The sequence below is a fragment of the Salmo trutta genome, chromosome 13 (assembly GCF_901001165.1).
Source record: "Salmo trutta chromosome 13, fSalTru1.1, whole genome shotgun sequence".
Classification (NCBI taxonomy): domain Eukaryota; kingdom Metazoa; phylum Chordata; class Actinopteri; order Salmoniformes; family Salmonidae; genus Salmo; species Salmo trutta.
The window spans coordinates 84,958,261-85,030,349 of NC_042969.1; the positions used below are offsets into that span (position 1 = coordinate 84,958,261).

Sequence of the window (72,089 nt, forward strand, 5' to 3'; positions counted from 1 at the left end):
AGTGGTATAGGAACCCAGTAATAAGGAACCTAGTGGAAAAGGAACCCAGTGGTATAGGAACCCAGTGGAAAAGAAACCCAGTGGTATAGGAACCCAGTGGTATAGGAACCCAGTGATATAGGAACCTAGTGGTATAGGAACCCAGTGGTATAGGAACCCAGTGGTATAGGAACCCAGTGGTATAGGAACCTAGTGGTATAGGAACCCAGTGGTATAGGAACCCAGTGGTATAGGAACCCAGTGGTATAGGAACCTAGTGGTATAGGAACTCAGTGGTATAGGAACCCCGTGATATAGGAACCCAGTGGTATAGGAACCCAGTGGTATAGGAACCCAGTGGTATAGGAACCCCGTGATATAGGAACCCAGTGGTATAGGAACCCCGTGATATAGGAACCCAGTGGTATAGGAACCCCGTGATATAGGAACCCAGTGGTATAGGAACCCAGTAATATAGGAACCCAGTAATATAGGAACCAAGTCATATATGAACCCAGTGGTATAGGAACCCAGTAATATAGGAACCCAGTAATATAGGAACCAAGTCATATATGAACCCAGTGGTATAGGAACCCAGTGGTCTAAGGACCCAGTGGTATAGGAACCCAGTGGTATAGGAACCTAGTGAAATAGGAACCTAGTGGTATAGGAACCCAGTGGTATAGGAACCCAGTGGTATAGGAACCCAGTGATATAGGAACCCAGTGAAATAGGAACCTAGTGGTATAGGAACCCAGTGGTATAGGAACCCAGTGGTATAGGAACCTAGTGGTATAAGAACCCAGTGGTATAGGAACCCAGTGGTATAGGAACCCAGTGGTATAGGAACCCAGTGGTATAGGAACCTAGTGGTATAGGAACCCAGTGGTATAGGAACCCAGTGGTATAGGAACCCAGTGGTATAGGAACCTAGTGGTATAGGAACCCAGTGGTATAGGAACCCAGTGGTATAGGAACCCGGTGGTATAGGAACCCAGTGGTATAGGAACCCAGTAATATAGAAACCCAGTGGTATAGGAACCTAGTGGTATAGGAACCTAGTGGTATAGGAACCCAGTAATATAGGAACCTAGTGGTATAGGAACCCAGTGGTATAGGAACCAGTGATATAGGAACATAGTGGTATAGGAACCTAGTGGTATAGGAACCTAGTGGTATAGGAACCCAGTGGTATAGGAACCCAGTGATATAGGAACCTAGTGGTATAGGAACCTAGTGGTATAGGAACCTAGTGGTATAGGAACCCAGTGATATAGGAACATAGTGGTATAGGAACTCAGTGGTATAGGAACCCAGTGGTATAGGAACCCAGTGGTATAGGAACCAAGTGGTATAGGAACCCAGTGATATAGGAACCCAGTGGTATAGGAACCTAGTGGTATAGGAACCCAGTAATATAGGAACCTAGTGGTATAGGAACCCAGTGGTATAGGAACCTAGTGGTAAAGGAACCTAGTGGTATAGGAACCCAGTGGTATAGGAACCTAGTGGTATAGGAACCCAGTGGTATAGGAACCCAGTGGTATAGGAACCTAGTGGTATAGGAACCTAGTGGTATAGGAACCTAGTGGTATAGGAACCCAGTGATATAGGAACCCAGTGGTATAGGAACCCGGTGGTATAAGAACCCAGTGGTATAGGAACCCAGTGATATAGGAACCCAGTGATATAGGAACCCAGTGGTATAGGAACCCAGTGATATAGGAACCCAGTGGTATAGGAACCCAGTGGTATAGGAACCTAGTGGTATAGGAACCCAGTGGTATAGGAACCTAGTGGTATAGGAACCCAGTGATATAGGAACCTAGTTATATAGGAACCAATTGATATAGGAACCTAGTGATATAGGAACCAATTGATATAGGAACCCAGTGGTCTAAGAACCCAGTGATATAGGAACCCAGTGATATAGGAACCAATTGTTATAGGAACCCAGTGGTATAGGAACCAATTGATATAGGAACAAAGTGACATAGGAACCAATTGTTATAGGAACCCAGTGGTATAGGAACCCAGTAATAGGGAACCCAGTGAAATAGGAACCTAGTGGTATAGGGACCCAGTTATATAGGAAACTAGTGGTATAGGAACCTAGTGGTAAACGAACCCAGTGGTTTAGGAACCTAGTGATATAGGAACCCAGTGGTATAGGAACCCAGTGATATAGGAACCCAGTCGTATAGGAACCTAGTGGTATAGGAACCCAGTGGTATAGGAACCCAGTGGTATAGGAACCCAGTCGTATAGGAACCTAGTGGTATAGGAACCCAGAAATATAGGAACCTAGTGGAAAAGGAACCCAGTGGTATAGGAACCCAGTGGTATAGGAACCCAGTGGTATAGGAACCTAGTGGTATAAGAACCCAGTGGTATAGGAACCCAGTAATAAGGAACCTAGTGGAAAAGGAACCCAGTGGAAAAGGAACCCAGTGGTATAGGAACCTAGTGGTATAGGAACCCAGTGATATAGGAACCCAGTGGTATAGGAACCCAGTGGTATAGGAACCTAGTGGTATAAGAACCCAGTGGTATAGGAACCCAGTAATAAGGAACCTAGTGGAAAAGGAACCCAGTGGAAAAGGAACCCAGTGGTATAGGAACCCAGTGGTATAGGAACCCAGTGGTATAGGAACCTAGTGGTATAGGAACCCAGTGGTATAGGAACCCAGTGGTATAGGAACCTAGTGGTATAGGAACCCAGTGGTATAGGAACCCAGTGGTATAGGAACCCAGTGGTATAGGAACCTAGTGGTATAGGAACCCCGTGAAATAGGAACCCAGTGGTATAGGAACCCCTTGATATAGGAACCCAGTGGTATAGGAACCTAGTGGTATAGGAACCTAGTGGTATAGGAACCTAGTGGTATAGGAACCTAGTGGTATAGGAACCCCGTGGTATAGGAACCCAGTGGTATAGGAACCCAGTGATATAGGAACCCAGTCGTATAGGAACCTAGTGGTATAGGAACCCAGTGGTATAGGAACCCAGTGGTATAGGAACCCAGTCGTATAGGAACCTAGTGGTATAGGAACCCAGTGGTATAGGAACCCAGTAATAAGGAACCCAGTGAAATAGGAACCTAGTGGTATAGGGACCCAGTTATATAGGAAACTAGTGGTATAGGAACCTAGTGGTAAACGAACCCAGTGGTTTAGGAACCTAGTGATATAGGAACCCAGTGGTATAGGAACCCAGTGATATAGGAACCCAGTCGTATAGGAACCTAGTGTTATAGGAACCCAGTGGTATAGGAACCCAGTGGTATAGGAACCCAGTCGTATAGGAACCTAGTGGTATAGGAACCCAGAAATATAGGAACCTAGTGGAATAGGAACCCAGTGGTATAGGAACCCAGTGGTATAGGAACCCAGTGGTATAGGAACCTAGTGGTATAAGAACCCAGTGGTATAGGAACCCAGTAATAAGGAACCTAGTGGAAAAGGAACCCAGTGGAAAAGGAACCTAGTGGTATAGGAACCTAGTGGTATAGGAACCCAGTGATATAGGAACCCAGTGGTATAGGAACCCAGTGGTATAGGAACCTAGTGGTATAAGAACCCAGTGGTATAGGAACCCAGTAATAAGGAACCTAGTGGAAAAGGAACCCAGTGGAAAAGGAACCCAGTGGTATAGGAACCCAGTGGTATAGGAACCCAGTCCTATAGGAACCCAGTGATATAGGAACCTAGTGGTATAGGAACCCAGTGGTATAGGAACCCAGTGGTATAGGAACCTAGTGGTATAGGAACCCAGTGGTATAGGAACCCAGTGGTATAGGAACCCAGTGGTATAGGAACCTAGTGGTATAGGAACCCCGTGAAATAGGAACCCAGTGGTATAGGAACCCCGTGATATAGGAACCCAGTGGTATAGGAACCTAGTGGTATAGGAACCTAGTGGTATAGGAACCTAGTGGTATAGGAACCTAGCGGTATAGGAACCCCGTGGTATAGGAACCTAGTGGTATAGGAACCCCGTGATATAGGAACCCAGTGGTATAGGAACCTAGTGGTGAAGGAACCCAGTAATAAGGAACCAAGTGGTATAGGAACCTAGTGGTATAGGAACCCAGTGGTATAGGAACCTAGTGGTAAAGGAACCCAGTGGTATAGGAACCTAGTGGTATAGGAACCCAGTGGTATAGGAACCCAGTGATATAGGAACCCAGTCGTATAGGAACCTAGTGGTATAGGAACCCAGTGGTATAGGAACCCAGTGGTATAGGAACCCAGTCGTATAGGAACCTAGTGGTATAGGAACCCAGTGGTATAGGAACCCAGTAATATAGGAACCCAGTGGTATAGGAACCCAGTCGTATAGGAACCTAGTGGTATAGGAACCCAGAAATATAGGAACCTAGTGGAAAAGGAACCCAGTGGTATAGGAACCCAGTGGTATAGGAACCCAGTGATATAGGAACCTAGTGGTATAGGAACCCAGTGGTATAGGAACCTAGTGGTATAGGGACCCAGTTATATAGGAACCTAGTGGTATAGGAACCTAGTGGTATAAGAACCCAGTGGTATAGGAACCCAGTAATAAGGAACCTAGTGGAAAAGGAACCCAGTGGTATAGGAACCCAGTGGAAAAGAAACCCAGTGGTATAGGAACCCAGTGGTATAGGAACCCAGTGATATAGGAACCTAGTGGTATAGGAACCCAGTGGTATAGGAACCCAGTGGTATAGGAACCCAGTGGTATAGGAACCTAGTGGTATAGGAACCCAGTGGTATAGGAACCCAGTGGTATAGGAACCCAGTGGTATAGGAACCTAGTGGTATAGGAACTCAGTGGTATAGGAACCCCGTGATATAGGAACCCAGTGGTATAGGAACCCAGTGGTATAGGAACCCAGTGGTATAGGAACCCCGTGATATAGGAACCCAGTGGTATAGGAACCCCGTGATATAGGAACCCAGTGGTATAGGAACCCCGTGATATAGGAACCCAGTGGTATAGGAACCCAGTAATATAGGAACCCAGTAATATAGGAACCAAGTCATATATGAACCCAGTGGTATAGGAACCCAGTAATATAGGAACCCAGTAATATAGGAACCAAGTCATATATGAACCCAGTGGTATAGGAACCCAGTGGTCTAAGGACCCAGTGGTATAGGAACCCAGTGGTATAGGAACCTAGTGAAATAGGAACCTAGTGGTATAGGAACCCAGTGGTATAGGAACCCAGTGGTATAGGAACCCAGTGATATAGGAACCCAGTGAAATAGGAACCTAGTGGTATAGGAACCCAGTGGTATAGGAACCCAGTGGTATAGGAACCTAGTGGTATAAGAACCCAGTGGTATAGGAACCCAGTGGTATAGGAACCCAGTGGTATAGGAACCCAGTGGTATAGGAACCTAGTGGTATAGGAACCCAGTGGTATAGGAACCCAGTGGTATAGGAACCCAGTGGTATAGGAACCTAGTGGTATAGGAACCCAGTGGTATAGGAACCCAGTGGTATAGGAACCCGGTGGTATAGGACCCAGTGGTATAGGAACCCAGTAATATAGAAACCCAGTGGTATAGGAACCTAGTGGTATAGGAACCTAGTGGTATAGGAACCCAGTAATATAGGAACCTAGTGGTATAGGAACCCAGTGGTATAGGAACCAGTGATATAGGAACATAGTGGTATAGGAACCTAGTGGTATAGGAACCTAGTGGTATAGGAACCCAGTGGTATAGGAACCCAGTGATATAGGAACCTAGTGGTATAGGAACCTAGTGGTATAGGAACCTAGTGGTATAGGAACCCAGTGATATAGGAACATAGTGGTATAGGAACTCAGTGGTATAGGAACCCAGTGGTATAGGAACCCAGTGGTATAGGAACCAAGTGGTATAGGAACCCAGTGATATAGGAACCCAGTGGTATAGGAACCTAGTGGTATAGGAACCCAGTAATATAGGAACCTAGTGGTATAGGAACCCAGTGGTATAGGAACCTAGTGGTAAAGGAACCTAGTGGTATAGGAACCCAGTGGTATAGGAACCTAGTGGTATAGGAACCCAGTGGTATAGGAACCCAGTGGTATAGGAACCTAGTGGTATAGGAACCTAGTGGTATAGGAACCTAGTGGTATAGGAACCCAGTGATATAGGAACCCAGTGGTATAGGAACCCGGTGGTATAAGAACCCAGTGGTATAGGAACCCAGTGATATAGGAACCCAGTGATATAGGAACCCAGTGGTATAGGAACCCAGTGATATAGGAACCCAGTGGTATAGGAACCCAGTGGTATAGGAACCTAGTGGTATAGGAACCCAGTGGTATAGGAACCTAGTGGTATAGGAACCCAGTGATATAGGAACCTAGTTATATAGGAACCAATTGATATAGGAACCTAGTGATATAGGAACCAATTGATATAGGAACCCAGTGGTCTAAGAACCCAGTGATATAGGAACCCAGTGATATAGGAACCAATTGTTATAGGAACCCAGTGGTATAGGAACCAATTGATATAGGAACAAAGTGACATAGGAACCAATTGTTATAGGAACCCAGTGGTATAGGAACCCAGTAATAAGGAACCCAGTGAAATAGGAACCTAGTGGTATAGGGACCCAGTTATATAGGAAACTAGTGGTATAGGAACCTAGTGGTAAACGAACCCAGTGGTTTAGGAACCTAGTGATATAGGAACCCAGTGGTATAGGAACCCAGTGATATAGGAACCCAGTCGTATAGGAACCTAGTGGTATAGGAACCCAGTGGTATAGGAACCCAGTGGTATAGGAACCCAGTCGTATAGGAACCTAGTGGTATAGGAACCCAGAAATATAGGAACCTAGTGGAAAAGGAACCCAGTGGTATAGGAACCCAGTGGTATAGGAACCCAGTGGTATAGGAACCTAGTGGTATAAGAACCCAGTGGTATAGGAACCCAGTAATAAGGAACCTAGTGGAAAAGGAACCCAGTGGAAAAGGAACCCAGTGGTATAGGAACCTAGTGGTATAGGAACCCAGTGATATAGGAACCCAGTGGTATAGGAACCCAGTGGTATAGGAACCTAGTGGTATAAGAACCCAGTGGTATAGGAACCCAGTAATAAGGAACCTAGTGGAAAAGGAACCCAGTGGAAAAGGAACCCAGTGGTATAGGAACCCAGTGGTATAGGAACCCAGTGGTATAGGAACCTAGTGGTATAGGAACCCAGTGGTATAGGAACCCAGTGGTATAGGAACCTAGTGGTATAGGAACCCAGTGGTATAGGAACCCAGTGGTATAGGAACCCAGTGGTATAGGAACCTAGTGGTATAGGAACCCCGTGAAATAGGAACCCAGTGGTATAGGAACCCCTTGATATAGGAACCCAGTGGTATAGGAACCTAGTGGTATAGGAACCTAGTGGTATAGGAACCTAGTGGTATAGGAACCTAGTGGTATAGGAACCCCGTGGTATAGGAACCCAGTGGTATAGGAACCCAGTGATATAGGAACCCAGTCGTATAGGAACCTAGTGGTATAGGAACCCAGTGGTATAGGAACCCAGTGGTATAGGAACCCAGTCGTATAGGAACCTAGTGGTATAGGAACCCAGTGGTATAGGAACCCAGTAATATAGGAACCCAGTGGTATAGGAACCCAGTCGTATAGGAACCTAGTGGTATAGGAACCCAGAAATATAGGAACCTAGTGGAAAAGGAACCCAGTGGTATAGGAACCCAGTGGTATAGGAACCCAGTGATATAGGAACCTAGTGGTATAGGAACCTAGTGGTATAGGAACCTAGTGGTATAGGGACCCAGTTATATAGGAACCTAGTGGTATAGGAACCTAGTGGTATAAGAACCCAGTGGTATAGGAACCCAGTAATAAGGAACCTAGTGGAAAAGGAACCCAGTGGTATAGGAACCCAGTGGAAAAGGAACCCAGTGGTATAGGAACCCAGTGGTATAGGAACCTAGTGGTATAGGAACCCAGTGGTATAGAACCCAGTGGTATAGGAACCCAGTGGTATAGGAACCTAGTGGTATAGGAACCCAGTGGTATAGAACCCAGTGGTATAGGAACCCAGTGGTATAGGAACCTAGTGGTATAGGAACCCAGTGGTATAGGAACCCAGTAATATAGGAACCCAGTAATATAGGAACCAAGTCATATATGAACCCAGTGGTATAGGAACCCAGTAATATAGGAACCCAGTAATATAGGAACCAAGTCATATATGAACCCAGTGGTATAGGAACCCAGTGGTCTAAGGACCCAGTGGTATAGGAACCCAGTGGTATAGGAACCTAGTGAAATAGGAACCTAGTGGTATAGGAACCCAGTGGTATAGGAACCCAGTGGTATAGGAACCCAGTGATATAGGAACCCAGTGAAATAGGAACCTAGTGGTATAGGAACCCAGTGGTATAGGAACCCAGTGGTATAGGAACCTAGTGGTATAAGAACCCAGTGGTATAGGAACCCAGTGGTATAGGAACCCAGTGGTATAGGAACCCAGTGGTATAGGAACCTAGTGGTATAGGAACCCAGTGATCTATGGACCCAGTGATATAGGAACCCAGTGGTCTAAGAACCCAGTGGTCTAAGAACCCAGTGGTATAGGAACCAAGTGGTATAGGAACCCAGTGGTATAGGAACCAAGTGGTATAGGAACCCAGTGGTATAGGAACCCAGTGATATAGGAACCTAGTGGTATAGGAACCCAGTAATATAGGAACCTAGTGGTATAGGAACTCAGTGGTATAGGAACCAGTGATATAGGAACCAAGTGGTATAGGAACCTAGTGGTATAGGAACCCGGTAATATAGGAACCTAGTTGTATAGGAACCTAGTGGTATAGGAACCCAGTAATAAGGAACCAAGTGGTATAGGAACCTAGTGGTATAGGAACCCGGTAATATAGGAACCTAGTGGTATAGGAACCTAGTGGTAGAGGAACCCAGTGGTTTAGGAACCCAGTGATATAGGAACCTAGTGGTATAGGAACCCAGTGATATAGGAACCTAGTGGTATAGGAACCTAGTGGTAGAGGAACCTAGTGGTAGAGGAACCTAGTGGTAGAGGAACCTATTGGTATAGGAACCCAGTGATATAGGAACCTAGTGGTATAGGAACCTAGTGGTAGAGGAACCTAGTGGTATAGGAACCTAGTGGTATAGGAACCTAGTGGTATAGGAACCTAGTGGTATAGGAACCCAGTGGTATAGGAACCCAGGGGCTTCCACAAAGGAAAGTGTGTGCCTGTGTGTCTGTGTGCACAAGCATTTTGGCACTCAATCCTGTGTGTGCGTGTGTGTGTGTGTGTGTGTGTGTGTGTGTGTGTGTCTGCGTCTTTTTGTAAACTATCATGACAGCTCTTTCTCTGACAAGAGATCTTATCTCTCCCGGACCACTTAAACTGACACTTGAAATGGAAGTTTTCCATTTTTATATCCGAGGTTTGTCTAAAAGAAGACAATGGACCTACCATTGATTTAATGGTATCTCTGTATCTCTCTTTCCACTTACTTCTCTCTTCCTCCCTTCCTGCCTCTCATTTATGCTCCCTCTTTCCCTGCCCATCCCAGTTTTATGCCTCTTCTCTCCTCCCTGCCTCTTCTCTCCTCCCTTCCCTCCCTCCCTGCCTCTTCTCTCCTCCCTTCCCTCCCTCCCTGCCTCTTCTCTCCTCCCTTCCCTCCCTGCATCTTCTCACCTCCCTTCCCTCCCTCCCTGCCTCTTCTCTCCTCCCTTCCCTCCCTGCATCTTCTCACCTCCCTCCCTTCCCTCCCTCCCTGCCTCTTCTCTCCTCCCTTCCCTCCCTCCCTGCCTCTTCTCTCCTCCCTTCCCTCCCTGCATCTTCTCACCTCCCTTCCCTCCCTCCCTGCCTCTTCTCTCCTCCCTTCCCTCCCTGCATCTTCTCACCTCCCTCCCTTCCCTCCCTCCCTGCATCTTCTCACCTCCCTTCCCTCCCTCCCTGCCTCTTCTCTCCTCCCTTCCCTCCCTGCATCTTCTCACCTCCCTCCCTTCCCTCCCTCCCTGCCTCTTCTCTCCTCCCTTCCCTCCCTCCCTGCCTCTTCTCTCCTCCCTTCCCTCCCTGCATCTTCTCACCTCCCTTCCCTCCCTCCCTGCCTCTTCTCTCCTCCCTTCCCTCCCTGCATCTTCTCACCTCCCTCCCTTCCCTCCCTCCCTGCCTCTTCTCTCCTCCCTTCCCTCCCTCCCTGCATCTTCTCTCCTCCCTTCCCTCCCTGCATCTTCTCACCTCCCTTCCCGCCCTCCCTGCCTCTTCTCTCCTCCCTTCCCTCCCTCCCTGCCTCTTCTCTCCTCCCTTCCCTCCCTGCCTCTTCTCTCCTTCCTTCCTTCCCTTCCTCCCCATCTCTCTCTTTGTAATGTCTGCATTAGGTATTCTGCATTCATCCTCTGCTGTCACCACAGAATGTGTGAGGGTGTCTGAAGCACTTAAAGGAGATGTTCACCCATTTTTTTTATATGTTATATTGCGTTTCTGCACCACTGAGTGATGTTCTCTCTATCCCCTGGGTCATTTCATGTTTTCATGTGCATCTGAGTTGTTGGCATTCAAGCAGACAGAAATCCGTCCGGTATGACGTAGCACTGTGGTAAAGTCTCTCTCACTACACTGGAAGTTAAAAGGAATATGATTTTAAGATCTCTAATACATCTATCATACATGTCAGATTTCAATACTGGCTGATGTCATAACTCGGGAGGATGTCTTCTCTCTAATGAGCCATTGATCATATTGTTGCCATATTCCTACCTGGAGAAATGTGTAATTTAACAGAGGGTCTAGCACATGTTTCCTGTTTGTCTGCCTCTTTAGTCCAGGGTGCACTGCATGGTGCAGTTGTCAGAGATATTATAGAAAGGAGATAGGAATTCAATGAATGAATGAATAACGCCCCACCCACCAGACTGTTGACCAATCGCGTTCACGTTGTCATGCTGCGTCATGCGGTTGCTAAGCTAATCGTCACGCAATCCTTTCTAAAAGTCTGTGTATATGTCGAGAAACATGCCTATTTTCCTCATAAGTACGTAATGTCACGATTCCCAAGCTACACAATATTATATATAGCAAGTTAATTATCTCACATCTCAGAAAAGACATGTAATGCTGTACTTCTTGTTGACAAAATAAATTTGTGCTACTGTTCGGTTTATGAGCTAGCGCCAAATAGACTCCGTTTTCTAGCTAGCTAGCTACTTACCTAGCCAGCCAGCCCATAGAAAGAGCATTGCATTGTGGGTTTGTAGTCGACTTGAGCTGTAACAGATTTCCACAAGGATTGTCCATGTTGCTACCAACCTTATTATAACATCAGTATGAAACATTTTTTCACAAAAAATATTATTCTTACATATTAGTGTTATTTGACACTGTAAATTAAAGGAATTAGTGGTTTTGGGTGGATTTTTCCTTTAAGGGTCTTATTTAACCCCACCTCCCCCCCTCTCTCCCTCTTCTCCATCTCTGTTTCTCAAACTTTCTCCCAGGAGCTATACAGACCTTCAGTGTGGTTCATGATGTGATAAGATCTGACGAAAACTGCTCTCTCTTTAGTTCTCCTTCAGGACAACACACTTACTAATGTTACAAACAGAAAAACCAACCTCTCTGTCTCGCCCTCTCTCTGTCTCTACCTCTCTCTATCTCTCCCTCTGTCTGTCTCTCCCTCTACCTGTCTCCTCTGTCTGTCTCCTTCTCTGACTGTCTCTCCCTCTGTCTGTCTCTCCCTCTGTCTGTCTCTCCCTGTCTGTCTATCCCTCTGTCTGTGCCCCCCTCTATCCATCTCTCCCTCTATCTATCTCTCCCTCTATCTATCTCTCCCTCTGTCTATCTCCCTCTGTCTGTCTGTCTCCCTCTGTCTGTCTCTCCCTCTGTCTGTTTCCTTCTCTGCCTGGCTCCTTCTCTGACTGTCTCCCTCTCTGTCTGTCTCCCTCTGTCTGTCTGTCTGTTACTCTCTCCTTCTGTCTCTCTCTATCTCTCCCTCTATCTATCTCTCCCTCTGTCTGTCTCTCCCTCTATCTATATCTCCCTCTGTCTGTCTCCTTCTCTGTCTGTCTCCCTCTGTCTATCTCTCCCTCTGTCTCTCTCCCTCTGTCTATCTCTCCCTCTGTCTATCTCTCCCTCTGTCTGTCTCCTTCTCTGTCTGTCTCCTTCTCTGTCTTTCTCCTTCTCTGTCTATCTCTCCCTCTGGCTGTCTCTCCCTCTGTCTGTCTCCCTCTCTATCTGTCTCCCTCTCTCTGTCTCTCCCTCTGGCTGTGTCCCCCTCTATCCATCTCTCCCTCTATCTATCTCTCCCTCTGTCTATCTCCCTCTGTCTGTCTCCCTCTGTCTGTCTCTCCCTCTGTCTGTTTCCTTCTCTGCCTGTCTCCCTCTGGCTGTCTCTCCCTCTGTCTGTCTCCCTCTCTGTTTGTCTCCCTCTGTCTGTCTCTGTCTCTCTCTGTCTCTCCCTCTGTCTGTCTGTCTGTCTCTCTCTCTCTGTCGGTCTCCCTCTGTCTGTCTGTCTGTCTGTCTGTCTGTCTGTCTGTCTGTCTGTCTGTCTGTCTGTCTGTCTGTCTGTCTGTCTGTCTGTCTGTCTGTCTGTCTGTCTGTCTGTCTGTCTGTCTGTCTGTCTCCTTCTCTGTCTGTCTCCGTCTGTTACTCTCTCCTTCTGTCTCTCTCTGACTATTTGCTTGAGAATGAAAAAGGTTCCATTCTAAAAGTAGAAGAACGAGTTAAATTATACGAATGACTGTGACCACGTAAACTATGAAGCGTGCACAAAACATAGAAAACAATGATAGCAAATTATCAAACTGTATTTCTGCAATAAAGTTATGTACGGGATATAAGAAACAAAAGCTATGTGTCGCGTAGTCATTTCTGTATTATGTGTTAACAGGCAGAAAATGAAAAGGATATCTGTTAGGCAGGGGTTTACTGTGCAGCCTGCAGTGAGGCTGTCACAACCATGAAATACACAAGACATGACAGGATGAGGCTTCTCTCTCTCTCTCTCACACACACACTGACCGCTATTTCTTTCACTGGTCGTCCTTGGACACAGGACCAAGACAAACATTCCAGGGGTTGTGTTGTGTTGCGTTGTGATGCGTTGTGATGTGTTGTGTTGTGCGTTCTAACTGCTGCCTTGGAAACAGAGGTACACATACTCTTTATACAACCAGTCACTCTTATCCTCCCTCCTCAAAAACCAACCAGTCACTCTTATCCTCCCTCCTCAAAAACCAACCAGTCACTCTTATCCTCCCTCCTCAAAAACCAACCAGTCACTCTTATCCTCCCTCCTCAAAAACCAACCAGTCACTCTTATCCTCCCTCCTCAATAACCAACCAGTCACTCTTATCCTCCCTCCTCAATAACCAACCAGTCACTCTTATCCTCCCTCCTCAATAACCAACCAGTCACTCTTATCCTCCCTCCTCAAAAACCAACCAGTCACGCTTATCCTCCCTCCTCAAAAACCAACCAGTCACTCTTATCCTCCCTCCTCAATAACCAACCAGTCACTCTTATCCTCCCTCCTCAATAACCAACCAGTCACTCTTATCCTCCCTCCTCAAAAACCAACCAGTCACTCTTATCCTCCCTCCTCAAAAACCAACCAGTTACTGTCCTTCATCTTTGGACATGTCTCTCTCAAGGCTGCCTTACGTAAGCTATTTTCAATGGGTTAGTTATCTTACTGAACCTAGCAGTTCAATTCAATTACACTGCTCAAAAAATAAAGGGAACACTAAAATAACACATCCAAGATCTGAATGAATGAAATAATCTTATTAAATACTTTTTTCTTTACATAGTTGAATGTGCTGACAACAAAATCACACAAAAATAATCAATGGAAATCCAACTTATCAACCCATGGAGGTCTGAATTTGGAGTCACACTCAAACTTAAAGTGGAAAACCACACTACAGGCTGATCCAACGTTGATGTAATGTCCTTAAAACAAGTCAAAATGAGGCTCAGTAGTGTTTGTGGCCTCCACGTGCCTGTATGACCTCCCTACAAAGCCTGGGCATGCTCCTGATGAGGTGGCGGATGGTCTCCTGAGGGATCTCCTCCCAGACCTGGACTAAAGCTTCCGCCAACTCCTGGACAGTCTGTGGTGCAACGTGGCGTTGGTGGATGGAGCGAGACATGATGTCCCAGATGTGCTCAATTGGATTCAGGTCTGGGGAACGGGCGGGCCAGTCCATAGCATCAATGCCTTCCTCTTGCAGGAACTGCTGACACACTCCAGCCACATGAGGTCTAGCATTGTCTTGCATTAGGAGGAACCCAGGGCCAACCGCACCAGCATATGGTCTCACAAGGGGTCTGAGGATCTCATCTCGGTACCTCATGGCAGTCAGGCTACCTCTGGCGAGCACATGGAGGGCTGTGCGGCCCCCCAAAGAAATGCCACCCCACACCATGACTGACCCACCGCCAAACTGGTCATGTTGGAGGATGTTGCAGGCAGCAGAACGTTCTCCACGGCGTCTCCAGACTCTGTCACGTCTGTCACATGTGCTCAGTGTGAACCTGCTTTCATCTGTGAATAGCACAGGGCGCCAGTGGCGAATTTGCCAATCTTGGTGTTCTCTGGCAAATGCGAAACGTCCTGCACGGTATTGGGCTGTAAGCACAACCCCCACCTGTGGATGTCGGGCCCTCATACCACCCTCATGGAGTCTGTTTCTGACCGTTTGAGCAGACACATGCACATTTGTGGCCTGCTGTAGGTCATTTTGCAGGGCTCTGGCAGTGCTCCTCCAGCTCCTCCTTGCACAAAGGCGGAGGTAGCGGTCCTGCTGCTGGGTTGTTGCCCTCCTACGGCCTCCTCCACGTCTCCTGATGTACTGGCCTGTCTCCTGGTAGCGCCTCCATGCTCTGGACACTACGCTGACAGACACAGCAAACCTTCTTGCCACAGCTCGCATTGATGTGCCATCCTGGATGAGCTGCACTACCTGAGCCACTTGTGTGGGTTGTAGACTCCATCTCATGCTACCACTGGAGTGAAAGCACCGCCAGCATTCAAAAGTGACCAAAACATCAGCCAGGAAGCATAGGAACTGAGAAGTGGTCTGTGGTCACCACCTGCAGAACCACTCCTTTATTGGGGGTGTCTTGCTAATTGCCTATAATTTTCACCTGTTGTCTATTCCATTTGCACAACAGCATGTGAAATGTATTGTCAATCAGTGTTGCTTCCTAAGTGGACAGTTTGATTTCACAGAAGTGTGATTGATTTGGAGTTACATTGTGTTGTTTAAGTGTTCCCTTTATTTTTTGGAGCAGTGTACATTAGAATAAATGAATTTCAATGTATTTGGCATTTATTTCTCGTGTATTTTTTTCTTCATTTTTTGCTTCTTGCCCTCTGAAACCTGATGAACATGGTGGCACGATCAGACAACCAGTCAACTACACCTTATAAGGACAAGAATATATACAGTATACCATTCTCTCCTGTGCCCCTCTGCACAACACACTGATCAACATATCCCATTGGTTAATCTGGTCCACCCAGCCTGGTTAATCTGTTCCACCCAGCCCGGTTAATCTGTTCCACCCAGCCTGGTTAATCTGGTCCACCCAGCCTGGTTAATCTGGTCCACCCAGCCCGGTTAATCTGGTCCACCCAGCCCGGTTAATCTGGTCCACCCAGCCCGGTTAATCTGGTCCACCCAGCCCAGTTAATCTGGTCCTCCCAGCCCGGTTAATCTGGTCCACCCAGCCTGGTTAATCTGGCCCACCCAGCCTGGTTAATCTGGTCCACCCAGCCCGGTTAATCTGGTCCACCCAGACTGGTTAATCTGGTCCACCCAGCCCGGTTAATCTGGTCCAACCAGCCCGGTTAATCTGGTCCACCCAGCCCGGTTAAATCTGGTCCACCCAGCCCGGTTAATGTTAATGTTATTAAACTCTTTATCTCCTAGCTGCATTAAATGTTATTAAACTCTTTATCTCCTTGCTGCATTAATGCCCATGTAGGGCGCTGTAAATGCTTACAGGGTGAAATTGGTTTAAGTGAAGGAAGCCTGTCTGTCCATGTGCTCTCTTTGGTGCTCCCAATCACATTATTCACAGACGTAAGGTGGTCCACACACACACACAACACCATCACCACACCATCACCTGGGGCGGCAGGGAGCCTAGCGGTTACAGCGTTGGGCCATTAACCGAAAGGTTGCTGGATTGAATCCCTGAGCTGACAAGGTAAAAATCTGTTCTGCCCCTGAACAAGGCAGTTAACCCACTGTTCCCCGGTAGGCCGACGGTAGGCCGTCATTGTAAACAAGAATATGTCCTTAACTGACTTGCTTAGTTAAAAATAAAGGTTAAATAAAACAATTTACAAGACAGAGAGAACCACTGGTACACAGCAGCATTATGGAGTGTGTGTAGTCTGAGACATGACAGATTGAACCACTGGTACCCAGCAGCATTATGGAGTGTGTGTGTAGTCTGAGACATGACAGATTGAACCACTGGTACCCAGCAGCATTATGGAGTGTGTGTAGTCTGAGACATGACAGAGAGAACCACTGGTACACAGCAGCATTATGGAGTGTGTGTGTAGTCTGAGACATGACAGAGAGAACCACTGGTACACAGCAGCATTATGGAGTGTGTGTAGTCTGAGACATGACAGAGAGAACCACTGGTACACAGCAGTATTATAGAGTGTGTGTGTAGTCTGAGACATGACAGAGAGAACCACTGGCACCCAGCAGCATTATGGAGTGTGTGTGTAGTCTGAGACATGACAGAGAGAACCACTGACACCCAGCAGCATTATGGAGTGTGTGTGTAGTCTGAGACATGACAGAGAGAACCACTGGTACACAGCAGCATTATGGAGTGTGTGTAGTCTGAGACATGACAGAGAGAACCACTGGTACACAGCAGTATTATAGAGTGTGTGTGTAGTCTGAGACATGACAGAGAGAACCACTGGCACCCAGCAGCATTATGGAGTGTGTGTGTAGTCTGAGACATGACAGATTGAACCACTGGTACCCAGCAGCATTATGGCGTGTGTGTGTAGTCTGAGACATGACAGATTGAACCACTGGTACCCAGCAGTATTATGGAGTGTGTGTGTAGTCTGAGACATGACAGAGAGAACCACTGGTACACAGCAGTATTATGGAGTGTGTGTGTAGTCTGAGACATGACAGAGAGAACCACTGGTACACAGCAGTATTATGGAGTGTGTGTGTAGTCTGAGACATGACAGAGAGAACCACTGGTACACAGCAGTATTATAGAGTGTGTGTGTAGTCTGAGACATGACAGATTGAACCACTGGTACACAGCAGTATTATAGAGTGTGTGTGTAGTCTGAGACATGACAGATTGAACCACTGGTACACAGCAGTATTATGGAGTGTGTGTGTAGTCTGAGACATGACAGAGAGAACCACTGGTACACAGCAGTATTATGGAGTGTGTGTGTAGTCTGAGACATGACAGAGAGAACCACTGGTACCCAGCAGCATTATGGAGTGTGTGTGTAGTCTGAGACATGACAGAGAGACCCACTGACACCCAGCAGCATTATGGAGTGTGTGTGTAGTCTGAGACATGACAGAGAGACCCACTGACACCCAGCAGCATTATGGAGTGTGTGTGTAGTCTGAGACATGACAGAGAGAACCACTGGCACCCAGCAGCATTATGGAGTGTGTGTGTAGTCTGAGACATGACAGAGAGAACCACTGACACCCAGCAGCATTATGGAGTGTGTGTGTAGTCTGAGACATGACAGAGAGACCCACTGACACCCAGCAGCATTATGGAGTGTGTGTGTAGTCTGAGACATGACAGAGAGACCCACTGACACCCAGCAGCATTATGGAGTGTGTGTGTAGTCTGAGACATGACAGAGAGAACCACTGGCACCCAGCAGCATTATAGAGTGTGTGTGTAGTCTGAGACATGACAGAGACACCCACTGGGACCCAGCAGCATTATAGAGTGTGTGTGTAGTCTGAGACATGACAGAGAGAACCACTGGCACCCAGCAGCATTATAGAGTGTGTGTGTAGTCTGAGACATGACAGAGAGAACCACTGACACCCAGCAGCATTATGGAGTGTGTGTGTAGTCTGAGACATGACAGAGAGACCCACTGACACCCAGCAGCATTATGGAGTGTGTGTGTAGTCTGAGACATGACAGAGAGACCCACTGACACCCAGCAGCATTATGGAGTGTGTGTGTAGTCTGAGACATGACAGAGAGACCCACTGGGATCCAGCAGCATTATGGAGTGTGTGTGTAGTCTGAGACATGACAGAGAGAACCACTGGTACCCAGCAGCATTATGGAGTGTGTGTGTAGTCTGAGACATGACAGAGAGACCCACTGACACCCAGCAGCATTATGGAGTGTGTTTGTGTTCACTCTGTACTGTCTGAAACAGATCAGGCATGAATTCAGAATGGTAAAGGTTTGGGAGAGGGTTTAACCTAGTATCGGGATTGAACAGGCAACCCTCGATAATTGGAGCTCACACACGCATACACACAGAACACACATGGCAGCTAGCCTCGAGGTTAGAGCGTTCTGCTAATATCTGACAGGTCACTGGTTTGAATCCTTGAGCTGACAAGGTGAGCAATCTGTTGATGTGTCCTTGAGCAAGGCACTTAAACCCCCAATGTTCCAGGGGCGCTGGACAATGCAAGAAACACATGTCCATTAAACACTTGGAACGATGAACACTTGTATAAGTATAAAGGTATTATTATTACAAAGCAGCCTACCCTTCTGCCATTGAAAGAAAAGACAGTGACGACAGCGTGAGGTTTGTAAAGTGCAGTACGCACTGCTCGGGTTTGTACATAAATCGCGGAGAATCATCCTCGAGGAGCATCGCCATCTATCTCCTCCGGTACGCGTCTAAAGTGCACTGGTGTCCTATTCTGGAAGCTACTTTCCGTTATGTATCCAAGATGTATCCAACTGGACTGCTGAAATATAGCCTATCAGAGTGACTCACCAGGGATGCGGTCTAGCCTATGTGTGCCGTTATAACTCTAGTAACATTTTGGCATTGTCTCAAAGTTTTTTTCTTCTATATAAATATATATATACGCGGCTGAACATTGGGCAACACAAGCCAGGTCGACAAAAGTTACCTAAATGAAAATGTCCTCGACTCTCAGCTCCCCTTCGCCGAACAACAGCAGCCTTTTTACGGCGAGCTACGAGTGGACGGACCTCACGGAGGCGCAAAGACATATGAACCTGCTTCTCTTCGGCTTGTGCGTCGCCATCGCCGCTTTAACCTTCTTGGGAAGTGTGTATTCTCTCATCTTTTTCATTCGGATGAGGTGGAAAACCATCCTGTGGCTCATCGTGGCTTCAATGTCCGTGGACGACCTGCTCAGCGTGATACCTCTCTCCCTCTTTATGCTCATGCAGTGGGAGAGAGATGGAGAGGGAGGGTCGGTGATCATATGCACTTTATCGGGACTTCTCTATGTGTTCCAAGGACTCTCCAGCAATATGAAGGCTTGCCTTATCGCAGCCTACACCTTTTACGTTACCAAGCGAGAAGGAAGCCCTCGTCCGTTGAGGGTGATGTTGGCGATAGCCGGGGTGTGGGTAGTCAGCCTGGCCGTCAGTGTATTACCCCTGTGCGGCTGGGGGAGTTTCACTCCGTTCTCTCTCGGCTGCTTCCCGGAGAGACGAGGTTTTTACCTTCTGCTCCTTTTCTGTTTGTACTCCGTGTGTTTCTGCGGATTGGTGTTCTTCTTCGTTCCTCTCACCTACCAGCTCCTGTGTTTCAGAGAGCCACAGAGGACGTTCTACCCGAGCTACTTGGATATAGCCAGGGATCTGAGAGGGGACGGGTCTGCGCCTCTCTGCGAACTCCCGTCCTTCTCTCGGGATAGCTTGGACAGAAGTTATCCCGAGCTGAGTCCGGGTGGGTTGGGGAAAGGGTTAGGGGTGCGGGACAACGTGGAAACATGTACCTGCTCAAACCCTGCCTCTGACGGTGTACTGAGGGATGATGTTACCATCACTAACTGGGAATCTCCGGTGTTCTTTGCACAAAAGCGCTTCTCCATGATCCTAGCGGTATTGAGAGTTGTCTTGTGGATGCCTATGATGGTGAGTGGCCTAGAGATGCTAAAATGTGTAGATAAAAAAAAAAAATCAAATCATAGATATGCTCCTATAACAAATAGGTGTTCATGTGGGGTTTAATAATGGTATTGCGTTATATACCGTGTATTTTCTTAGTCCTGCAACGCCACGTTGAATAGCCCGTCTGCCTACTCTATAAAACATGTAGGGTAAGGTGGGGTAACACCCCACAAAAAGGCATTGCACATCTCACTGTTAATATCCTCACTATGGCTAGGTTTACATTCAATTGGCAACAGATTTTCATGCAAATATAAAAAAAAAATCTGTATAAAAACAATATGTACATTTTCCCCACCATTGTTTCCATCAAACTGACATGTTGTGGATTAAAGGCTGTGCGTGACGACGTAGTGCAAATAAAAATAGACTTTTTCAGTATAATTCCCATCTCATTTTCAACTACTGCGGGGGTTTTTTCACCAAAAATGTTGCGTTATAAATGTGCCCACTCTGCTATTGGCAGTGCGCTCCAGCCAACAGCTCTCAGATACCGTGCGGGTATAGCCTGCATGATGAGATTATTATGGACTGAAGAGAGAGATTATTTTGTATTTGTCAAATAGGCAGGCAAGCATCGGTAATCATGTCACCAGAATAAGACCCTCGATATTTATTGGAAAGGTACATCAAGCTCATCACTGTGTACTTTTACCAACCTGTGTAGTTCATCATAATTAATTGAGTCTATAGCCTAATTAACTGCTTTCCCAAGTCGTAGAGGGAGAAGCACAGCATGTCATCGCGTGACACCAAGTTTACTTCCATAGGTTGCTTATTATATCAATAATAGCACATAAAAGTGTTTCCACTGCCATTTCTTGCATAATTAATTTTACAGACATAATATATCCCACCTTGTCTAGTGTATTTTGTTTTTTGTCAACATTTAGAAAGTTTACTGACAAATTTGCTGTTTCCATCAAGCCTGTCTTTAAAAAATGTTTATCCGACATCTACTTTACTTGCATAAAAAGGTTGGATGGAAACCTAGTTAGCAGCGAGGTTTCCATCCAATTGGCAACAGATTTTCATACGAATATTCAAAAACATGCATAAAAACAAAATTACCGTATTTTTTCACATCAAACTGACTTGTTGCGGATAAAAGGCTGTTCGTGATGACGTAGTGTACATAAAAATAGTTTTGTGGTTAAATTCCCATGTACAAAATAACAAATAAAAGTGAAATGGGTTTCCTTCACATTTTTCACTCTACTGAAGGTTTTTTACATTTACATTTACATTTAAGTCATTTAGCAGACGCTCTTATCCAGAGCGACTTACAAATTGGTGCATTCACCTTATGATATCCAGTGGTGCATTCACCTTATGATATCCAGTGGTGCATTCACCTTATGATATCCAGTGGTGCATTCACCTTATGATATCCATGTTTCACAAAACATTTCTGCGTTATAATTTAATGAATGTGCCCACTCTGGTATTGGCAGTGCGCTCCAGCCAACAGCTCTCAGATACCGTGCGGGTATAGCCTACATGATGAGATTATTATGGATCAGCGTCAATGATCATGTCAACAGAATAAGACCTTTGATATTTATTGGAAAACAGCATCAAGCTCATCACCGTGCACTTTCAGCTGCCCCCCCTCAATGTGGCAGCAGAAAGCGCACAGTGATGAGCTTGATGCTTTACATTTTACTGCTTTATTAAAAACTGGTTGCAATTTCTGTCTCTAAACAAGTGGATTATTTATCTTTTGGCTCTCCTAGAGGTATATACTGTGCATTCGGAAAGTATTCATACCCCTTCCCTTTTGGGAAGTGGATTAAATGGGTTACATTTGTTCCTCATCATTCTACACACAATACCCATAATGACATCACAATACCCCATAATGACATCACAATACCCCATAATGACAAAGTGAAGACAGGTTTTTAGAAAAGATTTCTTAAATGTATTCAAAATTCAAAACAGAAATACCTTCTTTACATAATTATTCAGACCCTTTGCTATGAGACTCGAAATTGAGTTTGGGTGCATCCTGTTTCTATTGATTATCCTTGAGATGTTTCTACAACTTGATTGGAGTCCACCTGTGGTAAATTCAATTGATTGGACATGATTTGGAAAGGCACACACCTGTCTATATAAGGTCCCACAGTTGACACTGCATGTCAGAGCAAAAACCAAACCATGAGGTCGAAGGAATAGTCTGTAGAGCTCCTAGACAGGATTGTGTTGAGGCACATATCTGGGGAAGGGCACCAAAACATTTCTGCAGCATTCAATGTCCTCAAGAACACTGTGGCCTCCATCGTTCTTAAATGGAAGAAGTTTGGAACCACCAAGACTCTTCCTAGAGCTGGCCGCCTGGCCAAACTGAGCAATCGGGAAGAAGGGCCTTGGTCAGGGAGGTGACCAAGAACCCGATGGTCACTCTGACAGAGCTCTAGAGTTCCTCTGTGGCGATGGGACAACCTTCCAGAAGGACAACCATCTCTGCAGCACTCCACCAATCAGGCCTTTATGGTAGAGTGGCCAGACGGAAGCCACTCCTCAGTAAAAGGTACATGACAGCCCGCTTAGAGTTTGCCAAAAGGCACCTAAAGGACTCTCAGACCATGAGAAACAAGATTCTTTGCTCTGATGAAACCAAGTTTAAACTCTTTCGCCTGAATGCCAATCGTCACGTCTGGAGGAAACCAGTTTCTTCACCAACTTTTTATTTTTTCACCAATTTCGTCCTCACTACTCGCTACCATTTTCCGTATCCGCTCAAGTCATAGTGCTCTGCTTCAAGGAGCGAACGGGTGTTTATTGAGCGCTAGCTCAAAAACCCAACAATGAACTTGCTATATATAATATTGTATAGCTTTGGAATCGTGATATTACGTACTTATGAGGAAAATAGTCACGTTTCTCGACATATACACTGACTTTTAGAAAGGATTGCGTGACGATTAGCTTAGCAACCGCGTGACGCAGCATGACAACGTGAACGCGATTGGTTGACAGTCTGGTGGGTGGGGCGTTATACGTTCCTTCATTCATTGAATTCCTATCTCCTTTCTATAATATCTCTGACAACGGCACCATGCAGTGCACCCTGGACTAAAGAGGCAGACAAACAGGAAACATGTGCTAGACCCTCTGTTAAATTACACATTTCTCCAGGTAGGAATATGGCAACAATATGATCAATGGCTCATTAGAGAGAAGACATCCTCCCGAGTTATGACATCAGCCAGTATTGAAATCTGACATGTATGATAGACGTTTTAGAGATCTTAAAATCATATTCCTTTTAACTTCCAGTGTAGTGAGAGAGACTTTACCACAGTGCTACGTCATACCGGACGGATTTCTGTCTGCTTGAATGCCAACAACTCAGATACACATGAAAACATGAAATGACCCAGGGGATAGAGAGAACATCACTCAGTGGTGCACAAACGCAATATAACACTAAATATATATATGAACATGAACCATTCCTTTAAGGCCAGGCACCACACCCTAATACGGATTTGTTGTTCTCTTAATCATATCACAATCAACTTTTACCAGGTGAATTTAGACACAAATAAAATACTTTTTTGTATTACAATATTCTGGAAATGTTTTATTAGAATATGCAAATTAAGGCAATACCTCATTAAATATGCATATATTTGCATATCAAGCACGAGTATTTTTCTGGACATTGGATAAGGCTAGCCTAAATATTTTTGTTTCATTGTGTTAATTACACTCCAGGACTGGACTTGATCAAAGCAGATTGTGGATAAATACTTTTTATCTGTAAAATACTAAAGACATGTACGTAAAATTTATTTTTGGTAAATTATTTTCCAAATAAAAGGTTATGTAGAATAAAGATGTTACAGCATATAAACAAATTCCATATAAACAAGTTTGGAGAATATATCTAAGGATAACCACACAACATTTGGTGAATGTAGAGGCTTCTGAAGCTGAAAGAAATGTGTTAGCGTGTGTGAACAGTCTGACTATCAGGAAATGACAGTTAAAGACAAGTACAATAAATGAAGACTACCAAATTCCAAAAAAACGATTTAGATCCAATCACCACATCTTAAAAGTAAGATACTAAAATATAGTTCCGTTTCTAACATTTTCTATGAAATAGGTGTTTGAAATTCTGTGTAATTCAATGTAGTGAGCTTTGAAATGATTGATGTATGTCCATTATAAAGTGGTTAAAATTCATACAAATGTTGATGATGGTAGTATGATAAACTAAAGAAAATACACATTATAATCAAGTTTTTTACATTTTTACGTTTACTTTTTGAAAATACTAATATTAATAGAACAAAATACCAACAAATCTCAAAATTGACAGGTAGATGTAAAAATGTAATTTCAGTTTGTGGTGCCTGGCCTTAATAAGATTGTTTTGACTGAGTGTACAAAACATTAGGAACACCTGCTCCTTCCATGACATAGACTGACCAGGTGAATCCAGGTGAAAACTATGATCCCTTATTGATGTTGCTAGTTTAATCCCCTTCAATCAGTGTAGCTGGAAGAGGAGACAGGTTAAATACTCATTGTTAAGCCTTGAGACAATTGAGACATGAATTGTGTACGTGGGGCGGCAGGTAGCCTAGTGGTTAGAGTGTAGAGGAGGCAGGTAGCCTAGTGGTTAGAGTGTAGAGGAGGTAGGTAGCCTAGTGGTTAGAGTGTAGAGGAGGCAGATAGCCTAGTGGTTAGCGTGTAGAGGAGGCAGGTAGCCTAGTGGTTAGCGTGTAGAGGAGGCAGGTAGCCTAGTGGTTAGAGTGTAGAGGAGGCAGGTAGCCTAGTGGTTAGAGTGTAGAGGAGGCAGGTAGCCTAGTGGTTAGAGTGTAGAGGAGGTAGGTAGCCTAGTGGTTAGAGTGTAGAGGAGTCAGGTAGCCTAGTGGTTAGAGTGTAGAGGAGGCATGTAGCCTAGTGGTTAGAGTGTAGAGGAGGCAGGTAGGCTAGTGGTTAGAGTGTAGAGGAGGTAGGTAGCCTAGTGGTTAGAGTGTAGAGGCAGATAGCCTAGTGGTTAGCGTGTAGAGGAGGCAGGTAGCCTAGTGGTTAGCGTGTAGAGGAGGCAGGTAGCCTAGTGGTTAGAGTGTAGAGGAGGCAGGTAGCCTAGTGGTTAGAGTGTAGAGGAGGCAGGTAGCCTAGTGGTTAGAGTGTAGAGGAGGTAGGTAGCCTAGTGGTTAGAGTGTAGAGGAGTCAGGTAGCCTAGTGGTTAGAGTGTAGAGGAGGCAGGTAGCCTAGTGGTTAGAGTGTAGAGGAGGTAGGTAGCCTAGTGGTTAGAGTGTAGAGGAGGCAGGTAGCCTAGTGATTAGAGAGTAGAGGAGGCAGGTAGCCTAGTGGTTAGAGTGTAGAGCAGGTAGGTAGCCTAGTGGTTAGAGCGTGGAGGAGGCAGGTAGCCTAGTGGTTAGAGTGTAGAAGAGGCATGTAGCCTTGTGGTTAGAGTGTAGAGGAGGCAGGGAGCCTATTGGTTAGAGTGTAGAGGAGGCAGGGAGCCTAGTGGTTAGAGTGTAGAGGAGGCAGGGAGCCTAGTGGTTAGAGTGTAGAGGAGGCAGGGAGCCTAGTGTTTAGAGTGTAGAGGAGGCAGGTAGCCTAGTGGTTAGAGTGTAGAGGAGGTAGGTAGCCTAGTGGTTAGAGCGTTGGACTAGTAACCAAAAGGTTGCTAAATCAAATCTCAGAGCTGACAAGGTAAACATCTGTTGTTCTACACCTGAACAAGGCAGTTAACCCACTGTTCCATCATTGTAAATAAGAATTTGTTCTTAATTGACTTACCTAGTTTAAATAACGTGAAATTCTGAAGGTGTTATGGATGGGTAAGACAAAAGATTTAAGGGCCTTTGAACAGGGTATGTGCCATGTGCACTGGTTTTATTGTGTCAAGAACAGCAACACTGTTGGGTTTCTCACGCTCAACACGTTCCCGTGTGTATCAAGATTGGTCCACCACCCAAAGGACATCCAGCCAACTTGACACAACTGTGGAAGCGTTGGCGTCAACATGGGCCAGCATCCCTGTGGAACGCTTTTGATACCTTTTGAAGTCCATGCTCGGACAAATTGAGGCTGTTTTGAGGGCAAAAATCAAATCATATCATATTTTATTTGTCACATGTGACGAATACAACAGTGAAATGCTTACTTAGCCCTTAACCAACAATGCAGTTTAAAAAAATAAAAACAATAATAATAAATAAAAGTAACAAATAATTAAAGATCAGCATTAAAATAACCGTATTAGGAAGGTGTTTTGTACACTATATAACTTGTTCTAAATTTGGAGATACCAGATCAACTCACCTCAGAATCATTTTGTTAGAGTGACTTAAAAAATGTAGATGAGACAGATAACATTTATTGTTGAGCAAGAGTAGTGACAGCCAGGGAAAGTGTTGGGAAAACATTGGTGACATAAAGAGGTTTCTGTTGGAATTACAGTGTGTGGTAAGCAGTTACCCCACCCCACATTACCCTATATTGTAATCTAATGATGAGTACATGCCGTTTTATTCACAGACTCTGGTGCTCGTGCGTCATGCTGTAAACGCCCGCAGCTCATACCTGGAAACGGTGGAAACGGTGAGCTTCTTCCTGACCCTGCTGGCGCCTGCGGTCACGCCGGTGTTCATACTCTCCGATCGCTGGGTCCACCTTCCGTGCGGGTGCTTCATCAACTGCCCCCGGGACACAGAGCATGAGCACACCGGTAGGCTATGCCCTCTGTGATTGTAAAGGGCCAGTGAGCTGAGGTGCAGAGTGGAAAAACCAGACGCTTATCTAAAGCGACGTAACATTTTAACATAAGCTACATAGACCTACAGTATATGCCTACGAGAATCAAACTCACAGTATTATGGTAAATGCCCCATAACATACAGTATAGACCTGCACATTAAACCTAACACATTTACACGACAACAGTTGTTACAATGAAACATGATTTGGGTCTGAAACACATAAGCTTACATCAATGTCGTACATTTAAAAAAAAAAAATCACTTATCTAAATGAAATATGTTTATTTATTTTTGGGGCAAAAGTCACTATACATTTTCATTTTCTTCCCGCAGCAAAGAAGAGGTTTGAATTTAACCTCTCCTTCCAAAAAGGGTACGGGATATACAAGATATCGCACGCGACCAATCCCCACCGAAACCCGTCCGTCGAGAAGCCTTCCTATTACAACTTCTTCAACTGCGACTTCACAGAAAACCAGCTTGCCGTGTTGGACAGCTCGGGGGTCGTGAGCCTGCAGGCCGAGCTGGGGTTCAGGACCCCACGTGCCGTGGACAGCTCCCCACTGCGTGAACATGGCGAGCTGCTTCTCGAGGCAGTGGCAGGTGAAGGAGAGGCCCTGGCGCTGGCAGACTGCCTCCAATTTCCTCACGATAACCACAGAGACCAGGACCTCAACCTCACCGACACGTCGTCGGTGTTCGAGGGAACGGAACGGAGACTGTCGCATGTAGAGTGCAGAAAAATGGAGCTGACGGACTGGGAGTGGTGTAGGAGTAAATCGGAGAGGACCCCCAGACAGGTAGCTTACCTCGCAAAGTTTCCCTAAGTGGCTAACATAAACAAACCTTTAGTCTATACCAACCAGTGCCATATATTTAGAAAATAATATGGCTCTGGGTTAGACTATAGGCTAGCTAGGTAAATAAATGTTTACACTACGGCTGCATCACTTTGACCTGTATAGCCTAACCCAGTGTTTTTTTTATCCTGGTCCTAGGAACACAAAGGGCTGCACATTTTGGTTTTTGCCCCTAGCACTACACAGCTGATTCAAATGATCAACTCATCATCAAGCTTTAGATTTAAATCAGGTGTGTGTAGTGCTGAGGCAATAAATTATTCAGGTCCTCTGTGTTTCCAGGACCAGAATTAAGAGACACCGGTAACATATAGATTGAAGACCTGTTCACACTGGCAGTTTGAAGGGACTCAAATCCGATTGATTTGCATATCTGATTCCAATCTGTTCTTTTTCCTGCAGTCTCAACTGCCAAAAAGCACATGGAATCTGATATTTCAATCCACATTTCAAACCACTTTCATAGGTGGTTTGAAGTCATATACAAATCTGATTCCTGGCCATGCAACTTGTGTCTGAATGGTCAAATCAGTTTTATTTTCCCTCGTGGTTTTTAAGACTGTTATTTGCCATATTTTGTTGCTTGCTAGCTACTCTGTTAACAGTTTTGAAAATAACATGTGGAAGCTAGTTAGCTTGTTAATTGTTTACAAACTAATTAATTAATGTACTGGAAACTTAAACAGCTTCCTAGCTAGCTAGTTGACTGCTGTGACTGCTGTGACTAGCAAGTTGACTGCTGTGACTAGCTAGCTGACTGCTGTGACTAGCTAGTTGACTGCTGTGACTGCTGGGACTAGCTAGTTGACTGCTGTGACTAGGTAGTTGACTGCTGGGACTAGCTAGTTGACTGCTGTGACTAGCTAGTTGACTGCTGTGACTAGCTAGTTGACTGCTGTGACTTCTGGGACTAGCTAGTTGACTGCTGTGACTGCTGGGACTAGCTAGTTGACTGCTGTGACTAGCTAGTTGACTGCTGTGACTGCTGTGACTAGCTAGTTGACTGCTGTGACTAGCTAGTTGAATGCTGGAACTAGCTAGTTGACTGCTGTGACTAGGAAAAAATAATTTGTTTTGAAAGTTGGATAATTATTTTTACTTAAAAGTATTCTTACACTATGATTTTGAACATTTGAAGTAACTGGGAAACGTCCATGTCGACGCATTGTTGTCAGCTTAGCTTGCTACATAACTTCTGAGTGATAGGAAGCAGGAGAACCACCACCAAATCACACTACGCCACCTCTCACACACCAGTCGTTACTATGACAACCGGCGTAGCCATGTCGGCAAATGACTCCTGTCTGAACGCATTCGACTTGGTCACCTATAAATGTGCTGTTTGAACAGTCAGTATTCCAAAACTGATATGAGCGTTAAAGACCTGCAGTGTGAACAAGGCTGACCAATATGTCCCCTGCTATCTAGCCATCATATGATTAAGTGATAACGCCCGAGAAGCCGGTGTTTGTTGGATATATTGGCATGGGTGTTGTTGTTGTTATATTGGCAAACCGTGCCAATATATCCAGGGTATTATCACTTTTTTACCACGGGTTATCAACATATTCAAATAATGACTTGTGGGCTAGACACCGGCTGGAATACGCTTTTAACCAATCAGCATTCAGGATTAGACCCACCCGTTGTATGATATTGATTATCCTCCAAGACTTCCCCTTTTTTCTGGTTTATTCTCACTTTCAAACAAGTCAACAATCAAGACCAATCATGGTCATGAATTAACAGCAGCTATAGTGATATTGTGCAGGTCAACAATAACTAAAACGTTTGTAATTCAGGGCCAATTCTAAGGAACTGTCCCATACAACAGATGGATTTTTCATCTCTCTAGGCTACTTGTGAGTTTACACACATTACATTAGGCGGAAATGACCCATAGCCTCTGTACCGAGCACACCTGTCGGCGCTGGCAAGCCTGATGGCGTTCTAATTGTGAATTTAAAAAGCTCACAGATGGTACGAGTCACTTAAATGTCCCGTTTTAGCGGTTCGCTGTTAGAACATCCAGGAACTTCACTTGAAAAATAGCCGTGTTTGCATCTAGTCCGGTGTGTGTGTGTGTGTGTGTGTGTGTGTGTGTGTGTGTGTGTGTGTGTGTGTGTGTGTGTGTGTGTGTGTGTGTGTGTGTGTGTGTGTGTGAGAGAGAGATGGACTTGTGTTTGCATTGAAGTGCCAGTCATTGCAGAAAGTCACATTACAAGCACAGTAATGTTATTGGCTGTCCTTTTAACCACAGTAACCCAGATTCATGTCAGTAATCAAAGCATAGATCGATGGCCAGAATCATTTCAGCTAATTATCCCTGACATTACGCTCCACCAACCCATTAAAATGACAACAGGAGATAGGCCTACAGTTAAATGACAACAGGAGATAGGACTACAGTTAAATGACAACAGGAGATAGGTCTACAGTTAAATGACAATAGGAGATAGGTCTACAGTTAAATGACAATAGGAGATAGGTCTACAGTTAAATTACAATAGGAGATAGGTCTACAGTTAAATGACACTGTTGTTTTGCTGTCCTTCCTGTCTTAGTTAACCATTTACCTGATAATAGTAGGATTGTGCGTTGTATTTGTGGTTTTAGCAATACTCCTGTTATTCAGATATAAGCCTATGATACTAGTATAATTTCTCAGGATAGGAGTTACCTTCCATGAACTCCAATTAACTCACAATGAAATCCATGAACTCTTTGTGAACTTTGAAAAAGTCAGTTCTGTCTATTTAGATTCAGTTCTGTAGACAGTTTTTTTAAGCCTGTTTCCAGACCTGATGTGAATAACGACAGTGGAAGGTGTGAGGGAGGTTTGGCTGTGTGTGAATACAGTATACAGCTGGATGTAGGCAATACAGTCGCTCCACTTCTGCAGGCAAGTGTTTAGAAAACAAAGGAGCGAACGATGAGAAGAGAAAGAGCCCTGAATGAGACCACACACTCAGTCCCCTATCTCAAAGACACACACTCACACACACACCTGTGTGTGTGTTTGTGTGTGTGTGTGTGTGTGTGTGTGTGTGTGTGTGTGTGTGTGTGTGTGTCTGTGTCTGTGTCTGTGTCTGTGTCTGTGTCTGTGTCTGTGTGTGTGTGTCTGTGTGTGTGTGTATTGTACCCTGAATATTGTTCTGGTAATGGGTTCCTGACTGAATGATATTGATCAGACAGCCAGAAGAAGTCAGAGAAGAGGTCACATGACTAGGGACCAGGACCTCTGACCTCATCCAATGGGTTTTGAGAAGGAGGTGAGGAGAGTAGATATGAGGAATCAAATAAATGAATTGAGATTCTCCCCATGTACAACCCTACTGAGGTTCAGCTGCAGTAAAGTAACGTTGTCATGGACGACAAGGTCAGGTGACTAGTTAAACTTCCGAAATACATAGATGCAGCTTCATGGACGAGGGAACAAAGATCACAGTCCAGCTTCTATCGGCCCAACAGTAGCCAACTTTACAACATACAACATACTGTACCCTACACTTTCTCTCTGTTAGAGAAGTCTGCATTTCTCCTCCATCGCTATCAGAACTTAATATTTTCCTCTCTGGTTTTGTGGGACACTGAGTCCCAAATGAATTGATATGAAGAGAAAAAAGGCTGTGCTCACCACATGCAACATGGGAGAGGAGAAAACAGAACATAGAGAATAAAACAGTCTCATTCTGCTCCAGATTGCAGCCATCCAGCTACAGGCGTTAGCTGTTCTGAGCGATACCGCTTTGGGGTAGTAGGGAACTCTCAGGAGGTTGGGACCGGGCTTTCCACACACATGCACACACCCTCCGACAGGCAAAGTGTCAATACAGGAGGACTAAGATTGAATCCTACTATTCCCGGCTCTGACACTCATCGGATGTAGCAGGGCTTGCAAACTATCAAGAAGTGCAAAGGGGAACACAGCCGCGAGCTGCACAGTGACACAAGCATACTAGACGAGGCAAAATGTCTTCTATGCTCGCTTCGAGGCTAGCAGCACTGAACCATGCATAAGAGCACCAGCTGTTCAGAACGGCTGTGTGATCACGCTCTCCGTAGCCAATGTGAGTAAGACCTTTAAACAGGTAAACTTTCAGACAGATTACCAGGATGCGTACTCAGAGCACATCTGGGTCACATTAACACCACCATCCCAGACACACTGGACCCACTCCAATTCGCATACCGCCCCAACAGATCCACAGATGACACATTCTCTAGTGTACTCCACACTGCCCTTTCCCACTTGGATAAAAGGAACACCTACATGAGAATGCTGTTACTTCAATACAGCTCAGTGTTCAACACCATAGGGCCCTCCAAGCTCATCACTAAGCTTAGGACCCTGGGACTGAACACCTCCCTCTGCAACTGGATCCTGGATTTCCTGACGGGCCGCCTTCAGGTGGTGAGGGTAGGTAGCAACATATCTGCCATGCTGATCCTCAACACTGGAGCTTCCCTGGGGGTCACTGCCCTTTTCCCTGGGAAAGGGCAGTGTGGAGTGCAATAGAGATTGCATCATCTGTGGATCTGTTCGAGCGGTATGCAAATTGGAGTGGGTCTAGGGTTTCTGGGATAATGGTGTTGATGTGAGCCATTACCAGCCTTTCAAAGCACTTCATGGCTACTGACGTGAGTGCTACGGGTCTGTAGTTGTTTAGGCAGGTTGCCTTGTGTTCTTGGGCACAGGGACTATGGTGGTTTGCTTGAAACATGTTGGTATTACAGACTCAATCAGGGACATGTTGAAAATGTCAGTGAAGACACCTGCCAGTTGGTCAGCACATGCCCAGAGCACACGTCCTGGTAATCTGTCTGGCCCCGCAGCCTTGTGTATGTTGACCTGTTTAAAGGTCATACTCACGTCGGCTACGGAGAGTGTGATCAAACAGTCGTCTGGAACACCTCGAAGTGAGCATCGAAGTTATTTAGCTCGTCTGGTAGGCTCGTGTCACTGGGCAGCTCGTAGCTGTGCTTCCCTTTGTAGTCTGTAATAGTTTGCAAGCCCTGCCACATAAGACGAGCGTCGGAGCCGGTGTAGTATGACTCAATCTTAGCCCTGTATTGACGCTTTGTCTGTTTGATGGTTCATCGCAGGGCATTGCAGGATTTCTTGTAAGCTTCCGGGTTAGAGTCCCGCACCTTGAAAGCGGCAGCTCTACCCTTTAGCTCAGTGCGAATGTTGCCTGTACTGTCACTGTGGGGACGACGTTCTCGATGCACTTATTGATAAAGCCAGTGACTGATGTGGTGTACTCCTCTATGCCATCGGAAGAATCCCGGAACATGTTCCAGTCTGTGATAGCAAAACAGTCCTGTAGTTTAGCATCTGCTTCATCTGACCACTTTTTTATAGACCGAGTCACTGGTCTTCCTGCTTTAATTTTTGCTTGTAAACAGGAATCAGGAGGATAGAGTTGTGGTCGGTTTTACCAAATGGAGGGCGAGGGAGAGCTTTGTACGAGTCTCTGTGTGTGGAGTACAGCTGATCTAGAGTTTTTTCCCCTCTGGTTGCACATTTAACATATTGTCAAAGACTCCAGCCACCCAAGCTGTTCTTTCTGCTACCACACGACAAGCGATGAGTGCCAAGTCTGAGACCATAAAGCTCCTGAACAGCTTCTACCCCAAAGCCATAAGACTGCTGAAGAGTTAATCAAATGGCTACCCGGACGATTAGCATTGGCCCAATGTTATTATTTATTTTGGCACTGACTCTCTTGCGCTGGCTGTATGTATACTCACTGGACTCTACCCACACACTCACTGGACTCTACCCACACACTCATTGGACTCTACCCACACACTCACTGGACTCTACCCACACACTCACTGGACTCTACGCACACACTCACTGGACTCTACCCACACACTCACTGGACTCTACCCACACACTCATTGGACTCTACCCACACACTCACTGGACTCTACCCACACACTCACTGGACTCTACCCACACACTCACTGGACTCTACGCACACACTCACTGAACTCTACCCACACACTGACTGGACTCTACCCACACACTGACTGAACTCTACCCACACACTGACTGGACTCTACCCACACACTGACTGGACTCTACCCAAACACTGACTGGACTCTACCCACGCACTGACTGGACTCTACCCACGCACTGACTGGACTCTACCCACGCACTGACTGAACTCTACCCACGCACTGACTGGACTCTACCCACACACTCACTGGACTCTACCCACACACTGACTGGACTCTACCACACACTGACTGGACTCTACCCACACACTGACTGGACTCTACCCACACACTGACTGGACTCTACCCACACACTGACTGGACTCTACCCACACACTGACTGGACTCTACCCACACACTCACTGGACTCTACCCACACACTGACTGGACTCTACCCACACACTCACTGGACTCTACCCACACACTGACAAGACTCTACCCACACACTCACTGGACTCTACCCACACACTGACTGGACTCTACCCACTCACTGGACTCTACCCACACACTCACTGGACTCTACCCACACACTCACTGGACTCTACCCACACTGACTGGACTCTACCCACACTGACTGGACTCTACCCACACACTGACTGGACTCTACCCACACAGACTGGACTCTACCCACACACTGACTGGACTCTACCCAAACACTGACTGGACTCTACCCACGCACTGACTGGACTCTACCCACGCACTGACTGGACTCTACCCACGCACTGACTGAACTCTACCCACGCACTGACTGGACTCTACCCACACACTCACTGGACTCTACCCACACACTGACTGGACTCTACCCACACACTGACTGGACTCTACCCACACACTGACTGGACTCTACCCACACACTGACTGGACTCTACCCACACACTGACTGGACTCTACCCACACACTCACTGGACTCTACCCACACACTGACAAGACTCTACCCACACACTCACTGGACTCTACCCACACACTGACTGGACTCTACCCACACACTGACTGGACTCTACCCACTCACTGGACTCTACCCACACACTCACTGGACTCTACCCACACACTCACTGGACTCTACCCACACTGACTGGACTCTACCCACACACTGACTGGACTCTACCCACACACTGACTGGACTCTACCCACACAGACTGGACTCTACCCACACACTGACTGGACTCTACCCACACACTGACTGGACTCTACCCACACACTGACTGGACTCTACCCACACACTCACTGGACTCTACCCACACACTCACTGGACTCTACCCACACACTGACTGGACTCTACCCACACACTGACTGGACTCTACCCACACACTCACTGGACTCTACCCACACACTCACTGGACTCTACCCACACACTCACTGGACTCTACCCACACACTCACTGGACTCTACCCACACACTAGACTCTACCCACACACTGACTAGACTCTACCCACACACTGACTAGACTCTACCCACACACTCACTGGACTCTACCCACACACTCACTGGACTCTACCCACACACTGACTGGACTCTACCCACACACTGACTGGACTCTACCCACACACTCACTGGACTCTACCCACACACTCACTGGACTCTACCCACACACTCACTGGACTCTACCCACACACTCACTGGACTCTACCCACACACTCACTGGACTCTACCCACACTGACTGGACTCTACCCACACACTGACTGGACTCTACCCCCACACTGACTGGACTCTACCCACACTGACTGGACTCTACCCACACTGACTGGACTCTACCCACACACTGACTGGACTCTACCCACACACTGACTGGACTCTACCCACACACTGACTGGACTCTACCCACACACTGACTGGACTCTACCCACACACTGACTGGACTCTACCCACACACTGACTGGACTCTACCCACACTGACTGGACTCTACCCACACACTGACTGGACTCTACCCACACACTGACTGGACTCTACCCACACACTGACTGGACTCTACCCACACACTGACTGGACTCTACCCACACACTGACTGGACTCTACCCACACTGACTGGACTCTACCCACACACTGACTGGACTCTACCCACACACACTGGACTCTACCCACACACACACTGGACTCTACCCACACACTCACTGGACTCTACCCACACACACACTGGACTCTACCCACACACTCACTGGACTCTACCCACACACTCACTGGACTCTACCCACACACTGACTGGACTCTACCCACACACTGACTGGACTCTACCCACACACTGACTGGACTCTACCCACACACTCACTGGACTCTACCCACACACTCACTGGACTCTACCCACACACTGACTGGACTCTACCCACACACTGACTGGACTCTACCCACATTGACTGGACTCTACCCACATTGACTGGACTCTACCCACACACTGACTGGACTACCCACACACTGACTGGACTCTACCCACACACGCACCATACTACATTGCAAGATTATGTTATAATGCGTGTATTGCATAATATGTCATATACGTGTCTATTAGATGCTTTAAGCAGTTTCGTTAGGAACAAAACACTAGACTGAAAACAACCACCCACAAACACAAGCTGAAAAACCTCTACTAAATAGGACCTCCAATCAAAGGCAACAAGAAACAGCTGCCTCCAATTGAAGGTCAAACAAAACCCTAAACATAGAAATAGAAAAACTAGACACGGACATAGAAATATACTAACATAGAACATAAACCAAAAACCCCGAAACATAAAACAAACACCCCCTGCCACGTCCTGACCACACTACAATAACAAATAACCCCTTTACTGGTCAGGATGTGACAGTGGCGCATCATTGAAAGTCAAAGTGCTATTGCAAAGCTCTTATTATTAAATATGTAGTTTAAGTATAACTCTGACTGGTGTGTGAAGTTTGTAACTCTCCTCATTTGGTAATGCAGAAATTAGCCAACACTACAAAATAGCCTCCAATACCCTACTCAACAAGCTGGATGCAGTCTATCACAGTGCCATCCGTTTTGTCACCAAAGCCCCATATACAACCCACCACTGCGATCTGTATGCTCTCGTTGGCTGGCCTTCACTTCATAATCGTCGCCAAACACATTGGCTCCAGGTCATCTACAAGACCCTGCTAGGTAAAGTCCCCCCTTATCTCCGCTCACTGGTCAACATAGCAGCACCCACCTGTAGCACGCGCTCCAGCAGGTATATCTCTCTGGTCACCCCTAAAGCCAACTCCTCCTTTGATCGTCTCTCCTTCCAGTTCTCTGCTGCCAATGACTGGAACGAACTACAAAAATCTCTGAAATTGGAAACACTTATCTCCCTCACTAGCTTTAAGCACCAGCTGTCAGAGCAGCACACAGATCACTGCACCTGTACATAGCCCATCTATAATTTAGCCCAAACTACTACCTCTTCCCCTACTGTATTTATTTATTTTGCTCCTTTGCACCATATTATTTATATTTGAACTTTGAACTTTCTTCAAACTACAAATCTACCATTCCAGTGTTTTTCTTGCTATACTTTATTTACTTTGCCACCATGGCATTTTTTTGCTTTTACCTCCCTTATCTCACATCATTTGCTCACATTGTATATAGTCTTATTTTTTATCTACTGTATTATTGACTGTATGTTGTTTACTCCATGTGTAACTCTGTTGTATGTTGTCGAACTGCTTTGCTTTATCTTGGCCAGGTCGCAATTGTAAATGAGAACTTGTTCTCAACTTGCCTACCTGGTTAAATAAAGGTGAAATAAATAAATAAAAACACACACACACAGACACACTATCTGTTTGTGTGTGTGTGTATCACACTCTTTCATTCTCTTCGCATATGCTGCTGCTACTGCTACTGCTGCTACTGCTACTGCTGCTACTGCTACTGCTGCTACTACTGCTACTACTACTACTGCTGCTACTGCTACTGCTGCTACTGCTACTGCTGCTGCTGCTTCTACTACTGCTGCTGCTGCTGCTGCTTCTACTGCTACTGCTGCTACTGCTGCTGCTGCTACTGCTGCTGCTGCTGCTACTACTACTTCTACTGCTGCTACTACTGCTGCTGCTACTGCTGCTACTGCTGCTACTGCTGCTACTGCTGCTGCTACTGCTGCTACTGCTGCTGCTACTGCTGCTGCTACTGCTGCTGCTGGTACTGCTGCTGCTGCTGCTACTGCTGCTGCTGCTGCTACTGCTGCTACTGCTGCTGCTGCTGCTACTGCTACTGCTGCTACTGCTGCTGCTGCTGCTACTGCTACTGCTGGTACTGCTACTGCTGCTGCTGCTACTGCTGCTACTGCTGCTACTGCTACTACTGCTACTGCTACTACTCTGTTGATTATCTATCCTGATTGCCTGATCCCTTTTACCCATACCTACAAGAACATATTACCTTAATTCAGTGACGTTCAGTGACGTTTAAGATGAGGGAGGATGATTTTTGTTTTGTGAACATGGCCTTATTTCTATTACAGGATATTGGATGACTGTCATTTAAATTCCATTCACCCAGTTCAATGTAACATCGATTGAGTTAGGCTACTACATGATTCTAACATTCTTCCAATACCCATCATGAAGTTGCTACAACCTAGCCTATGAAAGTTTACAACATAGGTGCACAAGTCGAGAGAAATTTGATCAGTCAAACTGACAGACAGTGACACATTCAATACCGCCTTGCACACTCTTGCCTGCATATAGCTGATCTAGGGTGTAATCATTAGTCCAACAGTTGCAAACAAGATTTTCTATTGGAAAAATGCAGGTATGTTTCTCTCTGTTTCATTCCATTTGCTTCCTTTTAAGAAATGTTTTTTCAAGAAAATCGGCGGAATGAATCACACGCAGACACAGTTCACTTTCATAGCAGCCACATACAAACAGCATGATCATTTTGCTCATTGTAGAATTCCTTCTCACATCTACGTGCTCTCCTCCTCTCACCTTTTCCCTTTGCTTGTGGACTTCAGTGAACACCACATCAGCTGTCTGTGACCAGGAGAAAAAACCTTTCCAAGCCTTCATATCATAACCGCTAACTGCTACACACAGCCTACATTGTTGTCACCATATTAGCTAATGTCATAGCTAGTCAACATAGCTACTAGAACTAATGCGTTAGTAAACCCACTACAATCATGCAGTACAGTGTACAGTCAGCAAGCAGTTTAGCAGTTACACCCGCGGGCCCCAGTAGCAGTAAATTAATATAACCAACTAATAATTCATAATTATTAAAAACCAAAATCTACCTTGACTTGGAAGAGTTTCAGTGACAGCTAGCCATAGCCAGCTGTCACGGTTGTCGTTGGTAAAGGAAGACCAAAATGCAGCAGGTATGTGTATGCTCATCTTGACGTTTAATAAATTCAAAATGAACACCAAAATAACAAAAGAACGAACGATCAACAAAACAGTCTGGCAAGGCACAAGGCTAAACACAGAACAATCTCCCACAAATGACAAACACAAACAAATATATGGGACTCTCAATCAAAGGCAAATAGACAACACCTGCCTTCAACTGAGAGTCCCAACCCCAATTAACTAAACATAGAATACATGAATATCAGACAGTGCCCAACAAACCCCGGAATACTTAAATCAAATGCCCCTTCAACAAACACACCACCCCGAACCACATAAAACGAATACCCTCTGCCACGTCCTGACCAAACTACAATGACAATTAACCCTTATACTGGCCAGGACGTGACACCAGCTGGCTAACATAGCATCCCTTTCTGTTTTGAGCCGGGTGTTTGAGTAGACTAAAAACTAGCTAGCTGTATTCACTAGCTGTATTCACTTCATTTTTAAAGAAATGAATATGTTCAAAACTGTGCAACTATTGTCTTTCTCTTTGAGTCAACTACTCACTACATGTTATACACTGCAGCGCTAGCTAGCTGTAGCTTATGCTTTCAGTACAAGATTTATTCTCTGATCCTTCGATTGGGTGGACAACATGTCAGTTCATGAGCTCTGATAGGTTGGAAGACGTCCACTGGAAGTTGTCATAATTACTGTGCAACTCAATATTAGGAAGGTGTTATATACGTATTGTACTCCAGACACACACCATATTCTACACACACACACACCACACACCATATTCTACACACACACACCACACACCATATTCTACACACACACACCACACACCATATTCCACACACACACACCACACACCATATTCTACACACCACACACCATATTCTACACACACACACCACACACCATATTCTACACACACACACCATATTCTACACATACACACCACACACCATATTCTACACACACACACCATATTCCACACACACACACCACACACCATATTCCACACACACACAAATTGGCTGCTTTCTACAACGCTGCGGTGCTGTGGATTAGGAAGTGCCTTGGATTGTAAACACCAAGGAGTGTGCCTCTGCAGTGACGCTTTGGCTCTTAGTTTACATCCTGTTTATAGTATTTTGTGTGTGTGTGTGTGTGTGTGTGTGTGTGTGTGTGTGTGTGTGTGTGTGTGTGTGTGTGTGTGTGTGTGTGTTTTAAGAAGTTGTCACATACTGTAATGCATACTGAATGATCATCCGCGACTATACACATGTAACATTTCTGGAAACACATTAGGAACTAAGGAACAGAAGGTCACATGCTTCACAGTGCTACAAGCAGATGAAAACAGAGGTCAGGATTGCGTTGTTGTTGTGTCCTGTTATCATCCACTACACCACTGCTACAAGCCTCTAGCCTCTAGTTTTCCAGACATTAAGGAGAAAGACATTTTTTGGCCTTTCAGTGACTCTACCCACTGTGTTAACAAAGACAGGGTGACACTAGCTTTCACTATCACTCTCTATCTCTGGGAAATGTTAAGGAGATTTTTAGAAACACCACAGACCAATTTAGAACAGAGCTTGGAAACATGTCCTCTTGTTGGGGCCATGGAGAGATGTCTTCATCTCTCTTCTCTCTCCTTCTCTCGTTCTCTCTCGTTCTCTCTCATTCTCTCTCTCGGCCTCGCCCTCTGTCTCTCTCCCTCCCCCCTCCTGCTCTCCCCTCCCCGTTGCTCCGCTGATGGGCTTGGTGCGTTATTTGATTAGACTGGCACAGTGTGTTTTCCTCCCAGCGTGACTGTGAGGCACGGCAGGCATATTGACGTCTCAATGCTTTAGTTTTCTCGAGATGTGGGATAGAGAGAAAGCGAGACAATGGGAGACAGAGGGTAAGACAGATAAGAGAGAGAAAGGAAAAGGAGGGGGTTGAAGATAGAGAGAATGACAGGGTGGGTAAGATCCTTATGCCTCAGTCAGAGGAAGTCAGTGCACCAGATCACCACGACTAACTAATTCACTCATCTCAGTCAAGCTCAATACAACCAGTTAGACAACCTGCCACTCCCTTAACCGTTTCTCTCTCTCTCTCTCTCTCTCTCTCTCTCTCTCTCTCTCTCTCTCTCTCTCTCTATGCCTCTCTCTCTCTCTCTCTCTCTCCCTCCCTCTCTCTATGCCTCTCTCACTCTCTCTCTCACGCTCTCAATTAAAGGGCTTTATTGAAGTGCTTTATTAGTGAAATAAACAATTAAAACTAAACAGTAAACATTACACTCACAACAGTTCATGGAATCGAGACATTTCAAATGTCATGTCATGGCTAAATACAGTGTTGTAACGATGTGCAAACAGTTAAAGTACAAAAGGGAAAATAAATAAACAGAAATATGGGTTGTATTTACAATGGTGTTTGTTCTTCACTGGTTGCCCTTTTCTTGTGGCAACAGGTCACACATTTTGCTGCTGTGATGGCACACTGTGGTATTTCACCCAATAGATATGGTAGTTTATCAAAATTGGCTTTGTTTTCGAAATCTTTGTGGATCTGTGTAATCTTTGTGAAATATGTGTCTCTAATATGGAGGTTAGGAAGTGCAGCTCAGTTTCCACCTCATTTTGTGGTCAGTTTCTCTCTCTTTCTCTTAGAATGACATATGTGTTTACATACACATACTGTACATCAACATTAAAGCGACATGACAAAATGCAAAATGTTAAATTATTGAAACTAGTCTTCTAATTTTAAAGAGGGACCCTTCGTTAATGAAAGTAATACTGGATTGAGAACATCCATTTACACTTTAAGGTCGAAGATGCTATGCTAGCACGTAGCTGAGTGATGCAGATCACCCATTCTATTACCAAGAGCTATGCTAGCACCTAGCTGAGTGATGCAGATCACCCATTCTATTACCAAGAGCTATGCTATCACCTAGCTGAGTGATGCAGATCACCCATTCTATTACCAAGAGCTATGCTAGCACCCAGCTGAGTGATGCAGATCACCCATTCTATTACCAAGAGCTATGCTAGCACCTAGCTGAGTGATGCAGATCACCCATTCTATTACCAAGAGCTATGCTAGCACCTAGCTGAGTGATGCAGGGAAGCTTGAAATGAGAGAGAAGGTATTATACCCTGTGCTCTAATCCCACCTGCAGACACACACACACACACACACACACACACACACACACACACACACACACACACACACACACACACACACACACACACACACACACACTCTTCCAAGGCCCTCGATCTCAATGTGAACTCAGGGGAAGGGACTCACACATTCATCAAGCTGCCTTGTTAAATATCATAGACATACTGTGTAACTGGAGCTCATCTCATAGAGATGGTTCTCAACAAAGATAAAGGCCCTTTTTAGAACTACTACCATTTCCCGCTCATAACATTTAAATTGAAAAAAAAAAATGTTTTTTTTCAGCATCACAAATGATCTATATTTATTCAGTCTCTTTGATCTGTATGTAATTGGAAATGTACGTTGAGATATCTCTGTCTTTGAAAAAGTGTGCTGTTGTATATACCCTAGATAAAATGTATAGTTGTTGCTTTTCTAGATTTTGACTGTAGTCTGTGTTTGTCTTGTGTCCTTACAGAGATCTGGGGGAGGTCTGGCCCTCCCTCTATGTGCCTTCCAGGGCACGGTCTCCCTGCACTCCCCCACAGGGAAGACCCTCTCCCTCTCCACCTACGAGGTCAGCAGCGATGGCCTCACCATCTCCCCCCACGCCACCAAGAAGGTAGAGGTCTACCGCTCCAAGTCTGTAGGCCACGAGCCCAGTGCAGGTGACCCCAGCTCTGGAGGCACGGCCGGGGGAGTGGGGACGGAGGTGGGAATGCGGGATACCAATGTGAAGATCCACCTAGAGGTTTTGGAGATCTGTGACAACGAGGAGGCCACGGACAGCGTGTCCATCATCTCCAACATCAGCCAGTCGTCCACCCACGCCCGCTCCCCGTCGCTGCGCTATTCTCGGAAGGAGAACCGCTTTGTCTCCTGTGACCTGGGGGAGACAGCCTCCTACTCACTGCTCATCCCCAACAGTGGCAACCCCGAGGCAGACAACATCAACATCAACATCCCTGACACGGTGGAGGCCCACCGGCAGAACAGCCGCAGACAGACACAGGAGACAGGAGGCTACCGCGAGGAGATACAGCTGCTCAACGAAGCCTACAGGAAGCAGGAAGAGGACAGAGAAGACTGATACACAGACACAGGATGCAGGAAAATGGCAGAGAAGACTGATACACACAGGAAGCAGGAAGAGGACAGAGAGAACTGATACACACAGGAAGCAGGAAGTGGACAGAGAAGTCTGATACACACACACGGGAAGCAGGTAGAGGACAGAGAAGACTGATACACACAGGAAGCAGGAAGTGGACAGAGAAGTCTGATACACACACAAGAAGCAGGAAGAGACAGAGAAGACCGATACACACAGGAAGACAATGAGCAGACAGAGAATACTGATGAGCACACAAAGGATGCAGACTGGGAAAGCATATCCAGGAGGATTGACCTTTTAACTATATATTTGAAGTATGTATTTTGACAAAACATTAGCTGCCACTGCGTAATACTGCTGGGACACTTATCCTGTGTCCATTCTGTGCTTTAGAGGTCCATTATGTATAGATGTGATGAGGTGAGGTGGAGAGAAGGTAGTGCAGGACTAAGGGATGAGGTGAGGTGGAGAGAAGGTGATGCAGGACTAAGGGATGAGGTGAGGTAGAGAGAAGGTGATGCAGGACTAAGGGATGAGGTGAGGTAGAGAGAAGGAGATGCAGGACTAAGGGATGAGGTGAGGTAGAGAGAAGGTGATGCAGGACTAAGGGATGAGGTGAGGTAGAGAGAGAGAAGGTGATGCAGGACTAAGGGATGAGGTGAGGTAGGGAGAAGGAGATGCAGGACTAAGGGATGAGGTGAGGTAGAGAGAAGGTGATGCAGGACTAAGGGATGAGGTGAGGTAGAGAGAAGGTGATGCAGGACTAAGGGATGAGGTGAGGTAGAGAGAAGGTGATGCAGGACTAAGGGATGAGGTGAGGTGGAGAGAAGGAGATACAGGACTAAGGGATGAGGTGAGGTAGAGAGAAAGTGATGCAGGACTAAGGGATGAGGTGAGGTAGAGAGAAGGTGATGCAGGACTAAGGGATGAGGTGAGGTGGAGAGAAGGTGATGCAGGACTAAGGGATGAGGTGAGGTAGAGAGAAGGTGATGCAGGACTAAGGGATGAGGTGAGGTAGAGAGAAGGTGATGCAGGACTAAGGGATGAGGTGAGGTAGAGAGAAGGTGATGCAGGACTAAGGGATGAGGTGAGGTAGAGAGAAGTGGATGCAGGACTAAAGGTTAGCAGCACAATGAAAGAGTGAAGACTGAAAGGGAGAGCAGAGAGAAAGGATGGAGAGAAGATGAACCATGTTAGTATTCATGCCAGGGCCTCCAACATATGGCTGCCAATGAGTATGGCCCTCACCAGTAAGTCAACATGGAGACCACCGGCTCCTGTGTCTGAGTCATCCCACTTTGTGTGAGTCATCCCACTGTGTCTGAGTCATCCCACTTTGTGTGAGTCATCCCACTGTGTCTGAGTCATCCCACTGTGTCTGAGTCATCCCACTGTGTCTGAGTCATCCCACTGTGTCCGAGTCATCCCGCTGTGTCCGAGTCATCCCGCTGTGTCTGAGTCATCCCGCTGTGTCTGAGTCATCCCACTGTGTCTGAGTCATCCCGCTGTGTCTGAGTCATCCCACTGTGTCTGAGTCATCCCACTGTGTGTGTGTTACATACAGATCAGTGTGTCTGTACTCTTAATGTAATCTGCTGAGAGCCTGGACTCAGAATAGATCATTTACCATACTGTTCATTCTACTGCTGTGAGACAAAACTATCCTTTTATTTAAATCAGTCTGAAGAGAGAGAAGGCGCGCGCGAGAGAGAGAGACAGAGACAGAGAGAGAGACAGAGAGAGAGACAGAGAGAGAGACAGAGAGAGAGAAGGCGAGAGAGAGAGAGAGAGAGAGAGAAGGTGCGAGAGAGAGAGAGAGACAGAGAGAGAGAGACAGAGACAGAGAGAGAGAGACAGAGAGAGAGAATATACAGTGTTTTTTTTCTGCCTCATGAACATTCCACTAACAATTTCCCTGAACGACAGTGTGAATATTTTACCACTGATGGAGGCACCAAGTGAATGTGTTTTTTTTCGAGTCACTTAGAGCTGTTCTCCTCTAGCCTCTCAGTTCACTGCCTCTCCAATCACACGGAGTGACCCAGGCCCTTCCGCTATGCTTCGTACATGCTTAAAACTAGACAGTTATAGAATATATATTGGCGATTCACTACGGTTCTAAATATTCACCAGGATGAACTAAAATATGGAGTTATGTCATAGCTATATTCTGTTTAACTGTTTTTGTACGCATGCACACACACACACGCACACACGCACACACACACGCATAAAGCTTGCACGTACGCAAACACACATCAGCAAGGTGCATTACACCCTACCTCCAGGTCACACAGTAATGGATGTATTCTGTTTGATGTTTCATAAAGGATGTGTTTCGTTGTGTGTCGTCTGTGCTGTGTGTCTTTCAGCAGAGAAAAGCTTTGTCACGTGTGACATAATGTTCCGTTCTTCATATGAGTGTGCTCATTACATATTTATACTAGAAAATTGCCTCAAAACAACACTGTAAAATGCATTAACATCCAGACTTCTTCAAGGCAACAACAAAAGCAAGTTAGAGAAAAGTGGCTTACAGAATAATATGGTTTATGAATCACATGGATTATGAATCATATGACTTATTCATAATATGCCTTATGAATCATATGACTTATGAATCATATGGCTTATGAATCATATGGCTTTTGAATCATATAGCTTATGAATCATATGGTTTATGAATCATATGGCTTATGAATCATATGGCTTATTCATAATATGGCTTATGAATCATATGATGTATGAATAATATGGCTTTTGAATCATATGACATTATGAATCATATGGCTTATGAATCATATGGCTTATTCATAATATGGCTTATGAATCATATGACGTATGAATCATCTGGCTTATGAATTATATAACTTATGAATTATATGGTTTGTGAATCATATGACTTATGAATCATATGGCTAATGAATCATATGACTTATGAATCATATGACCTATGAATCATATGGCTTATTCATAATATGGCTTACGAATCACATGGCTTATGAATCATATGACGTATGAATCATAACCAGTGTGTCCCAGTAGATGAGTTGACCTCTGACCTTGTAATGAATAGAGAGCATTTCAGTGTTTTGACAGAGTGTTTAGAATTGACCAACCCTTTCAACACAGCAGTACCACATCTCTTCAGCCAAGCAGAATGGAAATAAACTAAACATTGTCTTATTTATTCATTCATGTGAATACAAGGTATTGAAAGTTTCTCTGCTTTTCCATTCTGTACGCATTTTTAGATGGGTGTTTTTCTTCTTTTTAATTGGAAACCATTGAGGAAGGGTACATGGCTCACCATTGAGAAGGCTGGCATTGATGTTTGTTTACCTATATGAATTACTTATCTATGCTAATTGAATGACTGACAATCAGTCAAAAAATAATAATTTACAGGTTGATTTGAACTTATCTGGAGAAAAAAATATAAAAAAATGATCGATAACATAACCAACGGACTAGTTATCACAGTATCAACACACTGCAGTAGGCTTTATTAACTACGGTAACTAAACAGACTCAATAATGCAGTGTCTCTGTGATGTGTGTGGTAAAATGATCCAGCTACTCTTATCAGCGACAACGTTATCGTCCTCCTCTTTCCTCTATTTGAGGGGATTTCAGCTGCCCGTCCTCTCTCCCGTGTACCAGTCATGCTGCTGTCATGAGCCTGACACGTCCTCTGGGTTCTTAATGCAGCTTTAACCTCCTCACTATTAGCTTTTTGAATATGACCTCTGTGTCCTGGGGAAGGAACTGAAAATCATAGGAAGTGTCCTGGGGTAGGAACTGAAAATCATAGGAAGTGTCCTGGGGTAGGAACTGAAAATCATAGGAAGTGTCCTGGGGAAGGAACTGAAGACTATAGGAGGTGCCATGGGGTAGGAACTGAGGAGCATAGGAAGTGTCCTGGGGTAGGAACTGAGGAGCATAGGAAGTGTCCTGGGGTAGGAACTGAAGAGCATAGGAAGTGTCCTGGGGTAGGAACTGAGGAGTAAAGGAAGTGTCCTGGGGTAGGAACTGAAGAGCATAGGAAGTGTCCTGGGGTAGGAACTGAAGAGCATAGGAAGTGTCCTGGGGTAGGATCTGAAAATCATAGGAAGTGTCCTAGGGTAGGAACTGAGGACCATAGGAAGTGTCCTGGGGTAGGAACTGAAAATCATAGGAAGTGTCCTGGGGTAGGAACTGAGGAGCAAAGGAAGTGTCCTGGGATAGGAACTGAAGAGGATAGGAAGTGTCCTGGGGTAGGAACTGAAAATCATAGGAAGTGTCCTGGGGTAGGAACTGAGTGTTGTTGTCCTCTTTAACCAGTAGGTGACACATCCATAATCTGTCCTGAAGCCCCTTCATTTATTTATTTAAATGTTTATTTAACCCTTATTTTACCAGGTTTAGTTGACTGAGAACACATTCTTAATTTACAGCAATGACCTGGGGAATAGTTACAGCGGAGAGGAAGGGGGGGTGATTAGGTGGCCATGATGGCATGAGGGATAGATCCTCCTACTAACAAAATCTAATTAAACTCTTGTTACTTGAAGAATAAAATCTGAAATAGTGCCAACCAAATATAAAGTGTTACACCTACTACCACTACCGCATGAGTGTTAAAACATCATGCTTTTCCTCACCTCTGGGTTAAGTAATTCAATATGGGGGGGTCAAAGGTTGTTGGTTGCCAGGTAACACCGAGAGGCCTAAGGAGAGTTAAGGTGTAAGGAAGCACAGATGGGGTAGATAGACGGTGGGGAATTCAATTCATACTAATGCAACTCTCCCCCTCAATCTCTTTAACTCGATTTCTCTGGCCTCCTATCTCGTCACTCGGTCCCCCCCCCTCTTTCTCTCCTCCCTCTCCACTTCTCCCCCCCCCCTCCCTCTCTCTCTGACTTATTCCCCGTCTCGCACGTTTCAAATAATGGTAAAGTTGAGACTAAAGGAACAATCAGATAGAGACGTCTGTATATTCCCTGTCACTTCAACGCCAGAGGAAACCTCTGATTAAAACCCAGACACATTGTGAATCTTTCACATCGTCTCCCGGAATCATTTTCACAGACGGAGTACATTTCAGTCAGAACTGATTACTGCCGGATCTTAAAAGGTAGAATATCTTGCCTATGCCGTTCGGCCATTGCTCATCCATATATTTTTATGTACATATTCTTATTCATTCCTTTACACTTGTGTGTATAAGGTAGTTGTTGTGAAATTGTTAGATTACTTGTTAGATATTACTGCATGGTCGGAACTAGAAGCACAAGCATTTCACTACACTCGCATTAACATCTGCTAACCATGTCTATGTGACAAATAAAATTTTATTTGATTTGATTTTAAGTACACACAGAAGGCTGAATCATGGTCAAAACAGAACAACCCCAACAATAATCACCTGTCATTCATTTCAACTGACACTGATATCATTTATTTATTTGATTGAATAGCAGCTTCACCCTTTGACTGTCACGACTTCCGCCGAAGTTGGTGCCTCTCCTTGTTCGGGCGGCTTTCGGCGGTCGACGTCCACCGGTTTTCTAGCCGCCACCGATCTACGTTTCATTGTCCATTTGTTTTGTCTTTATTGTACACACCTGGTTTCCATGACGTTATGATTTATTCTCTATTTAACCCTCTGGTTCCCACATGGTTTTGTTGGTGTTTGTTCGTTGTTAAGTGTTTGTTATTTCTGTGAGCTGGAGTATGTTCCCTGTGTGTAATTATTTTAGTGGTTTATTTGAGTAAAGTACGTTTGTTACTCAGTTCTGTGTCCTGCGCCTGACTCCATCTTACCCGCTGCACATTGACACTTGACATAATGCAGTCTGAGGTCATTTCTGTTAATTCATTGGCTAGGTGACTGGGTGTAACACTGGACCATACAGAGTAGGAGTTGAGGACAACCTCCATAGTGATGGACGAGGTGCAGACGGACTGATGGTAAATGGTAAAACATTATAGCAGCAGGAGGAGAGTCACAAACTCCTGTATTATTACTGTGTCACAAAATATGTCGTACTCGTTGCTGAAAAGGTCATACTGGATAGAGAAGGACCAAGGCGCAGCGGGATTGTGGATACTCATTTTCTTTTAATGGTAACAGGCAAAGCATCCACCGGAAAACAAAACAATAAATGATACTCACAACATGGACAGTCTCACAGGCTATGCAAACGCAGTGCAAGAACAATTCCCCACAACCCCAAAGACAAACACACACACCTATATAGGACTTCCAATCAAAGGCAACTATACACACCTGCCTTCAATTGGAAGTCCCAATCACCAACATTAAACAAACAAACCACCTGCCACATCCTGACCTAGACTAAGCAATACGCCCTCTGCTGGTCAGGACGTGACAGTACCCCCCCTCAAGGTGCAGACTCCGGGATGCACCTAAAAAAGAAAAACACAAGAAAATCCCCAATACCCCAACAAAACCAACAAACAATACCCCCTAAACAAAAAGGGAGGGAAGGGAGGGTGGCTGCCGTCACAGACGGCACTGTGCTACACCCCCCCCTCCCCAAACCACCTATATCTGGAGGTGGCTCCGGTTCTGGCAGCTCGGGCAGTCGGGCCACTCTGGCAGCTCGGGGCAGTCGGGCCACTCTGGCAGTTCCGGGCAGTCGGGCCACTCTGGCAGTTCCGGGCAGTCGGGCCACTCTGGCAGTTCCGGGCAGTCGGGCCACTCTGGCAGTTCCGGGCAGTCGGGCCACTCTGGCAGTTCCGGGCAGTCGGGCCACTCTGGCAGTTCCGGGCAGTCGGGCCGCTCTGGCATCTCCTGGCAGTCGGGCCGCTCTGGCGGCTTCTGACTAGCGGGCGGCTCTGGTGGCTCCTGACTGGCGGGCGGCTCTGGTGGCTCCTGACTGGCAGGCGGCTCTGGCGGCTCCTGACTGGCGGGCAGCTCTGGCGACGTACGACTGGCGGGCAGCTCTGGCGACGTACGACTGGCGGGCAGCTCTGGCGACTTACGACTTGCGGGCAGCTCTGGCGACTGTTGACTGGCGGGCAGCTCTGGCGACTGTTGACTGGCGGGCAGCTCTGGCGACTGTTGACTGGCGGGCAGCTCTGGCGACTGTTGACTGGCGGGCAGCTCTGGTGACTGACTGGCGGGCAGCTCTGGTGACTGACTGGCGGGCAGCTCTGGCGACTGTTGACTGGCGGGCAGCTCTGGCGACTGTTGACTGGCGGGCAGCTCTGGCGACTGACTGGCGGGCAGCTCTGGCGACTGACTGGCGGGCAGCTCTGGCGACTGACTGGCGGGCAGCTCTGGCGACTGACTGGCGGGCAGCTCTGGCGACTGACTGGCGGGCAGCTCTGGTGACTGACTGGCGGGCAGCTCTGGTGACTGACTGGCGGGCAGCTCTGGTGACTGACTGGCGGGCAGCTCTGGTAACTGTTGACTGGCACTCCAGTCTTGCCCCGTCAAACAGCCCTTGTGCCCCCCCCCCTAAAAAAAATCTTGGGGGTGCCTCTCGGTCTCCCTTACCCGTCGTGTTCCCCAGTCTTCGCCAGACTTGTGGATACTCATTTCTTTTAATGGTAAAAGGCAAAGCATCCACCGGAAAACAAAACAATAAATGATACTCACAACATGGACAGTCTCACAGGCTATGCAAACGCAGTGCAAGAACAATTCCCCACAACCCCAAAGACAAACACACACACCTATATAGGACTTCCAATCAAAGGCAACTATACACACCTGCCTTCAATTGGAAGTCCCAATCACCAACATTAAACAAACACAAACCACCTGCCACATCCTGACCTAGACTAAGCAATACGCCCTCTGCTGGTCAGGACGTGACATACTGCGACACCTTCAGGGGTAGACTCCTTCAGGAGGAGAGGTAACAGAAGCCGGAGGGGGGGTAGCAGGAGGTGACAGAAGCCGGAGGAGAGGGATGCAGGAGGAGACAGAAGCAGGAGGAGAGGGAAGCAGGAGGCGACACCTTCAGGTGACAGAAGCAGGAAGAGAGGGAAGCAGGAGGAGACAGAAGCAGGAGGAGAGTGAAGCAGGAGATGACAGAAGCCGGAGAAGAGGGAAGCAGGAGGAGACACCTTAAGGAGGTGACAGAAGCAGGAGGAGAGGGAAGCACATTTCAAACAGGCTTTTGGTGAAAATATTATCCATATTTCATGACAGGGCAATCTGCCTTGTTACCTCGTACGTCTCACATGCATGACTCTCTCCCTCAATTTTGACCCCTCTTAAAAGCTCTCCCTCTCTTTCTGTATACCTCTCAAGAGGTCCCCCCTCTCTCTATATATAGAACTCTCCTTCTTTCTCTCTCTTTGCCATGCTTTAGGGCAGTAATTATCTCACTCTCTGCTCTGTAAATAAAACAGCCTCTCACTTCCCTATTATTCAACAGATTTTCAACAAAAGGCTAATGGAAATCTGAACACAGTCCAATTAAAAACTCTGTGTTAGTGGGAGCAGTGGGAGTGTCACGCCCTGACCATAGAGAGCCCACGGGGTTCTCTATGGTGTTTTAGGTCAGGGCGTGACTAGGGGGGTTTCTAGGTATTATATTTCTATGTTGGTGTGTGTGTATGGTTCCCAATTAGAGGCAGCTGTTAATCGTTACCTCTAATTGGGGATCATACTTAGTGTGTCCTTTTTCCCACCTGCTAGGTGGGATATTGTTTTGGATGAGTGCCTATGTGCGCTACGTATTTCACGATCGTTATATCTTTGTTGTTTTGGGAAGTTTCACTATCATTAAAATGTGGAACTCTACTCATGCTGCGCCTTGGTCCAATTATTCATAAGACGGTCGTGACAGGGAGACTGAACATGGAGTAAAGAACATCAGTCTCTTCGGACATGAAGCCCCAGTAATTGTGAACAGCTCCAGATCAATGTATAAAAATATGAGGCATTAAGGCACCTGCAGCTAAGTGATCTTTTGAAAAAGCCATACGATTGTGTATTGTGTTGTGCACACCATAGGCATAAAAACAAGGCACTTGTTTAAATAAACATTTATTTTAGTCTTTCGGGTTATTCCTCATAGCCTGGTTCCTCTCTAGGTTTCTTCCTAGGTTTTGGCTTTTCTAGGGAGTTTTTCCTAGCCACCGTGCTTCTACACCTGCATTGCTTGCTGTTTGGGGTTTTAGACTGGGTTTCTGAACAGCACTTTGATATATCAGCTGATGTAAGAAGGGCTTTATAAATACATTTGATTTGACTACCCCAGTCTGTCATCTCTGCTCCATGATTACCCCAGTCTGTCATCTATCATCCATGACTACCCCAGTCTGTCATCTCTGCTTCATGACTACCCCAGTCTTTCATCTCTCCTCCATGATTACCCCAGTCTTTCATCTCTCCTCCATGATTACCCCAGTCTGTCATCTCTCCTCCATGACTACCCCAGTCTGTCATCTCTGCTCCATGACTACCCCAGTCTGTCATCTCTCCTCCATGATTAACCCAGTCTGTCATCTCTCCTCCATGATTACCCCAGTCTGTCATCTCTCCTCCATGACTACCCCAGTCTGTCATCTCTGCTCCATGACTACCCCAGTCTGTCATCTCTCCTCCATGACTACCCCAGTCTGTCATCTCTCCTCCATGATTACCCCAGTCTGTTATCTCTGCTCCATGATTACCCCAGTCTGTCATCTCTGCTCCATGATTATACTGCAGTAGTTTATGTGTCGGGGGGCTAGGGTCATTCTGTTATATCTGGAGTATTTCTCCTGTCTTATCCGGTGTCCTGTGTGAACTTAAGTATGCTCTCTCTAATTTTCTCTTTCTGTTTTTCTTTCTTTCTTTCTCTCTCTCGAAAGACCTGAGCGCTAGGACCACGCCTCAGGACTACCTGGCATGGTGACTCCTTGTTGTCCCCAGTCCACCTGGCCGTGCTGCTGCTCCAGTTTCAACTGTTCTGCCTGCGGCTATGGAACGCTGACCTGCTCACTGTGATTAATATTATTTGACCATGCTGATCATTTATGAACATTTGAACATCTTGGCCATGTTCTGTTAAAATCTCCACCCGACACAGCCAGAAGAGGACTGGCCACCCCTCATAGCCTGGTTCCTCTCTAGGTTTCTTCCTAGGTTTTGGCTTTTCTAGGGAGTTTTTCCTAGCCACCGTGCTTCTACACCTGCATTGCTTGCTGTTTGGGGTTTTAGGCTGGGTTTCTGTACCGCACTTTGATATATCAGCTGATGTAAGAAGGGCTTTATAAATAAATTTGATTTGACTACCCCAGTCTGTCATCTCTGCTCCATGATTACCCCAGTCTGTCATCTATCATCCATGACTACCCCAGTCTGTCATCTCTCCTCCATGATTACCCCAGTCTGCCATCTATCATCCATTGCAACCTTAATTTATTTTTCCTCCTCGGTCCATCTATTCTCTCCATCTATTCTGTCCAACAATTCTGTCCTATTTCATCTGTCTGTCTGTTCTGTCCTATTTCCTCTGTCTGTCTATTCTGGAGTCTCTCACTGTACACATGTTTAGTCATTTATCAGGCATTGTTATCCAGAGAGATTTCCAGTAATATATCAATTTTAAGATAGCTAGGTGAGACAAGCACATTACAGCCATAAAAGTACGTTTCACTATCTACTGCCATCCTCTTTTCTCTGTCACAGATCTCCTCTGTTTCCCTCTGATCTTCTCTCACTTCCCAGATTCCCCCTCCATCTCTCCTCTTGGCTTCTGATCCATCTCTCCTCTTGGCTTCTGATCCATCTCTCCTCTTGGCTTCTGATCCCTCAGCTCAGGAGGACTATACGGGACTTGTAAGACTCATATCTGTGGAAACGTCAGGACAGCAGCTTAACCATCCATACCCCTGTCTGTCTGTACCCCATACCCCTGTCTGTCTGTCTGTCTGTCTGTCTGTCTGTCTGTCTGTCTGTCTGTCTGTCTGTCTGTCTGTCTGTCTGTCTGTCTGTCTGTCTGTCTGTCTGTCTGTCTGTCTGTCTGTCTGTCTGTCTGTCTGTCTGTCTGTCTGTCTGTCTGTCACACAATTACTGTTGTTGTTTACGCAATCCAAAAACTTCCCCCTTTTATAAATCCCAATCTGGGTCATGTGGGCATCATTTGAAAGCTTGTTCTACTGCCAACATGACTAGTTAAGTTATACAACACAATCGTACAGTGTTAGGCCTTCTCTAGGCAATTCAGAGAAACAGATGGTCATTTTGTTGCGCATAGAAAGGAGTCCTGACTGCATTCAGGTGTGGGTTTCCACTGCAAATGTTCTTCACAATATGACAAACACAGGCTCGTTCTGTTCAGATCAACACAAGGGTATGACACCACGTCATCTTGTAACTTGTACGTCAAACATAGTGATCATAAACGTTGACCGCTGTCTAGGACATGAGTTTGATGAGATGGAAATGTGAAGTGGACACATCTGGAATCATGGGTGTTTGGCTCGTATGACAATCACAGCTGTATTTATTCTAATTCTCAACGTATCGTCTTTCAAGGTCCTCTTAATTAACTTACTGCAAAAGTTGGCCAATTAGTGGGAGGGATGTGGACAACTTGTTAGTCGTGTGAGGTGTTCCAGTTCAGAACATCTACACAGCTGTGGTGCACAGAGCCTGAACTCTGACCTCATCTATAGCATGTTACTGTACGGACACTGCGCTCTAATTTAGGCACTATGTCAGGGCCAAAATCTTCCATTTTCAACACGGGTACGGGAATAGAGGGTTAAGTGTTAAGGGCATAGAGGTATGGGCATAGAGGGTTAAGTGTTAAGGGCATAGAGGTACGGGCATAGAGTGTTAAGTGTTAAGGGCATAGAGGTATGGGCATAGAGGGTTAAGGGCATAGAGGTATGGGCATAGAGGGTTAAGTGTTAAGGGCATAGAGGTACGGGCATAGAGGGTTAAGGGCATAGAGGTACGGGTATAGAGGGTTAAGGGCATAGAGGTACGGGCATAGAGTGTTAAGTGTTAAGGGCATAGAGGTATGGGCATAGAGTGTTAAGTGTTAAGGGCATAGAGGTATGGGCATAGAGGGTTAAGGGCATAGAGGTACGGGCATAGAGGGTTAAGTGTTAAGGGGCATAGAGGTACGGGCATAGAGGGTTAAGTGTTAAGGGCATAGAGGTATGGGCATAGAGGGTTAAGTGTTAAGGGCATAGAGGTACGGGCATAGAGGGTTAAGTGTTAAGGGGCATAGAGGTACGGGCATAGAGGGTTAAGTGTTAAGGGCATAGAGGTATGGGTATAGAGGGTTAAGTGTTAAGGGGCATAGAGGTACGGGCATAGAGGGTTAAGTGTTAAGGGCATAGAGAAAGCACAGCTGCACATGGAGTACAGGGCTCTGATAATCCTACTCCCCAATGCTTCTAACTAACTAATGAGAGAAGGTGTGTATAGGTCGTACAGGCAGGCTGAGTGACGGATCACTGAGGCTGCAGAGAGCTATGCAGCCATCTTGTCTGGAGGCTTAGATGTTCTCAGTGAGTCTCGGTGGAGATGTGTTCTGCAACACACAGACACACACTGAGCTTACTTTCTTGGCTCCGGTTCACATCAAATCAACTTCTAATCAAATCAAATTATATTTGTCACATGGGCCAAATACAACAGGTGTAAACCTTACCGTGAAATGCTTACTTACAAGCCCTTAACCAACAACACAGTTTTAAGAAAATATTTACTAAATAAATTAAAGTAAAAAATAAAATAACAATGTGGAGGCTATATAGAGGTGGTACCAGTACAGAGTCAATGTGGAGGCTATATAGAGGTGGTACCAGTAGAGAGTCAATGTGGAGGCTATATAGAGGTGGTACCAGTACAGAGTCAATGTGGAGGCTATATAGAGGTGGTACCAGTAGAGAGTCAATGTGGAGGCTATATAGAGGTAGTACCAGTACAGAGTCAATGTGGAGGCTATATAGAGGTGGTACCAGTACAGAGTCAATGTGGAGGCTATATAGAGGTGGTACCAGTACAGAGTCAATGTGGAGGCTATATAGAGGTGGTACCAGTACAGAGTCAATGTGGAGGCTATATAGAGGTGGTACCAGTACAGAGTCAATGTGGAGGCTATATAGAGGTGGTACCAGTACAGAGTCAATGTGGAGGCTATATAGAGGTGGTACCAGTACAGAGTCAATGTGGAGGCTATATAGAGGTGGTACCAGTAGAGAGTCAATGTGGAGGCTATATAGAGGTGGTACCAGTACAGAGTCAATGTGGAGGCTATATAGAGGTGGTACCAGTACAGAGTCAATGTGGAGGCTATATAGAGGTGGTACCAGTACAGAGTCAATGTGGAGGCTATATAGAGGTGGTACCAGTACAGAGTCAATGTGGAGGCTATATAGAGGTGGTACCAGTACAGAGTCAATGTGGAGGCTATATAGAGGTGGTACCAGTACAGAGTCAATGTGGAGGCTATATAGAGGTGGTACCAGTACAGAGTCAATGTGGAGGCTATATAGAGGTGGTACCAGTACAGAGTCAATGTGGAGGCTATATAGAGGTGGTACCAGTACAGAGTCAATGTGGAGGCTATATACAGGGGGTACCAGTACAGAGTCAATGTGGAGGCTATATACAGGGGGTACCAGTACAGAGTCAATGTGGAGGCTATATAGAGGTGGTATTAGTACAGAGTCAATGTGGAGGCTATATACAGGGGGTACCAGTACAGAGTCAATGTGGAGGCTATATAGAGGTGGTACCAGTACAGAGTCAATGTGGAGGCTATATAGAGGTGGTACCAGTACAGAGTCAATGTGGAGGCTATATAGAGGTGGTACCAGTACAGAGTCAATGTGGAGGCTATATACAGGGGGTACCGGTACAGAGTCAATGTGGAGGCTATATAGAGGTGGTACCAGTACAGAGTCAATGTGGAGGCTATATAGAGGTGGTACCAGTACAGAGTCAATGTGGAGGCTATATAGAGGTGGTACCAGTACAGAGTCAATGTGGAGGCTATATAGAGGTGGTACCAGTACAGAGTCAATGTGGAGGCTATATATAGGTGGTACCAGTACAGAGTCAATGTGGAGGCTATATAGAGGTGGTACCAGTACAGAGTCAATGTGGAGGCTATATAGAGGTGGTACAGGTACAGAGTCAATGTGGAGGCTATATAGAGGTGGTACCAGTACAGAGTCAATGTGGAGGCTATATACAGGGTGGTACCAGTACCGAGTCAATGTGGAGGCTATATAGAGGTGGTACCGGTACAGAGTCAATGTGGAGACTATATACAGGTGGTACCAGTACAGAGTCAATGTGGAGGCTATATACAGGGGGTTACGGTACAGAGTCAATGTGGAGACTATATAGAGGTGGTACCAGTACAGAGTCAATGTGGAGGCTATATACAGGGGGTACCGGTACAGAGTCAATGTGGAGGCTATATAGAGGTGGTACCAGTACAGAGTCAATGTGGAGGCTATATAGAGGTGGTACCAGTACAGAGTCAATGTGGAGGCTATATAGAGGTGGTACCAGTACCGAGTCAATGTGGAGGCTATATACAGGGGGTACCAGTACAGAGTCAATGTGGAGGCTATATAGAGGTGGTACCAGTACAGAGTCAATGTGGAGGCTATATACAGGGGGTACCAGTACAGAGTCAATGTGGAGGCTATATAGAGGTGGTACCAGTACAGAGTCAATGTGGAGGCTATATAGAGGTGGTACCAGTACAGAGTCAATGTGGAGGCTATAGAGGTGGTACCAGTACAGAGTCAATGTGGAGGCTATATACAGGGGGTACCGGTACAGAGTCAATGTGGAGGCTATATAGAGGTGGTACCAGTACAGAGTCAATGTGGAGGCTATATAGAGGTGGTACCAGTACAGAGTCAATGTGGAGGCTATATAGAGGTGGTACCAGTACAGAGTCAATGTGCGGGGGTACAGGTTAGTCGAGGTAATTTGTACATGTAGGTAGGGGTGAAGTGCCTGCATAGATAATAAACAGGGAGTAGCAGCAGTGTAAAAAGAAATGGGGGGGGGGGTCAATGTGAATAGTCTGGGTGGACATTTGATTAATCGTTCAGCAGTCTTATGGCTTAGCAGCGTCTGTTCTGTGTTTCTGTTCAAGTCTGATGTTGGGGGCGGACGGAGCAATACAACTAATCCCATCAAGGTCATGTGTGTGTGGGAAGCAGTTTATGTGTGTGTGTGTGTTAGAGGCGGTGTGTGTGTGTGTGTTGGCTGCGCTGTGTGTGTTGGAAGTGGTGTGTGTGTGTTGGTTGAGGTGTGTGTGAGTGTATGTGTTGGAGGTGGTGTGTGTGGGTGGTAATGTGTTTTAGCTGAAGGACTAGAAGCATTGGTAGTGTCTGTGGGAGAGTACAGACAGACAGGGGTATGGGGTACAGACAGACAGACAGGGGTATGGGTACAGACAGGGGTATTGAGTACAGACAGACAGGGGTATGGGGTACAGACAGGGTATTGATTACAGACAGACAGGGGTATTGAGTACAGACAGACAGGGGTATGGGGTACAGACATGGGTATGGGGTACAGACAGGGGTATGGGGTACATACAGGGGTGTGGAGTACAGACAGGGGTATGGGGTACAGACAGACAGGGGTATGGGGTACAGACAGACAGACAGACAGACAGACAGACAGACAGACAGACAGACAGACAGACAGACAGACAGACAGACAGACAGACAGACAGACAGACAGACAGACAGGGGTATGGGGTACAGACAGACAGGGGTATGGATGGTTAAGCTGCTGTCCTGACGTTTCCACAGATATGAGTCTTACAAGTCCCGTATAGTCCTCCTGAGCTGAGGGATCAGAAGCCAAGAGGAGAGATGGATCAGAAGCCAAGAGGAGAGATGGATCAGAAGCCAAGAGGAGAGATGGAGGGGGAATCTGGGAAGTGAGAGAAGATCAGAGAGAAACAGAGGAGATCTGTGACAGAGAAAAGAGGATGGCAGTAGATAGTGAAACAAGTACTTTTATGGCTGTAATGTGCTTGTCTCACCTAGCTATCTTAAAATTGATATATTACTGGAAATCTCTCTGGATAACAATGCCTGATAAATGACTAAACATGTGTACAGTGAGAGACTCCAGAATAGACAGACAGAGGAAATAGGACAGAACAGACAGACAGATGAAATAGGACAGAATTGTTGGACAGAATAGATGGAGAGAATAGATGGACCGAGGAGGAAAAATAAATTAAGGTTGCAATGGATGATAGATGGCAGACTGGGGTAATCATGGAGGAGAGATGACAGACTGGGGTAGTCATGGATGATAGATGACAGACTGGGGTAATCATGGAGCAGAGATGACAGACTGGGATAGTCAAATCAAATTTATTTATAAAGCCCTTCTTACATCAGCTGATATATCAAAGTGCGGTACAGAAACCCAGTCTAAAACCCCAAACAGCAAGCAATGCAGGTGTAGAAGCACGGTGGCTAGGAAAAACTCCCTAGAAAAGCCAAAACCTAGGAAGAAACCTAGAGAGGAACCAGGCTATGAGGGGTGGCCAAGATGTTCAAATGTTCATAAATGATCAGCATGGTCAAATAATAGTATTCACAGTGAGCAGGTCAGGGTTCCATAGCCGCAGGCAGAACAGTTGAAACTGGGGCAGCAGCACGGCCAGGTGGACTGGGGACAACAAGGAGTCACCATGCCAGGTAGTCCTGAGGCATGGTCCTAGGGCTCAGGTCTTCCAAGAGAGAGAAAGAAAGAAAGAAAGAAAGACAGAAAGAGAAAATTAGAGAGAGCATACTTAAGTTCACACAGGACACCGGATAAGACAGGAGAAATACTCCAGATATAACAGAATGACCCTAGCCCCCCGACACATAAACTACTGCAGTATAATCATGGAGCAGAGATGACAGACTGGGGTAATCATGGAGCAGAGATGACAGACTGGGGTAATCATGGAGCAGAGATGACAGACTGGGGTAATCATGGAGGAGAGATGACAGACTGGGGTAGTCATGGAGGAGAGATGACAGACTGGGGTAATCATGGAGCAGAGATGACAGACTGGGGTAATCATGGAGGAGAGATGACAGACTGGGGTAATCATGGAGGAGAGATGACAGACTGGGGTAGTCACGGAGGAGAGATGACAGACTGGGGTAGTCATGGAGCAGAGATGACAGACTGGGTAGTCATGGAGGAGAGATGACAGACTGGGGTAATCATGGAGGAGAGATGACAGACTGGGGTAGTCATGGAGCAGAGATGACAGACTGGGGTAGTCATGGAGCAGAGATGACAAACTGGGGTAATCATGGAGGAGAGATGACAGACTGGGGTAATCATGGAGGAGAGATGACAGACTGGGGTAATCATGGAGGAGAGATGGCAGACTGGGGTAATCATGGAGGAGAGATGACAGACTGGTGTAGTCATGGAGCAGAGATGACAGACTGGGATAGTCATGGAGGAGAGATGACAGACTGGGGTAATCATGGAGGAGAGATGACAGACTGGGGTAATCATGGAGCAGAGATGACAGACTGGGGTAGTCATGGATGAGAGATGACAGACTGGGGTAATCATGGAGGAGAGATGACAGACTGGGGTAATCATGGAGGAGAGATGACAGACTGGGGTAATCATGGAGGAGAGATGACAGACTGGGATAGTCATGGAGCAGAGATGACAGACTGGGGTAGTCATGGAGCAGAGATGACAGACTGGGGTAGTCATGGAGCAGAGATGACAGACTGGGGTAATCATGGAGGAGAGATGACAGACTGGGGTAGTCATGGAGGAGAGATGACAGACTGGGTTAGTCATGGAGCAGAGATGACAGACTGGGGTAGTCATGGAGGAGAGATGACAGACTGAGGTAGTAATGGAGGAGAGATGACAGACTGGGGTGGTCATGGATGAGAGATGACAGACTGGGGTAATCATGGAGGAGAGATGACAGACTGGGGTAGTCATGGAGCAGAGATGACAGACTGGGGTAATCATGGAGCAGAGATGACAGACTGGGGTAATCATGGAGGAGAGATGACAGACTGGGGTAGTCATGGAGCAGAGATGACAGACTGGGGTAGTCATGGAGGAGAGATGACAGACTGGGATAGTCATGGAGCAGAGATGACAGACTGGTGAAATCATGGAGCAGAGATGACAGACTGCGGTAATCATGGAGGAGAGATGACAGACTGGGGTAATCATGAAGGAGAGATGACAGACTGGGGTAGTCATGGAGCAGAGATGACAGACTGGGGTAGTCATGGAGGAGAGATGACAGACTGGGGTAGTCATGGAGGAGAGATGACAGACTGGGATAGTCATGGAGCAGAGATGACAGACTGGGGTAGTCATGGAGGAGAGATGACAGACTGAGGTAGTAATGGAGGAGAGATGACAGACTGGGGTAGTCATGTGATCAATACTACACAGGTAATACTGGGACTACACATCAGCCTAGGGAGAATATAGTATTCCTGTCAAACAGTGTGTGTGTGTGTGTGTGTGTGTGTGTGTGTGTGTGTGTGTGTGTGTGTGTGTGTGTGTGTGTGTGTGTGTGTGTGTGTGAGAGAGAGCAGCAGCCAGAAGCTTAGACCACATTCTCAAATGTGATGGAAGAAATCAAATATTTGAAAGTAAAATACACTTGCTGCTTTTTTTTGTGTAGCCTTGGCCCAACGTCCAAACATCCAGCCCCGTCGGGCTAGTTGGCCAAAAATGTACTAGTCAGATATTTTTACGCTACATCAGTTATTATGATATGTATTAAAGGGGTAGTACAGTCAAAAATGTGATTTTTCCTATTCTTTAGAATTGCATTTTAGTAATTGTTGCTTCTAAAGCAGACCAATGTCATTTTTTTTACATCTCAAAATAGGACGCTGCCCCCTTTTCTTTTTTTAGACAAAATATTCCAAAAGAGATATGGACCTGGCTAAAGTAGGCTAGCCAAGACAAAATATTCCAAAAGAGATATGGACCTGGCTAAAGTAAGCTAGCCAAGACAAAATATTCCAAAAGAGATATGGACCTGGCTAAAGTAAACTAGCCAAGACAAAATATTCCAAAAGAGATATCTTTCCTTCTTTTGCCAGGTCTAAGACTAATGCTAGGTGTCTTTTTGTAACTTTCTTTGTGCAGACTATCAACAGTAGCCAAAATATTGCTATTATGTTCACTGTTGAAGGTTTAGGTTTGTAATTCACTTTCCCTACAATAAATAAGTTAGATTGATGAGCGCTTATTTTTGCTCTGAACAGCTCTCGGGTACTGTGGGAAGTTATCAACTCATGTACTGCTTGAATGAATGACAAATCGTATTACTCAAATACAAATAGCATGACTTTTTCCAATTGTAGTCTTCAGTGCTTTTCAATGGTAGACTGTGACACAGCGGGAAAAGTTATCTTCAGTCACATGTTGTTACTGGTCCCGGGCCAGCGGGCCGTGGTTAATTGTCAGACCCTGCTTAGGCCTCTGAGTTTTCTCCCACTCCCCAACATCTCCCTCTTTTTCTGTGCCCTGATTAAATGGCTTACAGTATATTAGAGAAAGTGAGTATTTAAGCTGTAATAGCCTGTATTAATAAGTGAGTATATACACTGTTATAACCTGTATGAATAAGTGAGTATATAAACTGTAATAACCTGTATTAATAAGTGAGTATATACGCTGTAATAACCTGTATTAAGAAGTGAGTATATAAGCTGTAATAACCTGTATTAATAAGTGAGTATATGAGATGTAATAACCTGTATTAATAAGTGAGTATATGAGATGTAATAACCTGTATTAATAAGTGTTTATATTCAATTGAGTATTACATTTTTTCTCCCTCCTCCTTTCAGTCGGTTACCACGGAAACAGGGCTCGGTGCTGTATTGTACAGCGGTTATTATTCTACAGTGGCTCCGCTCCTCCCCGTGAGTGTCTACCTATCCTCTCTCTCTCTCTCTCTCTCTCTCTCTCTCTCTCTCTCTCTCTCTCTCTCTCAGTCAGTCAGTCAGTCAGTCAGTCAGTCAGTCAGTCAGTCAGTCAGTCAGTCAGTCAGTCAGTCAGTCAGTCAGCTGTCCACCATCAGCCACCTGGTTCATGAGAGGAACCTTCACTCTGACGTTCTGCTCATCATCGTTAAGGACCTGTTCCGAGTCTGACCGGACCTCAAGGTCATCCTTAGGAGTTCCACGCTCAACTTTGGTACGCAATAACTGGATCCAGTGTGTGTTTGGTCATAGCAAAATGTGCAATGGAGTTTGAAAGTCAAAAATGGAAATTGGGAATGAACATTGAAATAAAATCAGTATATTCCCCCTCCACTCTTTCTCCCACCCTCTCTCTTTCTCCATGTCTCTCTCCCCCTCTCTCTTTCTCCATGTCTCTCTCCCTCTCCCCCTCTCTCCCCTTCTCCCTGTCTCTCTATCTCTCTCCCTTTCTCCATGTCTCTCTCCCCCTCTCTCTTTCTCCATTTCTCTCTCCCTCTCTCCCTCTCTCCCCTTCTCCCTGTCTCTCTATCTCTCTCCCTTTCTCCATGTCTCTCTCCCTCCCTCTCTCCCTTTCTTCCTCCCTCTCTCCCTTTCTCCATGTCTCTCTCCCTCTCTCCATGTCTCCAGATAACTGTTCTATGATCCACATCCCGGGGATGACCTTCCCAGTGCAAGAGGTCCTACTGGAGGATGTGTTGGAGCTGGTCCTTCTACGCCCTCACACAACCAGAACTGTGAGTTACTGAGGGGGAAGAGAGCTGGTCCTTCTACGCCCTCACACAACCAGACCTGTGAGTTACTGAGGGGGAAGAGAGCTGGTCCTTCTACGCCCTCACACAACCAGACCTGTGAGTTACTGAGGGGGAAGAGAGCTGGTCCTTCTACGCCCTCACACAACCAGAACTGTGAGTTACTGAGGGGGAAGAGAGCTGGTCCTTCTACGCCCTCACACAACCAGAACTGTGAGTTACTGAGGGGGAAGAGAGCTGGTCCTTCTACGCCCTCACACAACCAGAACTGTGAGTTACTGAGGGGGGAAGAGAGCTGGTCCTTCTACGCCCTCACACAACCAGAACTGTGAGTTACTGAGGGGGGATGCTGGCCCTGCTATGCCCTCAACTTACAAGACAAGTGAGTTACTGAGGGGGGATGCTGGCCCTGCTATGCCCTCAACTTACAAGACAAGTGAGTTACTGAGGGGGGGGATGCTGGCCCTGCTATGCCCTCACCCTACAAGACAAGTGAGTTACTGAGGGGGGATGCTGGCCCTGCTATGCCCTTACCCTACAAGACCTGTGAGTTACTGAGGGGGGATGCTGGCCCTGCTATGCTCTCACCCTACAAGACAAGTGAGATACTGAGGGGGGGATGCTGGCCCTGCTATGCCCTTACCCTACAAGACAAGTGAGTTACTGAGGGGAAGAGGATGGGTGTGTTTATAAAGAGATTAATTTCTCCCACCAGTGCCTCTGTAACTTACCATGCTATTGGTTTATTAGACATCCATTATATTATTCTGATAGGACAATGTCAATGGTACTGAGAGGATTGTCAAAGCTGTCTAACAAAAGATTTAATTTAATAAATGACTGTTATTTTTGGCTCGTTATCATTGCCGACAGCATTACTGTCTCATTCTTTGATTGATTAGTCTGTATCTCTTCCTGTTTGTGTCTGTTCCTGTCTGTGATTGGGGACTCTGCGTGTCCGTCTCGTTGTGATTGGCAGGTACCCTGACAACACCATAGATGTGTTGAAGATGATGGACGATGATGAGAAGATTGACCTGGAGCTCATTGTGCAGCTGATCAGACACATTGTGCTGAGTGAGGAAATGACTTTCAAACTTTCCCTTGGTGTGGAATAGAGCCCAACCAATAAGTTATTTTGGAATCAGACACCGATTCCGATTTTTTGGGGGTGCCAAAACTTACCGATACAGATATATACTGTTTTACAGCAGGGAAATGAAAAGTGTAATTTTTCCACACTGAATTTTCATATATTTCCATCCAAAAAAGCAATTGTCTAATAACTTTGCTTCAAATGTTTATTTGTGACAATAATGACACATCGTGAGAATGGCAGCAAGTGTTCAGATCAGCATGAGAATCCCTTTGTTTTCTCCTATGTATTGAATATTAATTATCAGTGGACTTATCGATCGATACTGTTATGGCGCTTAAAGACCAATATCGATGAACCGATATTGTCACGGCTGTCAGAATGATCGGACCAACGCGTAGCATGGTTGTACTTCCACATCTTTTTATATATAGTGAAACGTTTCAATAAACCAAATACTAGAAATACAAAAAAACAACAAACCGTGACGCAGAGAGGAAAACAAACTACTCTAAATGAATCACCCACAAACACAGGTGGGACAAAAACATCAACATAAATATGACCTCCAATTAGAGGTAACGAGGATCAGCTGCCTCCAATTGGAGATCAACACCAACATAGAAATACAAAACTAGAAACTGAACATAGAAATACAAAAACAAACACCAGCCTGTCACGCACTGACCTACTCTACCATAGAAAATAACAACTTACTATGGTCAGGACGTGACAGATATATCGGTCGGGGTCAGTCCCACTGCTGTTTTGGTGATGACTGTTGATAGAGTGAAATACAACATGAGTCAGTGCAAAGTTCAATCAATAATCAATCCATATCTTTATTGTCCCATCGAGAATTTATAATAATAGAACATAAAATTTCCACTTGACCAAAAAACTGGCTTTTCCCCACGTGGGACCATTATCCAGTAGCAGTGTTTGATAACATGGAGACTTGAAGAAGGGCTGTGTGGTTGAAACATGGGGAGGAGAGGATAAGTATTTGTATTTATTATGGATCCCCATTAGCTGCTGCCAAAGCAGTTTATACAATTTTAAAAACATTACAATACATTTACGTATTTCACAACACACTGTGTCCCCTCAGGCCCCTACTCCACCACTACCACATATCTACAGTACTAAATCCATGTGTTTGTGTGTGTATAGTGCATATGTTATTTGTGTGTGTGTGTGTGTGTGTGTGTGTGTGTGTGTGTGTGTGTGTGTGTGTGTGTGTGTGTGTGTGTGTGTGTGTGTGTGTGTGTGTGTCTTCACAGTCCCTGCTGTTCCATAAGGTGTATTTTTATATGTTTTTAAATTTAATTGTATTGCTGCATCAGTTACTTAATGTGGAATAGAGTTCAATGTAGTCATGGCTCTATGTAGTACTGTGCGCCTCCCACTATTGAAGTAAAAAATAAATAAATACATATATATATATATATATATATATATATATATATATATATATATATATATATATATATATATATATACACTGCTCAAAAAAATAAAGGGAACACTTAAACAACACATCCTAGATCTGAATGAATGAAATAATCTTATTAAATACTTTTTTCTTTACATAGTTGAATGTGCTGACAACAAAATCACACAAAATGAATCAATGGAAATCCAATTTATCAACCCATGGAGGTCTGGATTTGGAGTCACACTCAAAATTAAAGTGGAAAACCACACTACAGGCTGATCCAACTTTGATGTAATGTCCTTAAAACAAGTCAAAATGAGGCTCAGTACTGTGTGTGGCCTCCACGTGCCTGTATGACCTCCCTACAACGCCTGGGCATGCTCCTGATGAGGTGTCGGATGGTCTCCTGAGGGATCTCCTCCCAGACCTGGACTAAAGCATCCGCCAACTCCTGGACAGTCTGTGGTGCAACGTGGCGTTGGTGGATGGAGCGAGACATGATGTCCCAGATGTGCTCAATTGGAGCACATCAGGTCTGGGGAACGGGCGGGCCAGTCCATAGCATCAATGCCTTCCTCTTGCAGGAACTGCTGACACACTCCAGCCACATGACGTCTAGCATGGTCTTGCTTTAGGAGGAACCCAGGGCCAACCGCACCAGCATATGGTCTCACAAGGGGTCTGAGGATCTCATCTCGGTGAACCAGACTCGTGGAGGTCTACAATAATTTTTCTGAGGTCTTGGCTGATTTATTTTTATTTTCCCATGATGTCAGCAAAGAGGAACTGAGTTTGAAGGTAGACCTTGAAATACATCCACAGGTACACCTCCAATTGACTCAAATGATGTCAATTAGCCTATCAGAAGCTTCTAAAGCCATGACATCATTTTGTGGAATTTTCCAAGCTGTTTAAAGGCACAGTCAACTTAGTGTACGTAAACTTCTGACCCACTGGAATTGTGATACAGTGAATTATAAGTGAAATAATCTTGTTCTAAAAATTACTTGTCTCATGCACAAAGTATATGTCGTAACCGACTTGCCAAAACTATGGTTTGTTAACCAGAAATTTGTGGAGTTGTTTAAAAACGAGTATGTAAACTTCCACTGTACAGTAGTACATGTTTTACCTCTATTTAACTAGGCAAGTCAGTCCGGCCAAACCTGGACAACGCTGGGCCAATTGTGCGCCGCCCTATGGGACTCCCAATCACAGCCAGCTGTGATACAGCCTGGATTTGAACAAGGGTGTCTGTAGTGACGCCTCTAGTGCTGAAATGCAGTGCCTTAGACCGTTTCGCCACTCGGGAGCCTAAATCATGAGAATGAGAGGAGAAGTAAAACTGTATCTAGAGGTTAGGGGTCCATTTGAAGTTCAGCAACCCTGTTTCTGTCAGCTACCGTGACTCCAAAGGGAGCCAGCTGGCTGATTGGCCGTGACATTGTCAGAGAGCTGAGAGGAAAAGCAGTAGATTGGCCATGACAGGGTTCTTAGATGGGGCTAGAGGCTGGCTGTCAGGGTTCCAACCGTGATGATTGGTTAATTAAGTCATTTGCCCCGGTGATTACCTCACAGACCATAATAATTGAGAGAGAGTAGGAGAGAGAGAGAGAGCGAGAGAGAGAGAGAGCTCATTGGATTAGCGGAGTTGTTACTGTGTGGTGCCTTGTCTGTCCCCAGGAAATATAACATTTTGTAAAATCCAGATTCCAAAAGGCTGGTTTTCAAAAGGCTTTAAATATACAGTAAGGTTATCTTAAAAGCACAAAATATGCATCATGAAATGGAATTTTATGCATTTTGAAAACTTTTTTTTAGTAGATGGAGGCGTTTTTGCCTTGACCCCAGGCTTTATTAATCAACTTCCACAATAAATATTAGCCATAAAATATTTTTAATCTTTCGTCATTAGTTAAATTCTCTCACATCTATAGTTTATTTTCATGATTATTGTACTTATTACTTATTAACTAGTGCCTTGCTGCTATTGGACCAGGTCTCTCTTGGAAAAGAGATATTTATCTCTATGAGAAAAAACCTGTATAAATAAAGGTAAAATAAATAAATAAATAAAAAATATATATTTTCTGTGTGTCCCTGATGTCCTTTGAAGGCCCACCTCAGAGGAAGTTGCCCTGTCATGTAATCGGAAATTCTCATTTAGGTTCCACCTCGAAGACTGACGCAGGCTGCTAATACATATTCAGGAATTGGGGGTGGGAGTGTTGTGGTAGCAGAAATGGGGCACTGACTGATAGCTGTCAGTATAACTAGCTAGCATGCTACGCTAACCTAAGCTAGCCAGCTAATAAAAGTTATGTGAGCACCATTTCAGATGAAAATAATTATTTCAGAAAAATACTTCCAGCCTACCTTTCAAGATACGAGTCTCAGCCTATAAGAGATGTTGACGTTTGTCTGACTCATGCCGTTTAATAAATACAGTGAAACCATGTCGGATTCCAGATGTCATTAATATTTGGACATGCACATGGACATTATCAAAAAGCTATATTCTTTGTTCTCTCTGCTATATATTCTATGTCTAGTGAACTGTTTGGTAATATGGATAGTCTAACTAGTGAACGGTTTGGTAATACGGATAGCCTAACTTGTGAACGGTTTGGTAATACGGATAGCCTAACTAGTGAACGGTTTGGTAATACGGATAGCCTAACTAGTGAACGGTTTGGTAATATGGAGAGCCTAGCTATTGAACGGTTTTATTAACATGGATAGTCTAACTAGTGCACGGTTTGGAAAGTGTTCAGACGCCTTGATTTTTTCCAGATTTTGTTGCTTTACAGCCTTATTCTAAAATAGATTTTTTTTTAATCCTCATCAATCTACATACAATACCCCATAATGACAAAGCAAAAACAGGTTTTCAGAAATGTTTGCTAATTTATTAAAAATCTAAACTGAAATATCACATTTACATAAGTATTCAGACTATTTACTAAGTACTTTGTTGAAGCACCTTTGGCAGCGATTACAGACTCGAGTCTGCTTTGGTATGAGGGTACAAGCTTGGCACACCTGTATTTAGGGAGTTTCTCAAGTAATATGGATTAAATGGAAAAAGAAAAATGGTGCCGACAGAGATTGTCGCCTCGCTTCAAATTCTTGGAAATTATACAGTATTTCGTTTTTTTATGTATTATTTCTTACATTGTTACCCCAGGAAATCTTAGGTCTTATTACATACAGCCAGAAAGAACTCTTGGATATAAGAGCAACATCAAGTTACCCACATTACAACCAGAAATACGACTTTCCCGAAGCGGATCCTCTGTTTGGACCACCACCCAGGACAATGGATCTGTTCCCAGTAGGCGACCCAAAACAACAGCGCCCCAGAAGGGGCAGATGGAGCGGCCTTCTGGTCAGGCTCCGTAGACGTGCACATCGCTCACCGCTCCCGAGCATACTACTCGCCCATGTCCAGTCTCTTGACAACAAGGTAGACGAATTTCGAGCAAGGGTTGCCTTCTAGAGAGACATCAGAGATTGTAACGTTCTCTGTTTCACGGAAACATGGCTCTCTCGGGATATGTTGCCAGAATCAGTTCAGCCACCGGGCTTCTCCATGCATCGCGCCGACAGAGATAAAAACCTCTCTGGGAAGAGGAAGGGCAGAGGTGTATGCTTTATGAATAACGACTCATGGTGTATTCATAACAACATAGAGGAACTCAAGTCCTTCCACCTGACATAGAATTCCTTACAAACAAATGCCGGCTACTTTACCTACCAAGAGAATTCTCATCAGTTATAGTCACAGCTGTGTACATTCCCCCTCAAGTGAACACCAAGACGGCCCTCAAGGAACTTCACTGGACTCTATGTAAACTGGAAACCATATATCCGGAGGCTGCATATATTGTAGCTTGGGATTTTAAGAATGCAAATTTTAGAACAAGGCAACCTAAATTCTCTCAGCATATTGATTGCATGACTCGCAGGGCTAATACTCTTGATCACTGCTACACTAACTTCCGCGATGAATACAAAGCCCTCCCCCGCCCTCCCTTCGTCAAATCCGACCACGACGCCATCTTGCTAATTCCGTCTTATAGGCAGAAACTCAAACAGGATGTACCAGTGACGAGAACCATTCAACGCTCGTCTGACCAATCGGAAGCCACGCTTAAAGATTGTTTTGATCACGTGGACTGGAATATGTTCCGGTCAGCCTCAACATTGACCTATACGCTGACTGGGTGACTGTGTTTATTAAGAAGTGCATTGGAAATATTGTACCCACTGTAACTATTTAAACCTACCCTAACCAGAAATTGTGGATAGATGGCAGCATTCGCGCAAAACTGAAAGCATGATCCACCGCATTTAACCATGGAAAGAGGTCTGGAAATATGTCTGAATTTAAACAGTGTAGTTATTCCCTGAGCAAGGCAATCAAACAAGCGAAATGCCGGTACAGGGACAAGGTGGAGTCGCAATTCAACGGCTTAGACACGAGACGTATGTGGCAGGGTCTACAGGAAATCACGGACTACAAAAACAGCCACGTCATGGACACCAACTTCACACTTCCAGACAAACGAAACACCTTCTTTGCCCGCTTTGAGGACAATACAGTGCCACTGTCGCAGCTCGCTAACAAAGACTGTGCCCCCCCTCTCTCTCCTTCTCCATGGCTGATGTGAGTAAAACATTTAAACTTGTTAACCCTCACAAGGTTGCTGGCCAGGACGGCATCCTTAGCCGAGTCCTCAGAGCATGCGCAGACCAGCTGGCTGGTGTGTTTACGGACATATTCAATCGCCCCCTACCCCAGTCTGTTGTCCCCACATGCTTCAAGATGGCTACCATTGTTCCTGTAACCAAGAAGGCAAAGATAACTGAACAAAATGACTATTGCCCGTAGGACTTACTTCTGTCATCATGAAGTGCTTTAAGAGGCTAGTCAAGGGTAATATCACCGTCACCTTACCAGCCACACAAGACCCACTTCAGTTTGCATACCGCCCCAACAAGTCCACAGATTACTCAATCGCCATCACACTGCCCTATCCCATCTGGACAAAAAGAATACCTAGGTAAGAATGCTGTTCATTGACTACAGCTCAGCATTCAACACCATAGTATCCTCCAAGCTCATCATCAAGCTGGAGGCCCTGGGTCTCAAACCCGCCCTCTGCAACTGGGTCCTGGACTTTCTGATGGCCCCCCCCCAGGTGGTGAAGGTAGGAAACAACATCTCCACTTCGCTGACCCTCAACACTGGGGCCCTACAAGGGTGTGTGCTCAGCCCTCTCCTGTACTCCCTGTTCACCCACAACTGTGTGGCCATGCACGCCTCCAAGTCAATCATCAAGTTTGCAGACGACACAACAGTAGTGGGCCAGATCAACAATGACGAGACAGCCTACAGGGAGGAAGTGAGGGCACTCGGAGTGTGGTGTCAGGAAAGCAACCTCTCACTCAACGTCAACATAACAAAGGATATGATTGTGGACTTCAGGAAACAGCAGGTGGAGCACCCCCTATCCACATCGAAGGGACAGC

At 45.6% G+C, this 72,089-nt stretch overlaps 1 protein-coding gene across 1 annotated transcript; it reads left to right on the forward strand.

Moving 5' to 3' along the window:
* The first annotated feature begins 19,081 nt into the window (after positions 1-19,081).
* On the forward strand, positions 19,082-43,519 carry LOC115206651 (probable G-protein coupled receptor 149). The gene is made up of 4 exons (XM_029773825.1): positions 19,082-20,091; positions 26,641-26,830; positions 27,195-27,661; positions 42,683-43,519. The coding sequence occupies exons 1-4, from the start codon at positions 19,123-19,125 to the stop codon at positions 43,292-43,294; spliced, it is 2,238 nt and encodes a 745-aa protein (XP_029629685.1). The 5' UTR covers positions 19,082-19,122; the 3' UTR covers positions 43,295-43,519.
* Positions 43,520-72,089: the final 28,570 nt, after the last annotated feature.

Bases quoted from the DNA above. Each gene is read 5' to 3' on its own strand.
- LOC115206651 (XM_029773825.1), top strand. From the start codon at position 19,123: ATGTCCTCGACTCTCAGCTCCCCTTCGCCGAACAACAGCAGCCTTTTT. The intron at 20,092-26,640 runs GTGAGTGGCCTA...TTTTATTCACAG, and splicing joins TCTTGTGGATGCCTATGATG to ACTCTGGTGCTCGTGCGTCA. The intron at 26,831-27,194 runs GTAGGCTATGCC...TTCTTCCCGCAG, and splicing joins CACAGAGCATGAGCACACCG to CAAAGAAGAGGTTTGAATTT.